The sequence below is a fragment of the Coptis chinensis genome, chromosome 9 (assembly GCF_015680905.1).
Source record: "Coptis chinensis isolate HL-2020 chromosome 9, ASM1568090v1, whole genome shotgun sequence".
NCBI classification, from domain to species: domain Eukaryota; kingdom Viridiplantae; phylum Streptophyta; class Magnoliopsida; order Ranunculales; family Ranunculaceae; genus Coptis; species Coptis chinensis.
This window is the reverse complement of record NC_141464.1, coordinates 6,788,141-6,860,229: the sequence shown is the minus strand read 5'-3', so window position 1 is coordinate 6,860,229 and position 72,089 is coordinate 6,788,141. Positions and strand designations below refer to the sequence as shown.

At 37.2% G+C, this 72,089-nt stretch overlaps 4 protein-coding genes and 2 long non-coding RNA genes across 7 annotated transcripts; 1 reads left to right on the top strand and 5 right to left on the bottom strand.

The window, feature by feature from the left end:
* Window positions 1-33,785: 33,785 nt before the first annotated feature.
* LOC147474606 (Protein kinase superfamily protein) lies at window positions 33,786-38,584 on the bottom strand. The gene is given in 4 exon segments (XM_086584868.1): window positions 33,786-34,924; window positions 35,247-35,318; window positions 36,790-36,831; window positions 36,834-38,584. Coding segments are annotated over 4 exon segments (1,956 nt in total). The 5' UTR covers window positions 37,627-38,584; the 3' UTR covers window positions 33,786-33,875.
* A 490-nt stretch (window positions 38,585-39,074) lies between these two features.
* On the bottom strand, window positions 39,075-42,055 carry LOC147474605 (uncharacterized). 2 transcript variants are annotated; one of them, XM_086582225.1, is made up of 3 exons: window positions 41,147-42,055; window positions 39,572-40,116; window positions 39,075-39,494 (listed from the first exon to the last, which is right to left on the bottom strand). In XM_086582225.1, exons 2-3 carry the CDS (start codon window positions 40,019-40,021, stop codon window positions 39,180-39,182), a joined length of 765 nt encoding a protein of 254 aa, XP_086438351.1. In that variant the 5' UTR covers window positions 40,022-40,116; window positions 41,147-42,055; the 3' UTR covers window positions 39,075-39,179. The 2 variants fall into 2 exon arrangements, with proteins under 2 accessions (XP_086438351.1, XP_086438352.1); XM_086582226.1 differs by having other exon boundaries at window positions 39,572-40,034.
* Window positions 42,056-43,799: 1,744 nt separating this feature from the next.
* Window positions 43,800-49,011, bottom strand: LOC147474604 (FRIGIDA-like protein 2). The gene is made up of 3 exons (XM_086582224.1): window positions 48,152-49,011; window positions 44,669-44,844; window positions 43,800-44,570 (listed from the first exon to the last, which is right to left on the bottom strand). Exons 1-3 carry the CDS (start codon window positions 48,975-48,977, stop codon window positions 43,989-43,991), a joined length of 1,584 nt encoding a protein of 527 aa, XP_086438350.1. The 5' UTR covers window positions 48,978-49,011; the 3' UTR covers window positions 43,800-43,988.
* A 10,134-nt stretch (window positions 49,012-59,145) lies between these two features.
* LOC147474603 (uncharacterized) lies at window positions 59,146-60,135 on the bottom strand. The gene is made up of 3 exons (XM_086585126.1): window positions 60,019-60,135; window positions 59,661-59,927; window positions 59,146-59,558 (listed from the first exon to the last, which is right to left on the bottom strand). Exons 1-3 carry the CDS (start codon window positions 60,133-60,135, stop codon window positions 59,187-59,189), a joined length of 756 nt encoding a protein of 251 aa, XP_086441252.1. The 3' UTR covers window positions 59,146-59,186.
* Window positions 60,136-60,227: 92 nt separating this feature from the next.
* On the bottom strand, window positions 60,228-63,828 carry LOC147474602 (uncharacterized). Its single transcript, XR_015209378.1, has 3 exons — window positions 63,448-63,828; window positions 60,610-60,775; window positions 60,228-60,523 (listed from the first exon to the last, which is right to left on the bottom strand). It is a non-coding gene; the product is annotated as an uncharacterized LOC147474602 (long non-coding RNA).
* Window positions 63,829-70,248: 6,420 nt separating this feature from the next.
* On the top strand, window positions 70,249-71,080 carry LOC147474601 (uncharacterized). Its single transcript, XR_015208876.1, has 3 exons — window positions 70,249-70,376; window positions 70,456-70,720; window positions 70,947-71,080. It is a non-coding gene; the product is annotated as an uncharacterized LOC147474601 (long non-coding RNA).
* The last annotated feature ends 1,009 nt before the right edge of the window (window positions 71,081-72,089 follow it).

The window sequence follows — 72,089 nt, the reverse complement described above, 5'->3', positions numbered from 1 at the left end:
CTTACAAGGTACACATAACAACTTTGTCACACATGCAAATGATTATTCTATCCATATTCTATTACCGAAGTTATGATCATCATTTCTGAAATTACGTAAGTTTAACTACCCCGTGAAACTTTCCTCCATATTTTCTAAACATTAAACCATCTCATTAATTGTATTTGGATATCTGACATGACAAAGACTTACTGTGGATCCCCTATGATGCTGTTCATAATCACATGGGTCATTAAATACACTTGGACTCCAGATTGGTATAGCCTCATAGATTGCCTATAAATCTCTTCTTTTTAAGCCATTCTTATTCATACAATTTTCACTATCCTTCCCTCAGTAATGGCTCAACCAAGAAAAATAACGGCAGAGAAAGACTACCTAAAAAACTTTCGAAGAAGGCCGGTTTTCTCCTTTATTTTGACACATCAAAAATCATATCGTCGCTGATGGACGCTCTTCTATATCATTCAAAGCCTAGTTATTCCCGAGAATTGGTTTTGATGTTCTACCAATTTAGCGGATATGAAGATGGAAAATTCTACTTCAATGCCTATGGACAACGATTGAATTGAATAAGGAAATGATCTCCCATACTTCAAATCCCAATAAAACCCAGAGTCCCTTTGTTCAAGAGTCATCATTCGATTCCGCGAAAAAACTTTATCAAGAAGCTATCGATCTCATGGCGACGCCGAAAATACACATCACATTGTTCTTCAACGCTTTGAAACAGAATCAACGGTTGTGCTCCAATCGGGTTGGGACATAATGTGGTAGGTACATCACACCAATCAAGTCACAAAGCCTCAACTTCACCTACTTTGATTTTGCAAACTCAAAGAGATGACTTTTGTCCGATCCAACACCTCGAACGTAATCACCAAGAAAACAAGAAGGTCGCAAGAGCTCTACCCACTTTGGTTACGCAAATTATGATGCGTTGGGTTATCCAATAATTTCTCCAGACACCCCTTCAAAGAGCATATATAAAGGTACTTCAAAACAGACTACTCCGGTTGGTTTTGGACCCCCGATACTGATAGATGAGCAGAACACCCCAAGCTCAAATTCTCACCATTTATTTGATGAAAATGCCATGTCAATATTATTAATCCCATGGAAGGCATTAAACTTCTTCATCGTGGTTCGAGGGAACTACACGCTTCGTAATATCATCATCACAACTCTTCAGATTTCCAAGATCGCCAAGCAACGATGATGTTGAAATCGTGAGGAGATCTTGGAAAATCATTCTCAATTTTGCAAAATCACGCCTCCTAATGGAAAATCAAACTGACTCTCCGCCCAAAGGGGACATTCAGATGCAACCGCCAACAAATAGAAGACCTAAACAGCTTTGGTGCAAAATATGCATCTCCAAGAGCAATATAAGAATCCATGATATTACTAAGTCAATAAGTATATAATCATCTATGTTATTACGCTTTTTTCGCCTTTTACTATGTATTTTGTCTTATCTTTTTGTCTTCTTTGTATGCAATGCTTAATAGATTGTCATCATTTCCATTGTGACTAATATAATTTTAACATGTGCTACAGAGGGTCTATTTTCTTACATACTCATTTTTCCATCCAGTTTGGTTCAGATCATTACCCATTTCTTTACTTCATCCACCATGGCATCTTCATCAAACATTGCATCTTCATCATCCATGGTACCTCCCAAACTCATTCCCCGAAAGCAATCCTTTTCAGTCTATGATGGATTCCAATGCCTATGGCCATCTCTTCCATGATTACATCACAAACATTGGGTGGTCTTCCCTAATTCTTCAACCTCGACCAAACTTATTCTCCGAAGTTTGGCGTGATACTTTTATGCTAATATGGATGACACACCAAAGATTCAACCATGCGCATGGTTTCTACTTTTAGACGGGTTCACAATCCGAAGCTGACACACACCTCATATCTTTTTCTCAACAACAACTTGTCCTATCTTTGACCTTCCATACCACTTAACCCGCAGATCTTGGCAAGACATCTATCATAATTCTTACCGCTCCTTTCAGTGGCAAGCGCTTTCGCGACTTTTATGGTGATGGTCTTGAGATCAAAAGAGAAGGAGATAGCCATGTGCCATGGCGTAACATCACCATTCCATTAGCAAGCATGACAATGAACATGGGGACTGCAATGTTATTTGTAATTCTAAACATTATGGGAGATTGGCATTTTTCTACCGCCAATGAGGTCGCTTATGCTTGTATTTAGTGCACTAGCTCGGTCATGCATTATTTAACATTTTAGGTCAGGAAATCTCCCAAAACAAACGAGCTCGCGACTTTTCAGATCAAGATATACTTTTACCACCACCGCTTGCGGGATCATGAAGACACATTTCCCACAATTTGCACCACTTTTCATGATCGGTCAAGGTAGATTCCATGTGCCCAAAGAAACGTAATCATTCGCCATTGAGGTTTCGGCATTAATGGAAGCGTCCCGCCGATACCACGGAGGCATGTTCGATGTTACCCAAAGGATCTAAAAGATGAAGACCAATTTGAGGGAACTGAGACAAAGAATGGGCAAAAATTTGCCGACTATTATCTATTATACATGCTAAGGAAATGCATTTCCTTAAAGAGGACGCCTCGACCTTCATCGCCCTCGCTGATGGTAAACTTGAGTTTGCCATTGTACATATATCTAGCTAAACCTTTGTTTGGTGTGCTATTGTTTTTCATGTTTCAGATGCTATGGTTCATTATTTCGTGGTGCTATGTATCGTGGTGCTATGTTTAGTGTGCTATTGAACATTTTCTTGTTCTTTTCCAATAATATATTATGATCTCCAACCTCTCTCGCTCCAAAGAATCTAGCCCTAATTTTGCTCACGGTTCTCGTGTACTTTCTCTTTTAATTATTGATCCTTCGAGGACTAAGCATCATTCCGCTTGGGGGTGCTTTAAACCTCAGAGCAAAAATTAGGCATCTTGTAGCCTATATATAGTTTTATTTTCATATTAATAATTGTACTTAGTGACAAAGTCTTGTTTCCTTTTCAATGATGAAAATTGTCTAGAAATCTCACATTAGTATCCTAATTAGGATTTGTTTTAAGAAACTTTAGATAATACGTATGCAATAGTTTATACATCTTTTCATGAATATTCATGTATCGAGTATCATTGATTGTACATAGCAGTAAGTTTCTGGAACCAACAGTTAGTTACTTAAACTATAAATCCTGTGAGAATCTAACCAAAAGCCTTGATATGAGTGATTTGTGTGTGATGACATAGAGGAGTAATTTTTCCGACAGGAAAAATTACGATCTACTTACTTGATCACCAATTCAACCCTAGGCGAATTTAGGCCTTTTTTTGATCGACATAGCTAAAAATTCTTACCTGTTACAAATTTTATCGCTAGTCACTCCATCGAACCGCTCATCAAACCTTTCACTTTCACCAAAATTCCTTGCCCATTTATTAAACCAAATAAAAGAACCTACCTAAGTGATGAAAGTATGAGAAATAGGATGAAATGTGGAAAGAATAAAGAGAAAGACTTGTCCCAAATAAAAGTGGGCCATTGTTTCTAGAAAGGAAAATAGAATCATGTTCTTAAGAATATATATATATATATATATATATATATATATATATATATATATATATATATATATATATATATATATATATATAAATCCTTAGTATCCAGAGGCTTAAGAACAAGGTTGAAAAAAACTCAATTAGAAGAAGGAAAGGAAACAAGGATTTCTAGTGTAAATATATGAAGAACCTATTCTCTCATACTCAGAATTTTGATTATCCATTTCCATTTTCTTGTACACTATCACCTAAGCCCCACAATACCTAATAAAAGACTTCTAGCTCAATTAGGAGTAGGGTGGTGTGGATAATAAGTAGTAGACGGATTGATCGACATCGCCCCTCCTCGATCATTGAGATAAGGAAACGTGGTGCCCACCGCATTAATCGGAGTTAACAAAACCTCGAGTGGTAAAATTTTGAGTGGAATTGTGTTTTACGACACATACCTGCGGAGAACCCATTTAGGTACGCCTCCAAGGGATCCGTAAAACAACCCTCGCTAGTATATTTCAATGAAAAGTTCACTGCATGAATAATCATATGTAGATGTTTTAATTATTGAATACATATTAACTTGAGTTTCAAAGAAATCAATCCTCGCTCCCGCTAAGGAGATGTATGGATATCCGAGATTAATTTAGGAAATGAGTTTCTCACACCGAAGTAGTTGTAGTATAAATGAAGTTTGTGAGTATCTTTTCTCGAAAACTCTCACGAGGCTATAACTCGGCCCACTAGGAATTTCTAGTGGTTTAAGGCCTTATTGATATATGGTCAATGCAACCGACTCGCGAAACGAGAATTAGTTTAGGACTACACATTTTTGGCCACTTATCTATTTTAGTGTCTTCTTTGCTTGAGGACAAGCAAAGTGTTGTTTGGGGTAATGTGATAAGCACCCAAAAGTGTATTATGAAACCCCATTGAGACATATAAAAATTTGGTTAATTATGTGTTTAATAATCATGAAATAAATATGTTTTCATACTTTTGCGTGTATTTGCAAAGAAACATAAAAATATTGGTTAAACCTCAAATAAAGCACGAGGAACGGCGATATAATGAATTCTCCCAAATCCACACGAAGCATCAAACTTCCAAAGCTCCTACCTCTCCAACAGACTCCGAATGCATACCGAGAGATGCCTTTCACAATCGGCGATGAACTCTACGATAGGCGGGAAATTGTAACACTTGCCAAAAATACCTGGACCGCCATCGGATCGCATGGACCCACTATGCTGTCAGGGCCACAAGATTGGATGAGTCATCAATCATGGAGCATGTCAAGACAAAGATAACAAATTATTGGTGCAAAGTTGACACCTTGCATGTAATAAATTAGATTAGGTGTTAATAGTGAAAAAAAAGGCAAGGTGTCACTTTGTTTTAATGTGGTGGATAAAAATTCATTAATGTGGTTTGATAATTCACGGGGAGGAAATGAGATTTCTCTCAAAATGGAGAAGAAATTAGACAAGGGTGGGGACACTCCATTTACTCCCTTGACTTATTTTCCTCACATGGCATTATTTTAGTTCCTTAGTGAAAGAAATGTAAAGTTAGTTTTAGTTTTATTAAAAACCTTGTAATAGTTTTAATGGAGGAACACTTGTTTCTTCTAGAAAATAAATAGAAGTGAGTTTGATTGTTCATCTTTCTCCTCTCTCTCTTTGTATTTTTATTTTTCTTAGTTTATAAATCTTTGTCCCAAGGATCATGAGCTAACTTCCCTTTGGGGAGTTAATCCAACTCATGTGAGGGTAAACCAATTGTTGTTGGTTTGGTAGGTTAGGAAGAACAACTAAACTCTACATCCTATCCCAAAATGGTAGTTGGTGTAGAGTTTAGTTAGGAATCAAGCAATGAGCTTGGGAGATAAGTCATTGTTTGTTTTCACTTGCTAGCATGTATGAGCTCTTTAGTGAGCCATGCATGCTAGGGATCAAATCTATTTTTCCATTAGGGACTTGTCTATGAGTCTAGGAAGAATCAAAACCTTTTCAAATCAACACTAATGATAATTTCACATGAGGAGGATTAACTCTCCACCTTCTCTTCAAATCTCTATTTCGGTATTAAGTGAATGTTTTCAACGTTAATGTTTTCTTAATGTTTATGTAGGAAGGAAAAATCTAGCATTTATATTATGACCTTACTCCTTAGTTTCCCTTAATTGTAAATTCCAATTTGTAGTTGTTCTAAGCTTTAGTTTAGTTCAAATCTTTATTCCAACTCTACAAAACTAAGATCGCGAGTAAGGAACCTTGAGTGCTTTTGCATCAATTCTAGAGATCAAAACTCTAAGTATCCTCCTCCTCCTTCACCACCCGTGATTTGTTTTAATGAAGATACCATCGCGAATCAATACTCCTATGGATGCCTTGAGGAACATGAATTCCTAGTATGCCAGGATGTTTCTCACATGAGGAAGATGATGATTACCCGGAATGACTTCGGCAAGAAGAAACGAAATCGCCAAGGCCAATTCCGGAGAATGATGAAGGCAAATCAGCCAGCAATTCCAAGATCGCTTGTTACAGTTTTTATAGGCCACATTCCAAACCCGTCATTTCGGCTGAAGTTCGTTCGTGGCGAAGGCGTAGAAAACCGGGTTCATCTTCGCTAACCGGAGGATTCACAAGAGGCATTTTTATTTCCTTTGGTTTAGAAATGACTATGTCATTTATTTCCCTTATGCATTGCATTTTATTTTTTAGTGATAAATTATTATATATCGGTTGATTTCTCATAATTTTGTATCTCCGCACGGTTTGAATGAGAAATTATTTATGTTATCTTGAATATATTACTTTCAAAAATATGAGTTTGCTCCTTGATTCATTGGGCCTACTCTCAAAGCCCAACGGAGAACCCAACGGATGATCCAAACGGTCGGATGTCTAGCGGTCGGAAATCAAGTTATAAATACAACTCTCCTTTCCACTTTCACTCATTCCCTTCTCTCACTCTTCACACATTCTTCTTCACAAATTTTCAATTTCTTGAACATAATGAATAAAATAGAGCGATGGGAAAAGGAGCAACGCGAATGGGCTATCACATTAATTGTGATAACAATGTTTATCATTATTCTCTTGTCACTCATGCACAACATGATCCAGAACATCTAGATCTATGTAACCGTTTTTTTTTTTTTTTTTTTTTTTTTTTTTTTTTTTTTTTTTTTTTTTTCTGATTTTCATTTTGTATATTAGTATGATGTGTTAAATAATTCTCACACATTTGTACGGGTTACGTATTAAATGGAGAAGTTTCGTATTAAATATTTGTGTATATTAGTTGTCTTTTCCTCTCTATATTATATATATATATATAATAATAATAATAATAATAATAATAATAAAATAAAAAAATAATAATAATAATAATAATAATAAGTAAATAAATAAACAAACCATAACAAAGAAAGGCCATCCAAAACTCACCAAAATAATTAATGGATACACATAGTGTTCAGAGAAAATCGCGTACGCTACAAGGTACACATAACACTTGTCACACATGCAAAATTTCGATTATTCTATCCATATTCTATTCTTGAGTTATGATCATCATTTTAAATTACGTTGTAAGTTTAACTACCCCGTGAAACTTTCCTCCATATTTTCTAAACATTAAACCATCTCATTAATTGTATTTGGATATCCGACATGACAAAGACTTCTTGTGGATCCCTATGATCTTTTGTTCATAATCACATGGGTCATTAAATACACTTGGACTCAGATTGGTATAGCCTCATAGATTGCCTATAAATCTCTTCTTTTTAAGCCATTCTTATTCATACAATTTTCACTATCCTTCCCCAAGTAATGGCTCAACCAAGAAAAATAACGGCAGAGAAAGACTACCTAAAACTTTGAAGAAGGCCGGTTTTCTCCTTATTTTGACACACGAAATCATATCGTCAGCGGATGGGCCTCTTCTATATCATTCAAACAGCTAGTTATTCCGAGAATTGGTTTTGATGTTCTACCAATTTAGCGGATATGAAGATGGAAAATTCTACTTCAATGCCTATGGGCAACGATTGGAATTGAATAAAGGAAATGATCTCAGACATACTTCAAATCCCAATAAAACCGGGGAGTCCCTTGTTCAAGAGTCATCATTCGATTCAAAAAAACTTTTCTTGCGAGCTATCGCGATCTCATGCGGCGTCGAAAATACACATCACATTGTTCTTCAACGCTCTTTGAAACAGAATCAGCGTGTTGTGCTCCACCGGTCGGGACATAATGTGGTAGGTACATCACACCAATCAAGTCACAAAGCCTCAACTTCACCTACTTTGGATTTTGCAAACTCAAAGAGATGACTTTTGTTCGATCCAACACCTTCCGAACGTAATCACCAAGAAAACAAGAAGGTCGCCAGCTCTACCCACTTTGGTTACGCAAATTATGATCGTTTGGGGTTATCCAATAATTTCTCGGAGACACCCCTTCAAAGAGCATATATATAAAGGTACTTCAAAGCGGACTTTACTCCGTTGGTTTTGGACCCGATACTATACGATAGATGAAGCGGGAACACCCCAAGCTCAAATTGACCATTTATTTGATGAAAATGCCATCTTGAATATTATTAATCCCATGGAAGGCATTAAACTTCTTCATCGGGGTTTGGGGAACTACGCTCGTCGGAATATCATCATCACAACTCTTCAGATTTCCAAGATCGTCAAACAGCATGATGTTGTGAAACGGGGAGGAGATCTTGGAAAATCATTCTCAATTCTTGCAAAATCACGCTCTCTAATGGAAAATCAAACTGTACTCTCGCCGAAATGGGACATTGGATGGATCATTTCGCCAACAAATAGAAGACCTAAAGCAGGTTTGGTGCAAAATATGCATCTCCAAGAGCAATATAAGAATCCATGATATTACTAAGTCAATAAGTATATAATCATCTATGTTATTACGCTTTTTTAGATCTTACTATGTATTTTGTCTTATCTTTTTTGTCTTCTTTTGTATGTAATGCTTAATAGAATTGTCATCATTTCCATTGTGACTAATATAATTTTAACATGTGTTCTGAGGAGGGTCTATTTTCTTACATACTCATTTTTCCATCCGTTTTTGCCGTATCATTACCCATTTCTTTACTTCATCCACCATGGCATCTTCATCAAACATTGCATCTTCATCATCCATGGTACCTCCCAAACTCATTCCGAAGCAATCCTTTTCGATCCTATGATGGATTCCAATGCCTATGGCCATCTCTTCCATGATTACATCACAAACATTGGGTGGTCTTCCCTAATTCTTCAACGACCAAACTTATTCTCGAGTTTTGCATACTTTTTATGCTAATATAGATGACACACCAAAGATTCAACCATGCGCATGGTTTCTTTTTAGGCGGGTTCACAATCCGAAGTTGGTGACACACCTCATATCTTTTCTCAACAACAACTTGTCCTATCTTTGGACCTTCCATACCACCTAACCTGGCTGCATCTTGGCGTTACATCTATCATAATTCTTACCGTTCCTTTCAATTGGCAAGCGTTTGGCGACTCTTATGGTGATGGTCTTGAGATCAAAAGAGAAGGAGATAGCCATGTGCCATGGCGTAACATCACCATTCCATTAGCAAGCATGACAATGAACATGGGGACTGCAATGTTATTTGTACTCCTAAGCATTATGGGAGATTGGCATTTTTCTACCGCCAATGAGAACGCTTCGCGTTGTATTTAGTGCACTAGCTCGGGTCATGCATTATTTAACATTTTAGGTTGTGTTATCTCCGGCTGAAACGAGCTCGCACTTTTCGGGATCGGTATATACTTTTACCGATCCACCGCTTGCGGATCATGAAGACACATTTCCCCGCGGTTTGCGCCACTTTTCATGATGGGTCAAGGTAGATTCCATGTGCCCCAAAGAAACGTAATCATTCGCTCATTGAGGTTTACCGTCAATGGAAGCGTCGTCCTTCGATACGAGGCATGTTCGATGTTACCCAAAGGGACGAAAAGATGAAGACCAATTTGAGGGAATCCGGAGACAAAGAATGGGCAAAAATTTGCCGGACTATTATCTATTTGGCGATGCTAAGGAAATGCATTTCCTTAAAGAGGGCCCGACCTTCACGATCCTCTTTGGATGGTAAACTTGAGTTTGCCATTGTACATATATCTAGCTAAACCTTTTGTTTGGTGTGCTTTATTGTTTTTCATGTTTCTCAGTATGCTATGGTTCATTATTTAGGTATTGCTATGTATCGCGGTGCTATGTTTAGTGTGCTATTGAACATTTACTTGTTCTTTCTGAATAATATATTATGATCTCCAACCTCTCATTTCAGCAATCTAGCCCTAATTTTGCTCCACGGTTCTCGGTACTTTCTCTCTTTAATTATTGATCCTTCGAGGACTAAGCATCATTCCGTTTGGGGTGCTTTAAACCTATAGCAAAAAAATTAGGCATCTTGTAGCCTATATATAGTTTTTATTTTCATATTAATAATTGTACTTAGTGACAAAGTCTTGTTTCCTTTTCAATGATGAAAATTGTCTAGAAATCTCACATTAGTATCCTAATTAGGATTTGTTTTAAGAAACTTTAGATAATACATTATGCAATAGTTTATACATCTTTTCATGAATATTCATGTATCTTGAGTATCATTGATTGTACATAGCGATAAGTTTCTGGAACCAACAGTTAGTTACTTAAACTATAAATCCTGTGAGAATCTAACCAAAAGCCTTGATATGAGTGATTTGTGTGTGATGACATAGAGGAGTAATTTTTCCGATTAGAGAAAATTACGCATCTACTTACTTGATCACCACCCGAACCCTAGGCGAGAATTTAGGCCTTCTTTTGATCGACATAGCTAAAAATTCTTACCTGTTACAAATTTTATCGCTAGTCACTCCACTGAACCGTTCATCAAACCTTTCACTTTCACCAAAATTCCTTGCCCATTTATTAAACCAAATAAAAGAACCTACCTAAGTGATGAGTATGAGAAATAGGATGAAATGTGGAAAGAATAAAGAGAAAGACTTGTCCCAAATAAAAGTCAGTTACTTGCTTCAGGAAAGGAAAATAGAATCATGTTCTTAAGCCATATATATATATATATATATATATATATATATATATATATATATATATATATATATATATATATATATATATATATAAATCCTTAGTATCCAGAGGCTTAAGAACAAGGTTGGAAAAACTCAATTAGAAGAAGGAAAGGAAACAAGGATTTCTCTAGTGTAAATATATGAAGAACCTATTCTCTCATACTCGTAAATTTTGATTATCCATTTCCATTTTCTTGTACACTATCACCTAAGCCCCACAATACCTAATAAAGACTTCTAGCTCAATTAGGAGTAGGGTGGTGTGATAATAAGTAGTAGGCGTGATTGATCGACATCGGCTCCTCTCCGACCGTCATTGAGATGTAAGGAAAGCGTGTGCCCACCGCACAATGGAGTTAACAAAACCTGAGTGGTAAAATTTTGAGTGGAATTGTGTTTGACACATACGCGGAGAACCCATTTAGGTGCGCTCTCCAAGGGATCGAAACAACCCCCGCTAGTATATTTCAATGAAAAGTTCACTGCATGAATAATCATATGTAGATGTTTTAATTATTGAATACATATTAACTTGAGTTTCAAAGAAATCAATCCTCGTTCCTGCTAAGGAGATGTATGGATATCCGAGATTAATTTAGGAAATGAGTTTACATCCACCGAAAGTAGTTGTAGTATAAATGAAGTTTGTGAGTATCTTTTTGGAAAACTCTCACGAGGCTATAACTCGTCCCACTAGGGAATTTCTAGTGGTTTAAGGCCTTATTGCATATGGTCAATGCAACCGCTCTGCAAAGCGAGAATTAGTTTAGGACTACACATTTTTGGCCACTTATCTATTTTAGTGTCTCTTCTTTGCTTCGAGGACAAGCAAAAAGTGTTGTTTGGGGTAATGTGATAAGCACCCAAAAGTGTATTATGAAACCCCATTGAGACATATAAATTTGGTTAATTATGTGTTTAATAATCATGAAATAAATATGTTTTCATACTTTTGCAGGTATTTGCAGTAAACATGAAAATATTGGTTAAACCTGAAATAAAGCACGAGGAGGCGGCGATATATCTCAATTCTCCCAAATCCACACAGAAGCATCAAACTTCCAAAGCTCCTACCTCTCGAACCAGGACTCCGAATGCGACACGAGAGATGCTCAGACAATCAGGGTGATGAACTCTACGCATAGGCGGGAAATTGTAACACTGCAAAAAAAAATACGGACCGCCATCGATCGCATGGATGGACTATCACGGGGCCCACAAGATTGGATGAGTCATCAATCATGGAGCATGTCAAGACAAAGATAACAAATTATTGGTGCAAAGTTGACACCTTGCATGTAATAAATTAGATTAGGTGTTAATAGTGAAAAAAAAAAGGCAAAGGTGTCGGTTTGTTTTAATGTGGTGGATAAAAATTCATTAATGTGGTTTGATAATTCACGTGGGAGGAAATGAGATTTCTCTCAAATGGAGAAGAAATTAGACAAGGGTGGGGGACACTCCATTTACTCCCTTGACTTATTTTCCTCACATGGCATTATTTTAGTTCCTTAGTGAAAGAAATGTAAAGTTAGTTTTAGTTTTTATTAAAAACCTTGTAATAGTTTTAATGGAGGAACACTTGTTTCTTCTAGAAAATAAATAGAAGTGAGTTTGATTGTTCATCTTTCTCCTCTCTCTCTCTCTCTCTCTCTCTCTCTCTCTCTTTTTATTTTTCTTAGTTTATAAATCTTTGTCCCAAGGATCATGAGCTAACTTCCCTTTTGGGGAGTTAATCCAACTCATGTGAGGGTAAACCAATTGTTGTTGGTTTGGTAGGTTAGGAAGAACAACTAACTCTACATCTTATCCCAAAATGGTAGTTGGTGTAGAGTTTAGTTAGGAATCAAGCAATGAGCTTAGAGATAAGTCATTGTTTGGTTTCACTTGCTAGCATGTATGAGCTCTTTAGTGAGCCATGCATGCTAGGGATCAAATCTATTTTTCCGTTAGGGACTTGTCTATGAGTCTAGGAAGAATCAAAACCTTTTTCAAATCAACACTAATGATAATTTCACATGAGGAGGATTAACTCTCCACCTTCTCTTTCAAATCTCTATTTCGGTATTAAGTGAATGTTTTCAACGTTAATGTTTTCTTAATGTTTATGTAGGAAGGAAAAATCTAGCATTTATATTATGACCTTACTCCTTAGTTTCCCTTAATTGTAAATTCCAATTTGTAGTTGTTCTAAGCTTTAGTTTAGTTCAAATCTTTATTCCAACTCTACGAAACGAAGATCGTGAGTAAGGAACCTTGAGTGCTTTTGCATCAATTCTTAGAGATCAAAACTCTAAGTAGTAGTAAAGAGCATATATCATCCCACAAGGCATCAGATAAACGTAGAGACCAGTCTTTTCTAGATGGATTAACAGTTTTTTCCAAAATGGATTTGATCTCTCTATTAGAGACTTCTACTTGGCCACTGGTTTGAGGATGATACGGAGTTGCCACTTTGTGCGTGACTCCATATTTCTTTACTAATGATTCAAAAATTTTATTACATAAATGTTTTCCCCCATCACTAATTATAGCTTTTGGAATGCCAAATCGAGAGAAAATATTTCCCTTTACGAACAAAACGACCGTTTTATGACCATTAGCACGACATGTCAATGCCTCAATCCATTTTGACACGTAGTCAACTGCTACCAGTATGTAAAGGAAACCATGAGAATTTGGAAAGGGACCCATGAAGTCGATGCCCCATGCATCAAAGATTTCCACAATTAAAATGGGATTTAAGGGCATCATATTGCGTTGAGTAATGCGTCCTAGCTGCTGGCAGCGGTTGCATGCTTTGCAATGCTCATGTGCATCTCTAAACAGTGTTAGGCAATAAAATCCACATTGTAGAACCTTGGCCACTATTTTCTTACAACTAAAATGACCGCCACAAGATTGTTCATGGCAGAAGGATAACACAACATTGTGTTCCAAGTCAGGAATGCAACGACGGATTAGTTGGTCGAAGCAATACTTGGAAAGGCAGGGATCATCCCAGAAATAAAACTTCACAATGGATAAGAACTTTTTTCAGTCATTACGAGACCAAGATGAAGGGACTTCCTCGGTAACTAAGTAATTTACTATGTCAGCGTACTAGGGGGACGAAAAAATGGAATATAAGTGTTCATCCGGAAAGGAGTCACAGATAGGTTCGGTATCAGCATCAATATCACTGACAAGTCTTGATAAATGGTTTGCAACCACATTTTCGCAACCTTTTTTATCTCTAATTTCTAGAGTAAATTCTTGCAAGAGGAGAATCCAGCGGATCAACCTCTGTTTTGCATCTTTTTTCGCTAATAGGTAACGAAGTGCCGCATGGTCAGTGTAGACAATTGTGGAAGAACCTACTAGGTAAGGACGAAACTTATCCAAGGCATATACAACGGCGAGAAACTCTTTCTCAGTGGTTGTATAGTTACGTTGAGCTTCATTAAGGGTTTTACTTGCGTAGTAAATGACAATTGGCTTATCTTCTCGGTGTTGCCCTAGTACAGCTCTAATAGCATAGTCACTCGCGTCACACACTAATTCAAAAGGTTTAGACCAATCAGGTGGTTGAATTATGGGAGCGGTAGTTAAGGAGGATTTTAAAGTCTCAAAAGCTTGTTTGCAATTGAAACTAAAGTAAAAAATGACATCTTTAAACAAGAGATTGGTTAAAGGTCGAGCAACCTTTGAGAAATCTTGAATAAATCTCCTATAGAAACCTGCATGTCCTAAAAATGCGCGAATGTCGCGAACTGTTTTTGTATAATCAGTGAAGCAATTTTTTCTATCTTAGCTTTGTCGACTTCGATTCCGTCTTTTGAAACGATATGTCCTAAAACTATTCCTTTTTTAACCATGAAATGACATTTTTCCCAATTAAGAACAAGGTTTTTCTCTTCACAACGTGTAAAGACCTTTTCAAGATTTGATAGATTGTTATCGAAAGAATCTCCATATATTCAGAAGTCATCCATGAATACTTCCATAAAATGTTCAACCATATCACTGAAAATGTGAAGCATGCAACGTTGGAAAGTACCAGGTGCATTGCAAAGGCCGAAAGGCATTCATTTATATGCAAATGTACCAAAAGGACAGATGAACGTAGTCTTTTCTTGATCAGCAGGATCTATGACTATCTGAAAATATCCTGAATAACCATAAAAAAAACAGTAATACGCATGACCGGCTAACCGTTCAAGTATCTGATCGATGAAGGGCAGTGGAAAGTGATCCTTACGAGTGACTGCATTAAGTTTGCGATAGTCAATGCATATTCACCATTTCATTGGATTACGAGCGGAGATGCATTCATCTTTATCATTGCGCACAACTATAATGCCAGATTTCTTTGGAACAATGTGTACTGGACTCACCCAAATACTATCGGATATAGGTGTTTCGACCCCCACCTACGTGGCAAACGTCCATTAGTTGGGGTCTTTATTTTATTCATTTAATTAACAGGGTTAAAGCCCAATTCGTAATATCATGGATCAATGTACATGCCCATTAACTCATGTGTCTAAGGCTGAACCTTAGCCACATGGCTTGCCACTAATATACATTGATTTATGTCCAGATTCATTTTCTTATCAAAAAGATAATTATTAGTTGACAGTTATATTCTATCACAATTACTCAAGCAACAAGATTACTTGAGCTACAAGGACTCTCTACTCTACCTATATAAATACCACATTATTTTTCTTAAGGAACTACGTGGAAACTTGATCCCTAGAGAACAGATCTTGGATACGTAGGCAGCCATTATTTGGTTCAGTTTCATCTCCCCCAATATTAAATTCCTCTGTTTCTTAGTGTGTTCTTTACCATTGCTCTCGTTGTGTTGAAGCAGTTTATTGCCGAAACATAATTGGCGCCGTCTGTGGGGACAGAGAATTCATTATCACGTGAAACAATCAAGATGGTAAGCACGAGAAGTAGACCAAATAGTCAACATATTCCTCCTACTAACAAGAATCGCAACCCTCGAAATTCAAATCGGCCGATGCATGAACCGTTGAACAATCAAGTTGCTCCTAGTAGTAGGATCAATTCTCAACATCCGACTGTAGCAGCGCAACCGCCACCGCCTCCGCAAAAGGCAGTACAAGTGCCGCCACCCTTAACAGCCTTGCAACAAGAAAATCGACAAGTCAGTAATCCTCCATGCGGTCCGCCGTCTGTCCATGTCGATGCTTCAGGTTGACATGGATATGGGCGTGAACATCACTCTCACGCCAACTAGCGAAAAAAAGGTGATAGTAACAGCCAATTCACCCCTAATACGGTTGAGCGGGGAGTTACGACGAGTCAAAAATTTAAATAGGAATTTGAGAAGGAAGCGGCAAAGAGGCAAAGGCGGTGGGCGATGTTGCAAATTCAACAACATCAAGGCGACCCACGAAGGGGACGCAGCCATTCCAGTGTATGGGACCGTCTTGACGATCCACTTCGTCGTCCCTCAAACAATGTGCTATTTCTCAAGCACAATCAACCCAAGTGCTGCTTTAGGAGTAATGACCATATTACCCGTACTTATGGGGAGAATCGGATTGGCGGGGATAACTACTACCCTAGACATGTCCGATCTCAAAGGGAAGATTTACCTCTCGAGAAGCAATTTCGGGGGAAGACCGCCATCCGAGATATGTCCGACACGACTGCGAAGGCGGGCATCCTAGACAAGAGCAACAAAACATGGAGAAGTGGTATAATTATTCCGACCACCCGGCCAAGGGTGACTACCGGCCTAGACAGGCTGGTTCTGAGGGGAGACAAAGACAATCACCGGTTGGAGCTAATCGTGGGTACCGCAAAAAGATCTCTAACTCCAATAAGAGATAATGGAAGGTATCCGTCTCCACATGGGCACGACCGGGGGCGTCCAGTTGTTCGAGCCAATACTTTAACTCTAACATAACAACAGCTGAAAGAGTTGATTGCAAAAGAACTTAACGATAAAGAGTCAAGGGATGTAAGAAAAAACTTGATGACCAATGATGGCGATTTGATAAGTTTTCGGTCGACATTCAAGAAGCTTACCACCATCCCGACTTCAAACAACCCGATTTTGAACTTTATGATGAGTCGGAAGGAGATCCCCGGCTTGCATGTTCTATCATTCAAAAATAAGTTGGTGTTATGAGGTGGAGATGATCCGCTCATATGTAAGCTCTTTCCATCAACTCTAAAGGAGAAGCATTTATTTGGTTTAGTGAGTTGCCTTCAAGATCAATTCACCAATTCAATGAACTAGAAAATCAGTTTGTTAATCGTTTCGCCACAATTGCAAGACGCCAAAGGATGTCGACTCACTACGAACATCAAGCAACAACGCGTGGAGAAGTTTTACGTACTTTTGTTACTAGGTTCAAAGAAAGCAGCAGAGATGTTCGAAGTTTCGATGGGATGCTTCTTTTCGCCTTTAAAGAAGCATTATATTATGAAAGAGACAGAAGTTCGAACTTCATTGTAAGGGATCTTTACCACTCTCTAATTAAAGATGTCCCTAAAACTCGATACGATCTGTATGTTAGGGCTGAACAACACATCCGTATTGAGGAGAACCTATCGGCGAAAGCAGCAAGGGACAAAGATATTCAGAGTAAAGATTTTTCTGAAAGCAAAAATTTTAAGACGAAGCAAGGACAGTCAGATCAACAACATAACGATGGAAAGAATGACAATCAGAAGCAAGTCAATTTCAATCGTGATGGAAAAACTCTGCCTGAGCTAAAACTGACCCCGCTCAATGCCAAGTACTCTGTTATATATGAGAAGTTGAAAAGTGGGAATCTTCTTTCCCCGCCGTATCCACTTTCAGAAGATACCAAAACGACAAGGGAGAAAGCCTTGTGGTGTAAATTCCATAATGACTATAGCCATGAGACAGAACTTTGTTGCTCTCTCCGGGGTCGGATTCAGAAATTAGTGGAGAAAGGACTTTTGAACGAATATCTTACGAAAAACTCTCAACAGGCAGTTGCTGCAACTTATGAGCATGTCATTAATGTCTCCCATTCTCATATTGAGTCTCTTTCCAAAAGTCAGAGTAAGAATCAAAAGCGTTTGAAAGTTAGTTATGTTGGTGAATTTAACCGTATCAACAAAGTCGATTTTGTCAAAGGAATCCAGACCGAGACTTCTGAAGAAGAGCCCCTCCGATTCACTGATGATGATCTCCATGGTGTATATCACCCTCACTATGATGCAGTTATAATTTCTGTGTCTATAGGTGCTTCTCGTATTCAACGGGTAATGATCGACACAGGGGCCACTTCCAGCGTCATTTTCAGTGGATGTTATTCTCAGATGCAACTTCGCGAGAGTATGATCATCGCCGAAGACAATCCTATCATCGGTTTTGATGGGACAACATTTTCAGCGGTTGGAAGAATTACCTTACCAATCAAATTAATGAACAAAGAAGTTGAGCTCGATTTCTTATTGATGGATGAATTCGATCCCACTATAACGCAATTTTGGGGAGATTGGATACATTCCATGGGGCTGTAGTCTCCACATTTCATCGTGTGTCAAGTTCCCATTCTCTCGGGCATATTTGCAAGGTTCAGAGTGACTGTATCCGCCCATTCCTGTCATGACAAAGCAATGGATGACTATAAAAATCTAAAGTTCGAGGTAATACGATCCTTGCAAGTACCCCCTGCCCAAGTTACGATTACCAAGCGTGCCCTCCATCTATAATATTGAGGCTCATGTGCAAGGGCGCCCGACGATGGATCGACTTTTGGAAGTGCAAGTAGGAGATTCAGAAGAAACCACTTTTATTTCCGCTGAACTTTCGAGTAGAACAACAAGAGTTGGTTTCCCTTTTGTTGAAATAAAGCATTATCTTCTTCTTGGAAAATTGAGGAAATGCCGGGAATAGACCCCTACATTTGCCTATCATAAACTTGACATTGATCCAAGTTTTGGGCCGTTCCCAAAAACCAAGAAGAATGGCACCGATCGGAAGCTCAAAGTTAAAGAGGAGATTGATAAGCTACTTGCGGTTAACTTTATCCGACGAAGTTACTTACCGAAATGGCTTTGCTAATGTCGCGCGATGTGCTAAAAAAAGAACGGACAAATCAGAATTTGTATTGATTTTACAAACCTTAACGCGGCTTGTCCGATTCATCCGTATCCATTGCCCACGAATTTCGAACTAGTGGATGCCACGGGATTCCAACGCCTATCTTTCATGGATGCTTCTTCAGGTACTACCGGATCTCTTTGAATGTTGATGACCAAGAGTTCACGCTTTCATTACCGACCAAGGCATTTTTCGCTACTTTGTTATGCGTTATGCCTTTGGTCTGAAAAAATCTTTGGTGCAACCTACCAAAAGCTTGTCAATACATTTTTTTCCGATCTGCTGGGGATAATAATGGAGGCTTATATTGATGATATAGTCGTTAAATCAAAGCTTACTGGTGATCATCTTTCCGATCTTCAACTTGTTTTTTATAGGCTTAACAAGTATAACATGAGACTCAATCCCGCCAAATGTTCTTTTGGCCTCTCTTCTGGAAAATTTCTGGAATACCTCATGACTCGTAGAGGTATTGAGGCTAATCCTGATCAGATACGTGCCGTTATTGATATGCCATCACCAAAAAATAAGAAGGAAATTCAACGGCTTACTGGTCGGCTTGCCGCTCTTCATAGATTTATTTCTAAATATTCCGATCGTTGTCATCCCTTCTTCCAGACTTTAAAGGGGGCGGCAACTTGGAACATTGATTGTGAGATAGCATTGCAACAACTGAAGAAATACTTGGTTAGTCCTCCTATATTGACAAGTCCTTCAACGGGTCAACCGATTGGCATGTACCTAGCAGCTACAACTCAGGCTGTTAGTGCTGTTCTTTTCGTCGATGATGGTAGACCCATCTTTTTTATCAGTAAGACGTTAACCGGAGCTGAGTCTCGTTATTCAAAGATGGAAAAAATGGCACTTGCATTGGTTCATGCCGCTCGTCAGTTAAAACCATACTTCCAGGGGAGGTTGGTCGAGTTTTTATCGAGTATCCCTTACGCAAAATCTTTCGTAATGCACAGGAATCAAGCAGATTAGCTGAATGGGAAAGTTATCTTAGTGCATATAGCATTGTCTTTGAAAGTCGTACTGCTGAAAAAGGACATGCTCTAGCTTCTTTGATAGCAGATTTTCCGATTGATGATTCCCCTATTGACGATTTCTTGCGCCAAGAAGAATCTATGGAAGACGATGCGCCACCAATAGCTGGGGCTTAAGACCAACTTGCAAACGCAATTCCTAATCCCATTGACCTATGGATTGTTTATTCAGATGGCTCCCATAATAAATCTGGGTTTGGAATTGGATGCGTTTTTGTTAAACCCGGCGGAGAGAAGATTGATAAATCTATGCGACTTGGCTTGAGAACAGCTTTGAAACTGGGGGCGCGAAAGCTCCAATTATACACGGATTCTCGCCTTGTAGCCAATCAGTTTGGCGGGTCTTTTGAAGCAAGAGATGACCGTATGGCGGCTTATCTTGGTTTGATACATAGCCTTGCTCGACAATTTGATAGCATCTCTATCACTCAAAGACCCCGAAATGACATACGTCATGCTGATTCATTGGCTTATCTATCCGCCGCCGTTAAAAGCGAAGAGTCAAGATACATCACTGTGGAGTTCCAGAAAGAGCCAAGCATTGACTTTACCGAAAAAGAATTGCATGACTTGTATGTACATGAAAGCAATTACTTGTTTTGTTTATAATGCTAATAAATGTAAATCGACCCACGATAATCGCACCAATCATGACTCGGAAGCGGAAAAGGGAGATGGAAAATTCACAACATGACCATACTTTGGATCTTCCATTAGAATCTATAGATCCATTTGTTCCTCCTGAATTCGCTCCCGAAACAGATAGTGAGTTGGTACATGAAGCAGATGATAGTCCTGAAGTTCCCGATATGATACTATCAGAGAGCCAGTGATAATCTCCGATGCGCAAGATTGGCGTCTACCTTATATAGACTACTTGCAAGTTTCTTCGCGCGCGTAACCAAAACTTCTTTGAAAGAATCAAACGCGATGCATGGAAGTTTTTGGTGATATCTCATTTATCGAGGAAGTTTGCACTTATATATATAAAGGCTTGGACTTAAACCCTATGTTTGCGATGCCTCTCAAAACAGGAAGGACTTCAAGTTTTGGAAGAGATTCACTCCGCTTATTGGCGGAAGCCACTCCAAGGGGCTTAAGTTTAGCTCATAAGGCTATGACACGGGGCTATTGGTGGCCGAGATGCAAAAGGATGCAAAACACCTATCGAGAGGTGTGAGCCATGCCAAAAGCACGATAATATGAGTAAACTACCTTGGCATCGAAGTTGCATCCCATGCTTAGCCCATGGCCATTTGCCAAATGGGGCTTAGACATTATTGGCCCTTTACCTAAAGCTCCAGGTAGTATACGATTCCTTCTTGTGGCAACCGATTACTTTACCAAATGGGTAGAAGCAAAGCCTTTGGTCCAAATCCATGCTTCCAATGTCAAAATGTTTTTGTGGAGAAATATTGTTTGTCGCGTTTTGGCATCCTGCGGCACTTATATCGGATAATGGTAAACAATTCGATCTTTGAAGAAATTGGTCGGTTCGTGCTAATTTGAAGATATACGGCATAACTTCTCCTTACCTTATCATCCATAGAAGCCAATGGCAGGGGCGAAGCCACCAATAAGGTGATTTTAGCCAACCTAAAGAGGCGTTTGACCGGGCGCCAAAGGAAATTGGGTCAAGGAGTTACCGGTATCTTGTGGGCTTATAGGACAACGCCAAAGTATTCATTTGCATTATCACCTTTTAACCTTGCATATGGTGTCAAGCAGTCTTACCTACGTAACTGATTTCCAAAGACATCTCGGTCAGTTGCGGTTGAAACAGGTTCCAATGACTCTACTTTGGCTCAGTCAAAAGCTCTTATTCATGAGGTTCGTTCTGAGGGACTACAACAGCTTAGTAAGTATCAAGCTGACATGAAACGAAACTACGACAAGAAGATCCGTCCTAAGTCTTTTGCTCCTGAAGACTGGGTTCTTTGTAGAAACCCAAAGCTTATAGAATCAGGAAAGTTTGGAGAAAATTGGCAAGGACCCTACATCATAGATCGTCCAGCATCTAAGGGGTCATATTTCCTCCGTACTATTTCTGGGAGAATAATATAGAAGCCATGGAATGCTTACCACCTTCGCAGTTTTTTACCGTTAGGAAATTTTTTTTATCCATCAATAACAAATCTATCCATCTATGTAGTTCATTCTATTTTATCCATCAATAGGCATTCAAATCCATTCTCTTAGTTTGGTTGTCATTTTTGCATTTCTCTCGAAGACTTTTCTTTCAACAATGTCATTCATTAACGTTCATTCTAGGGAGGTCATTCATATTATGCCTTTTTCGGTCCAAGTAAGTCGCATTCATGCCTACTTGATGGAAATCCGAGTCAATAAGATGGTTATTCTTGCTCGAAACAATTATTGCAATACTCCCACAATACAATATCCGTGCTAATTCCACTACTAAGGCAATGGCGTTGTGTTTTAGTTTGGTCCTGGGCACGCGGGTGACGACTTTGAACTGTGACAACTCCAACGGTTTGTCGCCTTGCTTCACGTTCGTACAAATATTTTAACACCTGAATAGCTAGGTTCATTGGGGACGATCATGTCCCCTTTGCCTTTCAATAACTTTCTCCAATGGTTCTATATTGGGAGGTTTTTCTCTACATGGGGCGCCTCGTTCTTTTACATTCATAAATCAACAACACTAAGTTTTTATACGGTATGTTATCGACATCACAATGATATTCAATAGCCAACACATACTTTATTTTTATTTTCATAAAAAGAATTTTTAGCTCTCACGATATTACATACCGCGCAATCACATGATCATTGGTTTGGGAAAATCCAATGGTTTCTTCCCAACTTTTCGCGATATACAACTCATACAAATCCTTGTAATTCATCTTCTCACGTTCTAGTTCATCACCCATTTCTATTAAAGTCTGTCGGGTTGTCTTTGAGGGACGATTCACGATGTGCCATTTGCACGTGATCTTGGCGAGCCGCTTCGTTTAAATCTGTCATTAAGCTTTGTTATTTTTCTCTACCTCTTTTTTGCGCGCGTTTAAGTTCCTAATCTTTGGTCGCCACGAGTGACTTCAATTCTATCACATCTGCTTTTAAGTGTTTGTGTTCCTCCATTATCTCACAGGCTTTCCCAAATTCTTCGTACGATCTCTCCTCTACTTCTTCCGTCCGCTCGGTTAAGTTTTTGTTTTCGTCTTCTAACTCTCTGATGGTTCCGCTCAACGCTTTGTTTGCCTCTTCCAATTTTTGGTTGAGTATCTTCACTTTCTCTATCTCTTCTAAGGCATTGACTTCATTCGAAACGATATTTTTCTTCGCGACTTTTTCATGAATTTCTTTGGCCCATACTACCGCCGCGTTTTAACTGCGCAAAAAAAAAATCTGATTTCATCATCTTTTCGGACATAAACACAAGTTTGCAATAAGCGATAAAAATAATACTATCATACTGTTTATACTATCGAAGATCATTGACATTGCTCTGTCATATTCTCCGATGTTCTCCGTGATTCGGGTCACATTTTTGATATTTTTCGAGCCCTTCCATTGGCGTAATCGAGGCGATCCCTTCACTTCGCGTCTTCCAAGCTTGAACATCTCGCATCATCTGCGGTTTTCATCGGTTTAGTGTTGGACACAAATTTCTTTACCATCCTAACGCTAATAGTAAAAATCAAAGGTCAACTTATCGTTAAGCAGATTACGTGGTTTTCCTCCATGAGTAGTATTACCCCCGGCGATTACTTGCCGGTGGTTGTTGGATTCTTTGCTCCCGCATTTTGTTTTGCCGTTTGTTTTCTTTCACCAACTTTGTGTTCTTCGCTGCACTATCTTTTGTAAGTATCACTATTTCGTTCTTTTCCCCGCCATTCTTTTCCTGTATATACCAAACCAGAACGAGATATTACATTTCACCACACTTTTACATATCTATGTTTTCTACGGTACATACCTTTTCCTCTTGATGTTGCGTATGTATTATATTTCGTCTAGGATGTTTGGTGCATTGTAGTCTCATCCCTCGAGGCATCATACATTGTAACGTTGGTTGTCTCTCTTGGTCTCCGTTCGCCCATTTTCTTGTGGCACATATTCTTTTGTACAATTCGCTTTTTTTGCTTGGCAAACTCAGCACTAGTTCTCGCTGTGTTAACTCCGTTCCATCTTTTTTTTCACTATCGCTATCGCTGCCAAATATTGCATTTTTTAGACTCTTACTCTTCTTCGCCATTTCACTATGTGTCTCCTTGGACCTATCGGGCCGTTGTTCGATACCCCCATAATGTCGGAAATCAACGATATCATCAAAGTAGCTCAGATCTACCAATCTTTCGTCAGAACATTCATGAAAGAAGAAACGAAGGTTGCTCTCCACTTCCTTGTCCAATTCAATGTCTGGTAGTGTACTCGCGTTCTCTGTTAAACACAATAATAACTCGTGTTAGTCAACAGTTTACTCGTAGTACAATTTTCTATACTTATGTTTTGGCTTACCTCGAAATTTGTTCGGCACTTTAAACTCTGTCGGATTCCACTTCCCTCGCAAGCGGTACAGAAATCTATCCCATCCGGTGTATACTTTTGGGAACCCTTTAAAACTTTTGTTTGAATCCTTGAATTCAACTTCAAATTTTATGTACCCTTTCGTCAGTATGGCTTTCGGTCGTATCAACGCGAAAATTTCTTGAGCCCCGAACCTTTTGTTAAATTCATTTTGTAAACGGTGCGCTCTCGTAAAGATTAACCAGAACGATATTGGCAGTTGTCCCGGTGCTATTTGCCACCACTCCAATAATTGTGCAATTTCTTTGCTCAACGGAATGGCATTCCTGCAATTTAATTGTGTGTAAGCCATTACTACTTCATCTTCTTCGACTTGCGTTTCAAATTCGTACACTTCCTCCATTTCAAATTTCTCGAGTCCTAGTATTTTTTTTATTTCTTTAAGCGACCATCGACACGGTTCCAGGTAGTCGCTGTATCTATCACCTTATTTCCACCTCACCAAGTCTGCGATCGTCATCGAGTATTTTTCGCCCGTCTAGTACGGTAGTTCTACCTGCACAAAAAAAAAAAAAAATCAGAAATCTCAAAAACCAGATTCACTTTATCCATTTTAATACAACACAGGTACGGTGCCCTGCCTTTGCTGGCGTTGCACCGTATCATGTTTTGTATTAAGTTTCAAACATGAGCGCCATCAACTTCTTTCTCTAGCATGTTCGCTGTTTGCACCAAGAAAAAAAAAAAAACATGTTCGCTGTTGGTTCCTTTGAGGACCTTGTCTGTACACACGCCTCTCACATCTTGACGCCTCTCACATCTTGCTGTTTCAGGCAAGATGCAAAACATTTTTTTTCCAGCATCATAGTAACAGGTTGTGTTTTTTGCCGATACGCGGATTTTTTTTCATGGTCGCTCCGATCACTTTTTTACTGGTGCGATAGTAAGAATAGATGAAGACGATGAGGACAGGAGTTACCGGGAACCATAGGAACGTATCGGTGGATTAACACAGTATCAGTGGATTAACACGTATCGGCCCCAACACCAATTACTTTTTCTGTGCTCACATCGATTTTGAATCCCCCAAGTTTAATAACCTCAATGGTTATTTTACCTTCTTCTCCTCTTGCCTATCACATGCCCATAGTTTGTACATTGGGTGATATGGTGTACACAATACGATATCAAAACTCAAAAAAACCAAGAACAGGTAAGAGAGGAAAAGAGAACGCCTAGATATCACTTAGTTTATAGTACGTACCTTATCGTCCTTCTTTTGAGAAGTCCGTGATAACTATTTTGAATAAGAATTCTTGTCGCTCGCGACATCATGGGCACACCGCTTATATAAGGTTCGAGCTGTTTTCAAGTACCGGTGGGATTCTTCTCTGTTCCAAACTTCATCTGTCTATCAATTCTTATCTACTTTACATTCTTATCTAACCTGGATTCTTATCCAGTTCGGGGTGAAATACAGTTTTAGTCGCCCAAGTATTCACTTTCGACTCCAACTCGTATTTTTATTCTTTTTTCCTCATATTCTTCCTAAACTGCCTTTACGTTTAATTTTCAACGGTATAATCTAATTATCGCTATTCCGTTGGCACGCTTCATCGAATTCAAATTTCGCGTTATCACGTGACGCGTTCGGTACATTTTCGCCAATCAATTTCTTTTGCAATTTTATTTATGTGCATCTTTAATTTTTTCTGTTCATTTTCGGCCATCTTTTATTTAACTACATCATTGCGCCCCGTACACGTTAATTTGACATTATTTCGTTTCCGATAATTCACGGATTTTTTTTTTTTTTCGATTATCCATTTTCATATCATTTACGTTCACACGACACTTTGTTATTCCCTCCGCTTATTCTTTTATTATTTCACGTTTTCCGTGATTTATCTTCTCTTCTTTGCCATGTGAACTTTGTTCACCTGACAAAGAGGGGGCGGTGTTTCGACCCCCACCTACATGGCAAACGTCCATTAGTAGGGGTCTTTATTTTATTCATTTAATTAACAGGGTTAAAGCCCAATTCGCAATATCATGGATCAATGTATAGGCCCATTAACTCATGTGTCTAAGGCTGAACCTTAGCCACATGGCTTGCCACTAATATACATTGATTTATGTCCAGATTCATTTTCTTATCAAAAAGATAATTATCAGTTGACAGTTATATTCTATCACAATTACTCAAGCAACAAGATTACTTGAGCTACAAGGACTCTCTACTCTACCTATATAAATATCACATTATTTTTCATAAGGAACTACGTGGAAACTTGATCCCTAGAGAACAGATCTTGGGTACGTAGGCAGCCATTATTTGGTTCAGTTTCATCTCCCCCAACATTAAATTCCTCTGTTTCTTAGTGTGTTCTTTACCATTGCTCTCGTTGTGTTGAAGCAGTTTATTGCCGAAACAATAGGGTAAATAATACCTGCATCGAGTAATCTTAAAACTTCCTCCCATACCACATCTTTCATGGTTGGGTTTAGACGACGCTGCGGTTCACGCGACGTTTTAGCATTTTCTTCAAGATGTATGCGATGGGTGCATACATTAGGGTCAATGCCCTTAATGTCATCGAGGGACCATCCAATAGCAGAACGGTGTTGTTGAATGACATATATTAAACGAGATTCTTGATCATCATTCAATTGAGATGATATAATAATTGGATGACTACCATCTGGATCAAGATGTACGTATTTTAATTCCAAAGGAAGAGGTTTTAAGTCAGGGGCGGGTGGAGTGGGTATTAAAGATTCTTGAGGAAAGTTATTGTCCATAGAGTAAACAGATTGATGTTCATCCAAATCGCTTGACATCACGGTCGTAGGGTCAAATAATGGTATTGACTCTAATAACTCGTTTACTTCTTCTGTATAATCATCGTCCTCAAATTCCGAATCGCTAAAGGAAAGAAATTGGTATACTTCATCTTCAGGAAAAATGTTTGTTAAATACTCTTGCACAATGCTATCAACCCTGTTCACCTCACCATCAATGTCAGGCTCTGGAATTTGTTTCATCATCTTGAACACATTTACCTTGACCGAAAGATTTCCGAAGGACATGGTCATGGAACCATCCCTACAGTTAATAAGAGCATTAGCAGTTGCTAGGAATGGACGTCCTAAGATGATAGGAATGGAATCACATGCAACTTCTGTATCCAAAATAATAAGTCTACAGGATAGAAAAAGTCTTGGACTTTTACAAGGACGTTTTCCACAATTCCTTTTGGATACTTAATGGAACGATCAGCTAACTGTAGAGTCATAGTGGTAGGTTTCAGCTCATGAAGACCTAGTTGTTTAAATAAGTAATATGGAAGTAAGTTCACACTAAGGTGTAGTAGTGCAGTAGCCGTATATTTGTCACCTAAGGTGCATGGAACCGTTGGTCTACCAGGGTCCTTGTATTTGACTATACCATTGTGTTTAGTGATGGATGGAAACTGTTTGATGAGGAACGCTTGTTGAGGAACATTAGTTCTCCTTTTTGTGGTGCACATATCTTTTAGAAATTTTGCATGTTTTGGCAATAACTTTAAGGCATCGAGAAAAGGTAAGTTGATTGTCAAATTCTGAAAAGTCTCTCAAATTTCATCAAAATTCTCATCAGGTTTATTCTTTGCCAAGCGTGCAAGAAACAGTGCCTTAGGGCGGAATTTGGAAAAGGGGTCCACTTACTTGTTTCCTAAATTCTGAGATGTTGACTTTGTTGTATTTGGTGAATCCTCTGTAGGTTCATTATTGGAAATAGATTCATTGGAACCGTTTGGATTCCTTTGGTTGATCATCTGGCATACGTATTTGATTGTCTACAGTTTTTCCAGATCGAAGAGTAGTGATTGCGTGCACCTCACCTTGGTTGGGAGTACTTGTACCAGGTGCATTGGTGAGTTCAAAGGCAGTGTTTGCTGGCTTAGGGTTTGGAACTGTTTGTCCAGGAAACACGCCTTTCTGACTCTTTTCTTGCGCCAATTGTTGAAGTGATTGTTGGATAGACGTTAACATTTGAGATTATTGGTTCATGTAAGCTAAGAAAGTCTCACTTGTCCTATCTGAAACGAGTGGCGCAGGTTGTGCAACAGGTAATAGATCACGATTATTGTTGAGGAGTTGTTGATTATAGTTGGGATTTGGATTGGCTGGAACAAGGCTGCGGTTGGTTTGATAGTTAGCATTAGAAGTATTTTGAAATTGAGTCTGACTTTGTTGGTATTGCTGATTATTTCCTTGGCGGTAAGGAATAAAGTTGTTGGTTGGTCGAACTGGTGGATTAGCGAAAACTGGAGGAGCCCCCAGCTATTGGTTATTTTGGCGCCAAGCGAAATTCGGATGTTGTCTCCAAGGTGCATTTGGAATGTTGAATGCACATGCTTCCTCCGATGGTTGAGTAGAGGAAGCATATAACAAGGGACAATATGCATCAGGATGGTCAGAACTAAGACAAAGAACACATGGGGAGGTGTCAGTGTTCATAACCTGTTTTGGTAGTTGATCGTTTACTTGAACTGCAGGGGCTTCTACTTTTTTAGTTACGGATTCTATCAAATTTTTTAATTCAGGATCGGGTTTTACCTCAAAAATAGATGTAGCTTTTGTAACAGTATCCTTTGATGACCTAGACGATTCAGTGTTACCCCAGTGTGTAAGGTATCCTTTCAAGAAAAGTATATGCTTCAGTAGCTCCTTTGTCTATGAAGCAACTGCCGTTCATTATATCAAAAGTTTCTTTTTGATGATCAGAAAGTCCATTAAAGAAGGAACGAACAAGGACGGCTTTGTCTAGTTGGTGATAAGGACATTCTAAAAGAAGATCAGTAAAGCGACTCCATGCTTCCGTAAAGGATTCATGAGGATTTTGACGAAAGAATTGCATTTTCTGAAGCATTTCAATAGTTTTCTTTTGAGTGTAAAATTGAAGCATGAAAGCTTGAACAAGTTTATTCCATGTGTTTATGGATTGTGGCTGTTGTCCTGCAAGCCAAATTGACGCTTTTTCTGCTAAAGTGAATGGAAATAGCCGAAGCAAGAGTTGTTCCTTAGAGACAGCTGGATGGTGAATTGTTGTGGTCACTTGTTGAAGCCTATGAAGATGATTGTACGGTTTTTTGTGATCTAAAGCATGATACACAGGTAACAAACTAAAAAAGTTTGGTGGGATACGAAAATCACCGACAATGTCCTCAAGTTTGATGCAGGAAGAAGGTCCTTCCTGTAATGCAGTATAGAAGTCCGACAAGGGCTTCTCAGCTGGTGGAGGATCGTCGACCTTAACTGCAGAAGGTAATGGCGACAAAGGAACTTGATGAAGGTTATTAACAGAAGAAGAACAATTTTTAGGTGAGAACTTACGCAGTTGCTTATCGTATTTTTTTCAACGATAGGTATGTTCAAATTCTTTAGTGGAACCAGACCTTAATCTCATGCAAGCATAAAATTAGATCTAATTGACAGAAGAAACTTATTATTACTTGAATTTTATGATTCTCTTAAAGATTTTGGAGTTGAACAACGTAGCCCTAAGCTGCTGCTAATGTAGCAGTGAAGCGAGGAATACGTGTGTATAAACCAATTGCCAGGTTACAAGAGAGATATGAGGGAGGCTTTCCGTGCAAGCACGGTTCTAATTAAGTAACCTCAATCTTTCAAGTTTCCTAGACACCGTTGGAATATGATTAAGATTTATGGAATTAAAATTTATGCAAGGTCGTTCTTAATTATTATTATTATTATTTTATTTTATTTTTTTATTTTTTTAAAGATTTATGCAAGGATGAAAGTACAAGCATGCAAATACGATCTACTCATACAATACTAGATGCAGTAGCATGTGAAGATACTCTACTCATACGTATAGCTATACAAATAGGCAAGGTTGTATCATCGATAAATACTTCCATACGTACAGACAAATATACATCAGTAATACGTATATGTACGCTAATTTGTAGATCGATATTACGTAGATGTATATCAACAGTAACAGGCAAATTCGAATCACTCATACGTATCTAAATACAGTAGCATGCGAATATAGTATACGTACGCATATAAATACAACAATGCTAAAACTAAACATGCAATGTATTATACATAACTAAAATACGACTCTTGTATTGCATAATAAATCGATTTCGGCAATACTCATTGAGATTGCGAGTGTCATATAGAGAGCAGCTTCACCCCGTAAGGTTTAGAAACAACTTACCCAATTCAGATTTTAACCCTCGTTGGAATGTTCTCCTCTTTCTTGACAAAATCGAAGTATTATACAAGACGTGTACTTATACGTAGAGAAATACTAAACATGCAACAATAGACACTTATACATAGAAAGACATATAACCATGCAAAACAGTACCATATATATGTATATATACATTGATATGCAATTCATGCCCAGTTAATCGTATATATAAATATGTACCGGTATATGAACATGATTCATGCATATTTCTAGGCTAATACGTAAATAATAATCCATAAACTAATACATAATAACTACGTACATGACATTCATACAAAAACAGTAAAAATTTGGAACCTGTAGCGTCACGCTAGTCGCCAAAGAAATGAAACACACGTTTCAATCCGTCGACGTAATTAATCCCAGAAGATATTTGAATTTTCTATTACCGTTCCAGAGAATTAGGCCTAGATATGGATCAAGATAGATCAGTGGATGCTGGAGGTAGAACATGAGCAGCAAAAGAGTTACGACACCCGCGGACGCGGTCCAGTACCGCGCACGCAGATGATTCTCCCACAGTGGGCACAAATTTTCAAAGCAACCTTATATATTGATGTAGTTTACTTTCCCGGTCCTAACTTTTTGTTCCTGGAAGTACAACCAAAAAAACTGAGAATGATCAGGTCGTTTGCGCGGTGACAATTAAGAAATAAAACAAAAACGGAAAAACAGCAAAAATTAAGGGAAGATGAGAGTGGGGTTCCCCTTGGAGCAAATTCCAATCTGTAGCACAAGTCCTTGGTCTTTAGAATGGCAACGGCGCCATTTTGATATTCACCTTTTGCTATGTTAGAGATTTGAATCTCTTCTTTGGCCAAAGTACGAATTCAAAGATATTTTTCCTTACTCACGATCTTCGTGTTCTTATTGTTTGGAGTAAGGATTCGAACCAACCTAAATTCTATGACCACTTACAACTTGGTTTACTCTTTTAGGAAACTAGTGAGTAAGTTTAGTTATGATTGTATAAATATTAAATACTTGGTTTCTTTACTACACAAAAATTGAAAACATTAAGTTACGTAAACACGCAACTAAGACAAGATAAAATTTTAATAAAACAAAAATGGAGAGTTAATTCTCCTCATGTGAAGATAACTTAACTTTTGTTATTTGATTTTAGTAAGTGCATATAATCTTTCTAGAACTCTTAGACAAGTCCTAATAAAAGAAAACTTGATCCCTAACATATATGACTCATCTCTAAGCTCATACATGCTAGCATGTAGAACCAAAGCAATGACTTATCTCTAAGCTCATCACTATGATCCCTAACTAGACACTACACCAACTATCATTTTGGGATAGGATGTAGGTCTAGTTGTTCTTCCTAAACAACTTACTAAACCAAATAACAAAGATTTTCCCTCACATAAGTATTATTAACTCCCTACAAAGGGAAGGTTTAGCTCATGATCCTTGGGCTAAAAAAATGAGAAGTACAAATTATAATTGTAAAAGAAGAGAGAACTAAAAGAAGAAGAAAATATATAGATGAACTCACTTGCATTTAGATTTTGTTTTTAACTAGAAGAACACAAGGTTACCTCCATTAAAACTATTACAAGCTTTCTACCAAAACTAAAAGACTCTATAAAAACTAAGACTAAGGAACTAAAATAATGCATGGTAAAGGAAAAGAAGTCCAGGGAGTAAATGGAGTGTCTCCCCCCTTGTTTGTTTTCTTCCTTCTTTTTTCAATTCTTCCCCCTCATCCCGCGTGAAACACCAAACCTCATTTACTTTATTTTTATCCACCACATTAAAGCAAAGTGACACCTTGTTTTTTTTTCACTATTAACACCTAATCCAATTAATTACATGCAAGGTGTCAACTTTGCACCAATAATTTGGCATTTTTATCTTGACATGCTCCATGATTGATGACTCATCAAATCTTGCGGGCCCGTATAGTGGGTCCACGTGCAGTCCAGTGGCGGTCCGGTATTTTGGCAATTTTACAACTTCCCGCCTATGCATAGAGGTCATTGCCTTGATTGTCTGAGCAGCTCACTTGTTGCATTCGGAGTTCTGGTTCAAGAGGTAGGAGCTCCGGAAGTTTGATGCTTCTATGCGGATTTGTTGGGCTTCACATAGCTGATTTGGAAGAATTCATATATACATCGTTCCCCGTGCTTTAACGCAGGTTTAACCACTATTTTCATGTTTACTGCGAATACCTGCAAAAGTATAAAAATATACTTATTTCATGATTATTAAACACATAATTAACCAAATTTATATGTTTCAATGGGGTTTCATATTACAATTTTGGGTGCTTATCATAGAGAACAAAATATATATGAAGGGCTAGTTGCTAGATATGAGGATGAAGATGATGATCTCTCAGAGAATGAGACTAAGTTCTTTACGGATGCTACTACAGTAGCCCCAACTATTGTTTTGCATAAGAGCTCATCAAAGTATGTAGCGCCTTCTAAGGATCAACATCAATGGACTACTGTGAAACAAAAAAGAAGCAAAAGAATACAAGAGCGTTTTTTAGGAGAAATAGAGTTTGCACTTGCAATGATGAAGAAGGTAAAATCACTAACGAAAAACAAAAAGATGAGAAATCTTGAGAACTACACCAAAGAGTTTTGGGATGATATTTTAGGACTCACTTATGTGTGTTGTGCTTGAGAAGGTTTCTTTTGCAACTATGAGAAAGTGCAGACTCATCTTAGGAAGGATCATCCTAAGATTGTTAAAGAAATCATGACTAGAAAGTAGGACTACTATCTCTACTTTCTTAGGCTCGACTGTAAGATGACAAGTATATTATCTTATGTATGTTAGGCTTGAAGCCTGTCGGTATAGTGTCGTTGTGTTCCTCCTTTTAATGATCTAACTCTTAGGGAGGCTTGTAAGGTTTAACCTTTTGCAATAATAACAGGTGGGGGTCTGCCTTAACCTCAGCTTAATTTTTAAAAAAAAAGAAAAGAAAGGGGAATGAGAGTGGAGAGTAAGCCTTTTAAAAAAATAAAAAAATAAAGGGAATGATCGAGATTGGAGGGACTACAAATCAAATAATAGTAGGATTTAAGCAATAACTCAAAAACCCAAGCCAGTCACATTGATGACCAACTCCCATTCAAAACTAACCATGATAATATAAGTATACACTAACTCAAAGAAATCGAAAGAGATGGTGGATATGATATTCCCATAACTCAGCAAAAGAGACAAGATTGCATACAAATTTTGTCTAGTCTAATGGCAACAATCAGGGCAAATAAATTGAGTCAGGTGACATGGAGATCATCTGAAACGTTTCCTCCAATGCAGGACCTCTCCTACCACCATCCAGGCTCTCTTTCGCGATTTGTATAAGCTCTTTTGCAGCGTCCATCATACCGAGTCTTCCATCTCCCCCAAATAACAAGCACCGTGTTGCAAGGTCAGCAACTATCACTATTTGTTCCCTATGGAAGGCTGGTTGTTCATGATAATAAAGGTGTGGATCAACAATCTCCTCTAGCTTTCCACTCCTTATCTTTGGCAAGGCCATTGCAGGAAGATCTACATGTTTCGAGCCTGAAATGATTTCGAGTAGAATCACACCGAAGTCATACACATCACTTCTATAAAACCGTGAACCTTCATAATTGTAGCGTGTGTGAATACCATCTTCAAACCCAGAGTTCAACAGTCCAAATCCAGCAATCTTAGCAGAAAAGTCCTTGTCTAGAAAGACACAAGCCGATTTCAGATCGTGGTGGTAGATGGGAGGAGAGATTTCGTACTGCAAGTATGCAAGAGCACTAGCTGTTTCAGCAGCAATGTTTAGCCGTTGTTGCCAGTCTATAGTACCTTTATGGCGCCCTTGATGTAGGTGTTCATCTAGGGTACCATTTGCATAGACTTCATATACCACCTGTGGCGTGTTGCCCAAGTCTATGCAGCATCCCAGAAGGGGCGCGACACTCATGTGTGAAACTTGGGACAAAATCTCAACTCGAGACAAGACCATCATGAGGTTTTCTTCATTCTCACACTGGAACTTCTGCACAGCCACATGTGATCCATTACCAAGGACTCCATAATGAACTGTTCCAGTTGCTCCTTCATTAAGCTTCTGCGCCTCTTCAAATCCTTTTGTGGCTTCTTCCAGATCCTCATATGTGAATAATTGCATCTGTCTAGCCTTGCAGAACGAAGCACTGCTCTGCTTATATACCGGATAAGAGCACAATGTTGATGACTTGACAGGCCGCCTCAATCGAGCAAGAAGCGTAGCTAAGGAAGCAAAAATAAATACCAAAGCCAGAATGCCTAGTTGGTACCGAATGCAGAAAATGAGTATTGCAGCACGAGTAAAAATCTAAAAGGGTTAACTAGTATTACTCCTACTAGATGAGCCAATTAGGATTTTCCCCACTAGATGGGAAATTAGGGTCTCCCCCCAAATACACTGTCAATCCAATTTGATTTTTTTTTGTGTGTATTTGTGGTAGGGGGAGACCCTAATTTTCCTGTGGGAGGAAAATCCTAATTGGCTCATCTAGGGGGTAATACTAGCTGACCCAATCTAAAATATGACTGAAAGCTTAAGCATTATTTTAATAATTCACTATCACTCACCAGCAAGAATTACCACTTTTTTTATTGCTATGTCGTCTCGCGTTACAGTCACTTCCATATGCTTCACGTCCATCTTTCTTACAAGCTAAAATGTGCAAAAGCAGTGTGAAGCACACTTTCTTACTCTGTTTACAAATCCCTAGTTTGATCTTTTCAGAGGCAGTAATGCAATGATAAAGCAATTTCAGGAAAAACCCTAGCAGAGAATGAAGTTAAGGGACTGGGGCTCATTGATGAAATCATATTAGACCAGTGTGCAAGTTTTGTAGTTAGTTATAATAACTAGTATGACATCAACTGTTCCTGTTTTACGAGATAGAAGGCTCACATAAGTGCAAATACATTCTCCTCCAATGGAATAAATGCACCTCATATTAATTTTATTACTATTGGTAATTAAGCTTTTGATTCAGGCCATCAATGTGCAAAAAGATTATTGAAGGTCTATGTTAATATCTTCAGACAAGCAACATGTCATTCCAACAACTCATTATGCAACTTCGTGATCAAATGCAAATGGCTTAAAAACAGTTGTGTTGCATCAATGTCACCAGTTGGGACGATGGACACAAATGCTGGGGTGGAGCAAGCTGTCAGACTCAGTTGAAGGAAGGGATAAGGCCAAGTTCAGTTGGAGGGTGACACTTAAATTTTTATGGAGGATAAAGCCAAGTTCAGTTGGAGGGTGACACTTGAATTGTCATGGAGGCTTTAGCTAGAAGGAAGCTAATGGTACTTTACTGGGATGTTGAACCAGTTTGCTGTAACACCAAGGGGGATTAATCTTTATTCCCATGCTTTAGCCAAACTGGCTCTAATGATGAGAAAAGTAGGTTGCCACCAGATTTTGAGTGAACAATTTTGTAGTTTAGAACATGTCAGTTTGTTGAATAACGTCTTCTATTGAGACGTCATATCTATCGAGAAGGTAATAGAGTTGCATATATAATGGCCAACAATAGACTTCACTGCTCTAAGTCGGTGTTCTCATGGTGGCCTTCTGCACCGAATTTCATTGGAAGAGAGATTATTCAAGACATGAATGGTCTCTCTAATTATCGATTTAGGTAAATCTGTATTCCCTCCTGGAATATTTTCTGTTTATTTTTATTTTTATTGTTTTTTTTCCAATCTTCGTGTACTCTCTAATCTCTATTTGGTGGAGACAGGTGACGATTGCCGTGGATTCAAGATTCGACAGGGGATTGAAGATGCCTGGAGAAATTGTTGGTTTTAGTTTGGTTATGTATGCAATGTATTTGCTATCTTTCCTTGTAAGTTCTGATTCTTATGAATAATATAACAGCAGTTCCTATCGAAAAAAAAAAAAAAAAAAAAAAAAAAAAAAAAGGTGTACTCTCTAATCTCTATTTTCATTTTTTTGAATAAATAAACTGGTAGGGGTCAGCCAAGCCCCCCTCTTGTAGTGTACTAAATGTACATACGACCAAAAAAAAATAACGTCTTCTGCCTCTTAAATTGTTGTGTCTATTTATTCAAAATTCTCAGTTGATTACTACAAAAGTACAAGAATCATATTAAGGGAGACAACTCACATTGCAAACATCCAACTCCCTTTAGGAATCCATCGCCAACGACCCATTTTGACAGGCACACCTAACTCCTGATTTAACCGCTGTGGCATTGATGATGACTGCGTTGGTAGCACATAAAGCTTTTGAAGAGTCTCTCGGAATAACCCCTCGCTTCCCTGACTTGGTGCCAGGAGGAAAAATCCAACTTGAGAATCCCCTGCACCCGAACTCTGAAAACACTGAGAAGGCATCATCCGTCTCCCAGACACTGTGGTCAGAAAGTGGGTAGCCACAAGTTGTAGTGGTAGTAATAGAAGACGTTGAATTCCCTGGACATGTGGGCAAGGGAGGCTTAATCTGGTCGCAGTAGTCTACATCCTTGCATACAGAAGAATCTTCACAATCATATAAACCAAGAACGTTCTGGACAGATATACCGTAGTAAGCATTATCCTCAAAACCAAAGAAATTGAAATCCAAGTAGTGACCAAAAGAAGTGGTTCCTTCCCTGGGAAAATCCACCAAAACACCATCTGCGAAAAACTCAGAGATTCGGTAGCTCAAGGAGCTAATATTCAAGAAAAGGGTGGTGTCATTAACACAAGAGAGGCGAAAAACATCACAGTGGAGAAAAGGGCAAGCAGAACTGTTTAGGTGGAAGGGGAATGGAATGTCAAGGCCACCACATCGACGGTACTGGGTGTTGCAACTGCTATTACTAGGAAATGGTAGAAAGGAATCTCGGCTGTCTTGCATTAGCATTAGGGGAGAATGAGAAGAGACGGGTAGTAGTTGGTTAAAAGCTCTGAAGAGAAGAATGTAATTGAAGAGGAGAGGAGAAGAAAATAGAGCGTACATGGCAAATTAACACTCACCTTGCTGAAGAAAAAGAACAAGAAGAAGGAGAAGAAGAAGAAAGCTTGCAAAAGGTACATGTACCATTTCATAGGAGAACGAGAAGAGTGTGAAGGGGTGTTTGGTGTTCCTAGACTGGCCTACATCCGTACATGGGTGTGCGAGCTTGGTTGAGATGAGCAAGAAGGGGAGACTTGAAATGCATCATTTTTGGACTAAGTGTGGGAATCTCGGAGGTTGGAATGTTGTAAACAATTGAAAACATAAGCCACTTGGTGCGTAGGAGGAAGTGTCAAGTATCAACACCAATGCAGACCAATTGGATGAAGTGCCTTCATTTGCAAGTGCCTATAGAAATCCTATTTTGATTCACCAGCAAAAAACAAATTTCAACGCAAGTTAGATGTTAGAATTCTTCGTCAGGGATTCATTCCATAAACTTCGATACATCTTAGATGCCTTTATGTAAATATATACTTGTCAAAATAAGAGGAGAAGAGCAATTAATGCATCATATTTTTGGAGAGCACAGTTTGTAACTTATTTGTAGCGAAAAGAAAAAAGAAAAGTAAAGTAACTTATAATAACTAAGAAACATAAACAAGTTGGTGCAGACTGCAGAGGAAGAAATGTCGAGTGTGAAGGCCTTAGCAGAATCTGGCAGTTACTATTTCGATGTTACGCCAAAGCAATCTTAGACACTGTTGCTATTGAAGTATGATCTGAGACTGCCATGTGCTGCTGCAACTACCAGTCCGTCACCATCTCTGATCTCTTGTACTGCAGCCCACTGACCTCTTGTTCCTCGTAAGCTCCCATCTGAGTTAAAGATGCCTTGATCGTAGATCTGCTCTTTGCCATTTACTTTTAATTGCTTCCCTCTTTATAAGTTCTGTCTCTTAGAGCATCTTTAGGAGTGATATCAACCTAGTATCAAACACCAAATTTCCAACAATTTGGTGTTTTTTGGCTTTACATTTTCGGGGAGAGTAAACATGTTGATGAAAACACTAAAAACACCAAACAAAACACCAAATCGCTTAATATTTGGTTCCAAGTTTGATCTTTATTGAAATCAGTATCAAACACCGGTTTTCCAACAAAAACTTCGAGGAGAGTCACATGTTGATGAAAACAAAAAAAACACCAAACAAAACACCAAATCTGCCAATATTTGGTTAAATTTGATCTTTGTATGGCGCGGTTTTGCCAAAAAAAACCCGTGGGGGCGAGAACGCTAAATGGGCTTTATAGCGCGGTTTTGCCAAAACCAATTTTATGGCGCTAGTTTTACAAACACGTCGCGTTTTTACGAAAATTAGAGGCGTGGTGCATAGAACTTGAAAAATTATGAATTGTGCATAGAAATTAAAAATTAATAATTATGCAATCGAAGAAATTAAGAATTGTGATTCAAAATCGAAAAAATTAAAGAAAGTAAAAACTTATGATTATGCAGTCCAAAATCTATGGTTATAATATAATCATATAATATCAAAAATGATCCAAAACATATCATATTACATCAAATTTATTTAGCTCTCTTCTTACGCCCCTTACCACTCAATCCCTCTCCTCTCTATTTGGATATTTCTAAACTGCTCCTCTAAATTCCTAACCTGAGAATCAAGATTTTCTCTGTCTGCACGAAAATTAACTACCTCAGCCTGAAGTTCCTCATATTCCTGATGTTGTTGCGTGTACACCTGTTGAATATCCTCATACGCATTTCGAGTATCGTCATACGCACGTTGGGATTGCTGATATGTCTGAGAATATGCCTCCTCCCTTTCTTGGCTATAATGATACACAACAATCCTCATCCCATCAAACATACAAATCTGGTTCTCATATCTTTCCTGAATCTCAGCCTGAAAATCCAAGAAAATACATTGTGAGTACATATTATATATATAATGAATAAGAAAAATAAAATAACTAAACTCACCGTGGTATATTGATCAATCTGCGGCTCTAACTCATGGCAATGAGCACGAGACACCCCAGGAATGGAAATATAAGTAGCCTCCCCATCAGGTCCACACACGGCAAACATCTGAAGATTACTGACAGATACAGGAGCTAGATGATATGCATTCAGAGGTTGTGGGTTGTAAACAGGCTGTGGCAGATGAGGAATACGTAGCTCACGTCTCATCCCTTCCAGGCCCACAAACTCGAAGTTGCTAGTCCGACCAACAGAGGGCAACAACGGACCCATGGAGACACGGTTCCACCATCTATAATACTGATCAGCAGTCTGCTCAACAACAAAAGAAGACGCATCTGGCCAAGGACCACCACTGGCATGAACTTCATGAACTTGAATTCTACCCCACGACTTCGCATCAATAACATTTGCCATAGGAGCACATGGAACTCCATAACGTCCAATCATCTACCTCCAACATCTGTCGCCACAGTACCAAACCATACAGTCACGTGCAGCAAAAACAACTCTGTAACATGACAACACACAAGCATGCTGCACAACTGGATCATCAAAGACAGTAGTCAAACGCCAATGTCTCCACTCAATAGATGACAATTATCTAATATCAATCTGAGCACGAGCCATACAGACGTTATTTCTAATCTGCCCCCTGTTACGAGTCAAGTGAGGCTCTGACCAACTACCAAATCTAGGACGAGTATCAGCAATCATGTCTATGTTAAGACAAAGAGTTCGAAAATACTCATAAAACCAAATCTCTAAAAGTCTTATGAATCTTGCAATCTGAGGACTTCTACTTCCGAATGTCTGTGAAGTTTTATCTAACGCCGCTATCAATGTGGCATATACTGAGCTACCAAGGTCATAATCTCTCATAGCATGCAAATCAGATACATAAGTATAATATCTCAGTCGTACTGTAGAATGACCATTATAAAACAGAACATGCCCAATAAAAAACATAAAAAAAGCCCTAACATGTACATCAGCACCCTCACTAAGTAAAACAGTCAAAACTAACTCCGCTCGTATATCAGGATCTAAGAGGGGTTCCATATATGCAATCTTAATATGAGATAGTTTAATACTAGAAGAATTATAAACATTTGCATCAAAGCGAGGAAAACTCATAAGCATACTATCCATATTCTCATAATTTGTATGAAAATGTATCGGTTGGCCTATACCGATACTCAACCCAGAAATCATAGTGAAGTCTAATGGTGTGAACCCTAACTATGCACAAGGAAAATAAAATGTATGAGTTCTACTCTACTATCTTTCTACTAAAGCTATGACTACTGCCCAATCAGCCTTCTCATAATTCACATCAACCAAAAGACCTAAATGTGTATACAAAATACTATCTCTAATATGTACAAACTCATCCAAACTGTTAATAACCTTCCACCACTCTCTAACACCATGTAAAGCCGATCTAACTCGGTAGTCAATAACATGCTGATATTATGAAAAAATAATAATGCGTATAAGATAAATAAATAATTTGTCCAACTAAACTAATTAATGCATAATATTCAAAATATTTAATCAAAACTAAATAATTACCTGAGTATTAGCCACTGCACTCGACACGTGTTTTGTATCACGTGTAGAAGACAACTTCCATATCAAGTGCTTCACCGGGTGCAAATTGTCAATCGAAGTCGTTCATCTAATACTCAAATACATAGGGATGTCTATCAGTCGGCGCGACATCTTCGGGTTCTTCTCCCCCACTGTCTTCTCCCCACCATATTCTACTTCTTCGGGTTCTACTCCCTCATCGCCAATGTTGTCTGTGTACTGCTAATCATCACCGTTGAAAGATTCAAAATGATCTATATAAAATTTCAAGAGTTTAGGTAGATTTTTGTTTTTTTTTTAACTAGGAGAGAGTTTATAATTGAGAGAAGAGTTGAAAGTGATTGAACTGCGCAACTTTGGCCCTGTTTATATAAAAATAGCACGCGGTTTTCAAAAAACCGAGTGGGCTTGGGCCTGTTAGTTGGGCTTTAGTGGCACGGTGTTGGAAAAACCGCGTGGGAGATATAATGCGGTTTATCCAAAATCGTATAGTTTGATGTCGAAAATTTGATGTTGCTCCTAAAATTGCTTAGTGTTTTTTTGGTTTGGTGTTTTTTTAGTTCAAAATTTTGATGTTTTTTTGGTAGCTCTCCTAAAGATGCTCTTACTTTCTTTAATCCTTAAATGCATCAATGTTACCCTTTCTGGTCCTGTGCATCATTGCCTGCTATACATGCCAAACTTTGTCCTTCTAAACAGGTACATCCAAAGATAGTGGATCTCTTCTCCACATTGGTTATTATTATTCATTTCCAGTTTCTTCGGGACTCACCTGAACACCATTGATACGATTCCCATGTCCACATCCATACAAAAGAAGTCCCTTCAAAATGATGTCTCTTTCTCGAGCATCTCCAACTATTTTATCCCCATTCCGTCATCATTGCTACACTGCATATTTTTCACAATTTCAACTTAAGCTGCAGAAGCTCAAAACTGCATAACGGGGAGAAAGGAAATTTAATAGCTGCAAAGAAACAAAATACTTGTGGGCCAAGTTTGGCAATCGCAGGACTTCGCAAAGAATATCCCAGCTACTTACTGCAACTCACTACAAATTCGTTACTAAACCACTCAGAGTTGGGTGTTCTCTGTGTAGAATTTGAGTTGCCTCGCGGTGTTCCATTAGTGCAAGTTGCCAGATGCTTCTTTTTTAAACGATTATCGTGGGGTTATCAAAGTACTGAGTTGAAACTTATCAAAGTACCGAGATGAAAAATTGAAAGTTTCATGCCAAGGGAATTAGAAATATGTTTGCTTCCCCTTCAGTATTCGGTTAGAGATAAGTATTTCGTCATCCCCATAGGTTGGCTGTAAAATAAAAGTTTGGTCGGCTGCTCAATTTGGAATTGCTACTCTTAAGTCTTTACTCTTTGAAACCAAGGTCAACACGCCAAAATGGAATTTATTGAATCTCTAAAGTTCTGCTTAAACATCATGATACAGAATATAAATAACAATATGTTTGGATCATAGATGGGTTTAGTGTATAGTACATATTACTGATACGATGATTGGAAGGATAACTTTTTTTTTTTTAATAAGTTGAGTGGGGTTAACGCTGACCCCAACCTGTACCATTAGCCAAATCTTAGAGATTACAAACCTCCCCAAGAGTATAATCAGTAGAGGGAGTTCCATAGTATACTCATTAGAGGGAGTTCCATTACAAACTATCTCACAGTGAGACAACAAAATCAAATACCTGCTCTCATATGACAGCTACATACAATATCTACAAGCAACCAGAGAAGCCTATTGGTGGATTACAATTACAAAGAAAATACAACCACCAGACTAAACCTTGACAAATAGACAACAAGAGTAGATCACCTAAGCCAAAGATCTTTCCTTTAAATCCTGTAACATGGCTAGGTGCATTAGAGCAAACCTTTGTGCTCCATTGCACCCTACACTTCCAACTACATATTGTTCCTTACCAAAGCTCAATGTAGTGGTTCCATCTCCTGCAATCATAAATCAATAATGACCAGGTACTTCACTCAAGTAACATAGATGCTTGAAGCATCCCTTTTTACTACCTTCACCTGTTTTTATTCGCCTGGAGGTGTCACAACTTGCCTAAACCTGCTCTACTAGAAGTAGGCTTTCTGCAACATCAAAAAAGTTGAAGTTTTCCAACAACAAATTTCATAATCCCACAAGGGGATTAGATCAATGGCGTGAACATGGTAACCAGATTTCACACCAATCACCACCATGTTTTCACTCATCCTAAGTTTGACCTTCGAAACTCCCACATCCCGGTGAATTGGGAACTACCCCAAGACCTTGAGGCCGAACAACCAAGGCATGACCAGCTGGTCACCACTTCACTAAATGACTCGTATTAAAAGTTAGGGTTAACTAGGATTAACAAACCACCCCCAGATTGGAAAATAGGGTCTCCCCCCAATTGCACTACACATCCAAGTCAACTTGAGTTGACTGTTAACTTTGTTGTGTGTAACTGTGGGGAGACCTAAATCTCCGATCTAGTTTTGGGGTGGGGGTAGGGTAATCCTAGTTAACCCTAAAAGTTACAAGAAACAATATGTACACAATACTTTAATAAGTAAAGTGCACTATGACATGGAAAATGGTAACCAAAAACCAGGAAGACAGACAATTAACATACACACAAAAATAAAATGTTTCATAAATCATAATAAAATAAAGGAGTAAAAGAGTTGGTGAGGATAAAAAAGACTATTCCATGTCTATCTCAGGTCAGTGATACTACACAGTCTGATCTCACCAATACTGAGCTCGCCAAGCAATACAAAGAGGGTTCCCATCATCCCAATTACAGCGGTGTAACTAGTTACTGAGGATAGAAGGACGAACGATGTGAAGGAGGCATACCATGCCCTCCATAACCCATCGACCTATCATAAAGACCAGCCGCCAGGTGTGACTCGGCTGAGTACAGGTGGGACCTTGACGGACTAAGATGCCTACCATAACTGACAGGGTTAGTTGCCAAGCCATAAGAGCTGACAGGGTTAGCTGCAAAGCCATAATGCCCAACTGCTGAATTCATGTAGGGAGCAACAGTAGGTGGGGTGCCCACCAACCCATACTGGGCTGATGAACTCATATATGGGGGAAATCGATCCACGAAGGAGCTCATAGGTTGCAGATGAGGTGGAGGGTCTGAAGGAACAGTTGAAGATACAGTCCTGGTTTCCGCCGGTTTAGGGCGTTTGTTCCCAAACTGTTGTTGCTGCTTCTTATCAGCTGGTGTAGGACCAACTGCTGGGCGTTTCTTGCTAGCCTTCTGCTTCTCTAACTGTTCAACACGCTTATCGAGTATACCCCGCGGGTATTGTGATTCAAGATTGTGCTCTTCGATACACTTGATTATCGCTTTCACAGCAGCAAGTTCTTTGGCTGTAGCCTCATTCTGTGGGGACGTTCAAAAGGATGTATGGGATATTTTGTGATATTAGACTCAATAAGGATATCATTATAATGAAAAACAAAAAGAAAAACCAAACATACCAGTGATTGAACTGAATGATTCCCCTTATTGCGAATTTCCTGAGCAACCTTCTTAGATTGCTTAAAGTAATCTTTAAGGAGGGGAACTGGGGGAAACTTATCAACCAGTTCAAATGCATAAACAAACTTAACAGCCTCAAGTTGCTTCCCGTTACTTGTGAGTTTCTGAATAAAATCTGTAACAAAAAAAGAAGTTGCAGATCCCATCAGACTTACCCAGAGACTGATGCAGAAAACAAAACCAAATGCCTAGCATTTGATTAATTTTAGAACCGAACTGTACTCCATAATCTTTGATAGATTGATAGGATCCCACCAACTTTAATATGGATTTATAACGGGATAATCCTAAATACGTGTTCCACTGTTCCCTGAATAATACCTGAACTACCTGTAAGGATAGTTTGAGGTGACAAGCTTGTCATCAATCTCCCTAAAAATGACAATCTGATAATTGATTGCATTAAACAATAAAATCTACGTACTATAAAGAAGACGACAACTAGAACAAAAACTAAGGTCTGATCGTGTGCTTGACCGTATACATCTAAACTCTCTATTAAGTGCTCTGTAATGATGTAAATCATTAACACGACATAACTTTCAATTCACATATCCGAATGTATCAATCCGACAATGATGGAAAGTTCTAATTCCAACAATTTGTATGTTTTGAACTCTAAGTTTTAACCTTAACAAAATATATGTTGCAAAAGATATTTCCATGTCTACCAACTAGAACGTAGACGAAACTAAGGTACTAGGGCTAGCTTTCAGCAGCCAATCAAGATAACTAATACCCACCCAAATTTCATAAAAATTTAAGGAACATGTGCAACATACCTACCTTTTAACAAATACCAACTAATTTGTGTTACCACTTTTCTCTCATTGACATTTTAAACTATCAGCTACAAGTTTAACAACTTATGTTCATACAGCTTATGTTATAGATCTTGCATTGAACCATCTCCAATGGCAACACTGGAATTCTACTGCAACTGAACAACACAGTTAATGCAGACAAGGGGATACCAATTTTGTCTCCACCCACTAACCTACTAGGTATCAAGTGGACTGGCGGGCAAAAGCCCACAACTCAATGAACGTTTAGTAGACTTCAATGCCAGTAGGACTGTCACACAAGACTGAAGTGCTTGTTGGATGCCACTATGAATGGCGTCTGGTGTCGCACATGCGTGTGTGTGTGCAATTAGTTAATAAAATACTTCAACTAAGAAGACTTGCACTCAATAAAATACACAAGGCCTTTGGACATAAACTATTCAGGGGTTATGTTTAAAGAATATTAGTGGTTAAGCTTTGAAAGTTTTCTCCCTATTCTCAGCTTAATAAATTGCTTCCCTACAACTATTAATGTTCAGCTTTCAGCTTTACTTTCTCCTTCTGCAAGCCAAATCACTGATCAAATTTTAGCATGAGGAACTAACGAGGTATGAAGGTTAGAGAAGATGACAATAACAATGTATAACTGGGAGTGGTCCACTTCCAGAGAATAAGTTGTTCATGAGAGTACATAGAAGCAAATTGAAAGATTGCAAGACGAATCACTGAAATTAAGTAGTACAAACCGTCAAGAACAAGTACAAAACAAAAGGTTGGATAGCATCAGAGCATAATGCTAACAAAGATTAAGAATTGATGGTGACAAACCACAAACCACCATGTTGCCAACTTGCCAATCACAATCATATTAATGAGAATTCAGTTTTGGAACCTCATTGTTAAATCTTCTGTTCATGATTGGCAAGAGGAGAAGAACCAAAAATGGGCTGTTACATACTTTACATCATGATGTAAATCTCTTGCGGCAACACTGATGAAAATTTTAAATTAGGTTTTCAAAACGAAACCCTAAAACAGAACACTCCCTTCTTTCATTCTTAACTTTGAATCTTATTAACTCCAAATACGTTATAATAGATGCCCAAAGGCCTTCTAATAACAAGGTAAAGGAAGAAAACCTATACAATTTTCAAATGTTATTTCTTTTTAAAATAAAAAACCAAAATAAAAATGAAACTAACAACCTGATAAAGATAAATAACTTGCATAACAAGAAGCCTAACCATATAGTTTCACCTCCAAACACGTTTTAGTAAAACTGCTTTACAAAGTACAATTTCCCTCAGCCTCAAGGAATGTTGCATGGAAAAGAAATTATTGTTGATGGGTTTTCCTCTGGTCGATAAAACAATATTGTATTAGAATCTCAGTGTGAGAGGTTCACACTACCCTTATAATAGTTACATCAAAGTTGCACTATAGCTTCCCAATTAGTTACAACTTGAATCAAAACTCAAATTCCTAACAATAGGAAGATGAGATACCCAACTATTTAAACCACAAAACCTATTATCCTAAGTTACATTGACACGGATAGACTTTTCTAAATCCGACACGGCTACGAAGTGTCTGACACAGAGAAATATAAAAATTGAGGTATATTATATACAATAGTTGTCTAATACGTGTTCAACACAAACACGTGGATACGTAACCGACACCGATTATTTTAAAATATGGTGTGTCCATGTAACATAGCTATCATCAAATATCCTTTGATTTCTTTCTAGCCAAATGGTCCACGTAATAGCATGAGCAATGGTTTTACTCAGCAACATCCCCGTAGGGGGATAAACCCACCGATTGATGGTTTAGGTAGGAGGTATGTGAAAAGCTCCTAGCATTCTTTTGATGCAGGGAGGAGACAAACCCTCATCTTGTGCAGCCTAAAGTGTTATCACTGTGGATGAGGGTGGCTGTTAGCAATTACTTATTTTGTCGGTATAATCAGTAATGGGATGTAACTATGTGGTCACATCTTCGACAATCTAGAAACCTCAGAATGAAAGCTATTTTCTAAAATAAGGATTACCAGACTTCACTCAGTTTCTAAGAAATTTAAAGCCTTGTTAATGGCATTGTTGGAGTGGGTTTGGAACAAAAGCCTACAATAAAAAATAAAAAAAACTCTTATATTGGAGTAAGAGCTATAGAGACCAAGGAGGTTTCTACACCAGCCTATACTTTAAAGCATAACCAACATGAAAAAGACACAAACTAACATGAAGTGCCCAAACTAGCATACTGCGATGCAGTGTTCGTGCGCAAAGTGGAAGAGAAATTCTGGGATGGTGGAGGAGAATGAGAATAGCAATATGATCGAGAAGGAAGGGGTCAGACGGGATTTCATGTGTCTATATTTTTTGGTACCCCTAAGCCAAGAGCTCGCTTCGCTCACAAACTAGTATTCACCAATATCCTTCTAATACAATTCTTCAACCACAAACCTACGTAACATGAATATATAAAAGTAGACGTGTAAACAAAATGCATACAAACAAGGACATATCCAACTAATATAATATATGAGCACAGAAACAAATTCTTCATAATAACAAGTATACTCCACAGCTAACACATTGATAAACATAAACATTGAAAAAGGGTCAAACATACCAGGGATTTTATCCGGCATCCGAAGCGCCCTCAGCAAATCAATAGCCTGTTTACGACGAGCAATAGAAACAGCCAAATCAAGAACCTCACTAGAATCAAACTCCGACCCCAACCCATAACTAGCTAATAACTGCAAAAAAGCTAAAGGCTCCAATGGACTATCACTCCCTCCACTAACTTTACCCTTCCACTCAATCCCCAATTTCTTAGCACTCTCTTTAACTTGTACCGAAAACTCCTCCCCCTTATCCTTAACAACACTCATTAACTGTTCCAATAAAAGTAAACAAGTCCTCCTTAACGCCGCTAATTCCCCATCCTTATCTCCTTTACTAGAATTATTATTATTATTATTATTATTCTGTGGATAAAATCCTTTCATCGCGTCTATAACTAACTTCCCGGGATCCGACGCTAACTCTAACGCAAACTTTAATTCATCTCGAATCGATACGAGTTCTTTTCTATTGTTTAATATATAAGTACGTAATCCTATTCCATCATTATTAACACAATATTTTTTCAGTTCCGGATGAGTAGTAGACGAGGATGATGATGGTTCTAGTTTGACAGGTGGCAATTCTAATTTCGGAATGGGAATGGGGTCACGGGATTGGAGGAGTTGAAAACGTTCTTGGATAGATTGTTTGATGGAATCGAAGTGGTCTTCTAGATCTTTCCATTGGAGAGTGAAAGAAGAGAGAGATGAGGAATGGGATTGGAGATCTTCCAAGGCTTTACGGAGAGATTCTTTTTTTGTGTCTATTGATTCTATTGATGATAATATTGATTTCATTGTTGGTGGCGTTGGATTATGAGGCGTCATTTTTTTTTTGCCGAGTTTCAATTTAGTAGTTTAAAATTCCGAAAGAGGTTTAACGATAGCGGAAGCGCTAGCGAGTAACCTCATGGGCCTGGGCCTCCAGACTCTAATAACGGAACCAGTTTATGTGCTGCAAAATGGTTCTCTGCCAAAACGATCTGACCATACTAAAAAGTCAAACCTAGAATCTTTTGGAAGAAGAATATGATTTGATAAATGTATGACCAAAAGAAGTTGAAGAAGAATTGTTGAACAAAACATTAAATGGTTTGCATAGGCCTCATTTTCAACATTCCTTTATGTGGTTCGATTTTGGGTTTAGTCTCTTCCGAACTAGAAAATAATAAAATATATATATTATTAGCATAGCCATAAAATCATCAAACACTATTACGAAAGGTAAGATAGAACACAGTCACAGTCGTAAAAGTTTGTGGGATCTCAATTTTAAGGTTGAAGGTTAACAAACGCTTTAGAGGGAATAGAAGTTCTATTGTCCAATTAAGTTGTATGCCAAAGTTCTAAAACTAGTGCAATAGTAAAAGCTTCTGGAGCACATAGTAATGCATTATTAAGTTTAGAACCCACCCAGTACATGCAAATTCTTTATTATTATATAAAAATTACTTAATATTTTTTAGATGATATATATGGACATTGAACGTTTAAAATTATCATTGTACCCTTAGATGCAAATCTTTTCCAGCCACAGGGACCCACTGAAGCCCAACATTTTAAAAAAAACTATTTTTAAAATAGCAAAATTACCATTTTATCCTCCAAAACAAAAAAATTAAAAATGCAAAATGACAAAACTACCCCTGTGACGTACGTGAAACACTATTCATCATACCCCATCTTTTTCTATATAGTAAGATATATGGACATTGAACTAATGTATCATTGTGACGTTTTACGTGCAACTTACTATGAATTATCGACAAAACTCTAAGAAATTCATGTAAATTGCAAGGCAAAAGCAAAAAATTGTAAAAAAAAAAAAAAAAAAAAAAAAAAAAAAAAAAAAACTCACGTAGATTGTAAAATGATCATCTTCCAAGAAATTTATGTCAAATACAACAGTGAAACATAATTCACTAGAACAAGTTTGTAAACTCTTGAAATTATAGACCACAATATATATCGTTTGAACCACACTCCATAGAATTATAGATTTTGTGACACTGCACAAACCCACTAATTACAGAGAATAGTACTAACAACTTGCACTTTCTGATGAGAACTAATCAATCAACAAATTTCTTAGATGGAATTCTTCATTCAGTTCATTGTACCTCTGTGCAACAAGAGAAATTTTAATCATACATGTTATGTAGCTACTAGGTTTTACATGTCATATAGCTACTAGATTGTTTGGTGTTTGTCAAGTCGACATGTGCAGTTGCATAATAAGTTATTTAGATGTTTAGGGTTTTAGCACATTATATTGCGCGATAAAATTAGACCATAGAGCAAAGTAGAGTTTTCTCTTAGTTCGAGGGGGACAAAGTGGATGAACAAGGCACACTCTTCGTAGCATCCCTCGTTCCCCATGGTAAAGACCATAGTATGATAATGCTTCAAATTTGGAATCACAACAAATTTGAGCATCAATGCGAAATATGTCATTGTTGTAGTCGAGTTGCTAGTGTGACGACATGTTGAAAAAAAGTATAGATCCGGCCTAATTTAATTTGTTAGTAAATTATAGACCATGTATTTCAAACTTTCTAAATATTGAACTGATGAAAATTTGACTTTCCTTAGAATCCTTCTCATTTTAAACACACCCTCACTCTTTATTAAAGAAAAACAATAAACACATATTTCTTCACTCCCATTTATTTTCTTAAAGCACTCTCGACACATGAGATTTTTTTCTTCTTTTGATCATTGATTTGAAGTTGAAAAAGATGCCCAAATTCTGTAGCAGTCAAGTTTCCAGATCAGTTTCATGTTATCTAGCTTTTGTTTGTTAATGCTTTTTTTTCTCTCTCTCAAATTGATATGATTGATGTCTTCTGAACGAGATTATGTCATAAAGCTGAAATTGGAATGTTTTTTACTTTCTCGAATTGATGTGTGAGTTAAATGCATCATATATATAGTTGAGGCTGCTCTCTTTGTTGTAATTTGTTTGTTATTGTTTAATTTGTTGATGTTGTGTTTGTTGATACAACCTCTATTTGTCATTGGTTTTCAGCCAAATCTATTTTTTTTTTCTTACCATAGTGCAAAGATCTAGTGTTTAATGGTTGTAAAAACCAAAAGTAAGATTGTTGTTTGTGGCATTGTTTATGAAAAAAGTTGATATAAATGAATAGTTGTAAGATGCTAAGTGGGGATAATATCGACATGGTAGAATGCAGCGAATCATCTAAGAATAATGAGCGATATAGATTATAAACCATATGTTTTTAATTACTTTTAGGAATAGAACATAACTTTCCTATAAAATCGTGTTCCATAGTCTTAATAGAGCAAATTTTTAGGTACTAAAAATGTGTTTTTATGCCTCAAGGAAATAAAGACCGCACCTTGATAGAACATGATCCTATTTTGACATCAAAAGTTTGCTCTATTCAATTTGGTAAAAGTAAAAAAAATGTGATCTATTGTTTTTATTTATTTAGTAGTGAAATCTATAATTATTTGTTATTGAGTTTCAAATTTTTAATTAATCCAAACTATATTGTTCAGATCTAATATAAATGTCGTTTTAGTAGGGCTGCATGACTCCAATTTTATGTATGAACGGTGGTGGAAAGTTATTGCTTTTGATATTAGCTGCATGACTCCAATTCAGTGATTCAATTGGCGGATATTAAAATTGCAAAAGACAATGATTTTATGTCCATTGGATTGCTGATGTATCAAAACACCATTATCAAAAGCCCTAGTATGTCTTTTGAATTTTGTCAAACGCTGACCACAGTTATGTACCAAAGCATCTTGAGAAATTTTCACGAAATTTCTAAAATAAACTGAAATGTCATGGAATTGATCAAATTTAGATGTTTCCAGATTACCACAACCCACAGTCGCAAGAAGTCCACAACTACTCAAACAAGATGACCATGTGTTCACATTCTAAAACACATGGACTTTTTACTCTTCCATATTTCCAACTCTAAAAACAATCTATGCAAAAACAATCAACCTGATGCCCTACTAAGGATCAAGTTTGATTCAACTATCGTTTTGCAAACTAAGGACCTATATTTATAGGATCAGTTCAGGGTAGAGCTATAATCGTCTCGCCAACTAAGAAACTATATTTCTAGGATCAATTCAGGGTAGAGCTATAATCGTCTTGCCAATTGAGGACCAATACTTCTAGGATCAGTTCAGGGTAGAGCAACAACTTTCTACCAACTGAGAACCTATACTTCTATGATCAATTCAATGTAAAAATTCAATCTAACCTTTCAATATTTTCTTGTTAAGCTCTCACGGATTTTTTTTGTGAATCTTGTTAGAAAAATGGATTTGCACAAATCCATTGAGATATGAATGAGTATTTTGTCTCCCAAGTTACCCTACTTGAGATGAAATGGGTTTCTCTTGAAACAGTACGTAAAATGAGAAAAACATTTTCGAAAGGGTGCAATGGTTCGAAATAGTGCATTATGCCAAAAAGGTATGACCTTTCAAAATGTGCACTGGTTCTAAATAGTGCATCATGCCAAAAAGGTGTGACCTTTCGAAATAGGCACTGGTTCGAAACAGTGCTTTATGCCGAAATGGTGTGTCCTTTCGAAACATGTGACTTTTCAAAGAGTTGCTTACTTTTTCCCAAGAGTCACTGTGTTGTTTCAAAGAGGCACCACTCACATATAAATAGTAGATGAATTTGGAGAGAAAGACACACCAGATCACACAGAGTTCTGATCTTTCTCTTCTCCCTCTGTTCTTAGTCAAATACTATGTTGTGTTCACTGATTCTGTAAAATTGAAATGCTAGCTTTCTATAGAAGGAAATCCATTCTATCTTGGGAGATAGTTTCCCATCAACCTTCAAGCACCGTGAGGGGGAAAATCTGTCTTAAGGACATAGTGATCATCACTAGGCTCGGATTTAATAATTGGTAAATTAAGTTCAATCGTTGAACTAAAATGTTTGTTTGTTTGTTGAATTAAAGGTTTGTTCATGATAAATTTGTTATATCAATTTGATTTCTTGTTTACTTAACAATAAATATATTTTTGGAATAAGTTTCCTACAAACTTAAGACAGATTCTCTTGCCTTGAATTAATTTGGTCGAATTAATTTTGGCTATACTTATTGTTTAGTTCAAATGCACTAACAACTTTGAAACGAATTTTTGTTCACATCGCGTTAATAAGCGGTAGCAAAAAGATTGATAAGTGGCAGAATGATTTCTTGCCATGGAAACTCGGTTTATGCTTATATAAGATGTGGTCTTCGAACGGACCATATCAGTAAACGTCAAGTATATGAGGAATCAGAAACGTAAAGGGGTTGCAATATTTCGAATATAGATAAGTTGGATTTCAATTTCATTTATCGTATTTTATTAAAAGATGTTTAGTGTCTATATTAATTTTTTGGATATGAGTTTGCTTTCTCTTGAAAGCAACTTAATAAACTGTTAGAGATGGGTGGCAGTTGATCATTTGATTCTTAATGGTGAGTTGGTCACTGAAGTTACACCTTTTTATTGGTAAAGAAAGATGTGGGACAGTAAAGGGAATCAACACCTAAATGCCTAATAATAGTCTTTCAGTTTTTGATTGGTTATGGCTTGGGCCTTTCTGGTTAGTAAAAGGTTCACTGGACATCTGGAAGTTACTCTGAGTGACATCAGACATATGGAGCCACATCAGACATGTGGGGGTGTTTTACACCTAGCATAATGTGTATGAATGACTTCAAAAAAGGTGTGCATGTTTGGAAGGCCACAACACTTGGAAGCAGTACCACACCTATTGGCAAGAGACGGTTGAAACCTTTACAAGGCAACTGTTGGTGCCAGAGATGGTTAAAAGCATGGTCTTTGTGAAAAAGCATGTAAACATGTAATTATTTGTATGTCGTTGTCTGTGTTACCTATCTTTTACAAATCGTACTTAGCCTATAAATTATTGATTATTATAGTGGCTAGCAATGTATTAATCCTACTCTAAATAACTAGTTGATGATAATAGAAACTTCTAATCTAAATTACTCTAATAGATGTAAGTAAAAGATGTGGCTAAGTAATAATGAATATATGGTTGATTTGAATTGAGATTTAAACTATGCATAAACTAAACTAAATTAAATATATAATTATGATGAAGAGAGAGAATATCTTGGGAGAGATGAATCCACCAAAATCATAGAGTTAGTCTAATAGATCAATCCATCATACTTAATATAAATCACCGATAGAAAACTCACCATACCTACAAACCTTATGCTTATAACCATGATGTTAATATTTGGCTTTCAACGTGCTTTCTATCTTACCACCAAGTACTTCTTCAATCTCCAATGATATCTTCTATCTAACCAAATTATGTTTTAAGTGGCATTCAATATACAACTCTAGGTGCCATGGAAAATCCACATGTGACATTAACCATACAACTAATTGAGGTGCCATAAAAAATCCAATTATCACACTAGAACACTAAAAACTAGAAGAAAAGAATCTAGTGTTTATGGTATTTGGCTATACACAATCATGAATTACCCTAAGACCTCCTAACCTTCATAGGGAGCGTTAAATCAATGGACGAATAAGAAGAAAATCAATGGGGGATTTAAACTAAAACATGATAGAAGAAAAACTAAACTAAAACATAAGAAAAAGGCTTCATCTCCCCTCCCAAGATAAGGGAGATTAGCTCCTCATACTATGCTATGAACACAATATGAAAATGAATAATCTTTATAGATGGTAATAGTGAAACAGGTCTAAACTTTCTTCTCTCTAAATTCTAGGTCTAAGATGCAAACACTAAATTTCCTAGATGATGTAAACTGAGGTTTTTGTGCCTTATATATTGGCTTACATATTCGTCTGGATAGAGATTCAAATCCTATGTTTATTTGGTGTCAAACTCTTTGGAATATTTCTAGAACCAATCCTAAAAAAGTTGGATTCAGTTGGATGTTGCCCACTTTGCCATGCATGCTATTTCCCAAGCTACAGTTTCAGTTTCCTAATTCTTGTGAAACTCTGAATTCTTTTCCATGTTGATCTCCCCTTCTTATGAAATCAAAATTAAGACTTTGATATCAAATTTAAGACTCTTTTAACTCAATTATTATCCTCTTTTAGAGTGCCATTAGGCTTGACACTTATGGAGACAAATATAACATTTTTGCCTTAGGCCTTTAGCTGTAATTCACAATGACTCCTTTTTGACTTGTTTGACTTCTTTTCCCTCTATATTTCACATTTAGGTTATTTGACCTGCAAAAACTCATATTTCATCATATTAGAATATTTAAATATAAAATGGAGACTAACATACTGATAAGAGCCCAAAACTGTAGTTTTAACCCTGTAACAGTCATACTATTAGACCGATTATGTGAGTAATAATTAAGAGTTAACACTGATTACATGTTTTTATGCATTTCAGGCTTCAAAGTCCATTATGTGTAGAAATGTGCCACTTTAGCGAGATAAAGGAGCAAAGGTCGGTTACTAAGGAGTTCCGTGATTAAAGGCCAAGATTCAAGAAGATAAAACCTTTCTAAAGCCCGGTCAAAAGCTGAAAACTCGACGCGGGCAGAAACAGCACACAAGTCAATAGAACTTCTGAAGGCCTTATCTTTGGACTCAGACCTTAGAATAGGGCCTACCTTATGTCAAAACGACTGGCTCGGAAAGAGCTTTCCAATGGTCCAAGCCTTGACCCAATCAGAGGAGCAGAAGTGGACGAAAAGTCTGTTGAAGCCAACTGCAGCTGAAAAGGCCTTTTTGGACTGAAAGAATTGGGTTTTGGGCCTGATTTGGCTCCAAGCCCATGCACGATTTTTGGATCTGAATGTATAAAAACCAAAGCTTCACTCTTTGTTAATGGTAGATAGTTAGACCTAGAAATAGATTAGATTAGTAGCCTCCATTAATGAATTCTAGATCTAGTTTTTCATGTAGATTAATTAAGTTTAGTTCCATTTCAATTATTGTATTAGATTAAACCTTTGAATCTTGTTCTTCATTTTGATTAGATCAATAAAGTAGTATTTTTATCAATTTCAATTTTTGTCATTTCCATTTCTAGATCTAATTTCAATTCCTGTCCTTATTTCATTTTAGTCATTTTTAATTAAGTAAATTTCAATTCTTTACATTATGTTTAGTTTAGATTCAATGGGAAATGTTAGTTTGATGAATCAAGGCTAAAACCTCCATTAGAGGGGTTGATGAAGCCTTGATGAAAACTTAGTGGTATAGTGTAGAAGCATTGTAGAGTCTATTCCAATCTAGAAGGTCGTGATTCGCCATGAGAATGGGTGGACGACCTCACATGCTAGTTAGTACTCGGTAGAAATGCCATGAACACTAGGGATTAGAACTCGAATTTCTTGCCGTAAGAACGTAAGAATCGAGATACAAGAATCTATGCTAGGTTATTAAGTTGGATTCGAGGTGGATTCAATTCCCATCTAATCCTTTATCTAGATTCAAAACATAATATATTCCATATATTTCATAGTGACATTCAACATATTGCTTTTCATATTGCATCGTAGTATAATTCCCCCTCGTAAAACTCTCATTAGACTTAAGACCGATTAATTAGACTAGGAAACATTCCATGCTAAGGGAACTAGGAGTGGAACGAACTTGTTACTCCACTTTATTTCGATAGATTTGAGAGTAGAAACTTTGATAAATATAGCATCATAAATAGTTTTAGTTTACTTACGTTTTGAGTTCATCGTTCATTTCGTAGGTAAACTATTCAATTTTATCATTTATCACATACACATAATTGGGGATATAAATCATTACTTTTGAGCACTTATCACTTTGTCTCTTACTGAGAACGGTAAATTGGTTCTATCTCATGGTTTGATAACCAGTAAAGGACATCAGAAACAACAAAGTACTTTTGATGCCCACTCATTATACCGGAGGTGTTCCATTCTTTCTTTCTCAAACAGAAATAATTTCTCATATTAGTTTGTGAGTGTATGTTCTTTACTGAACAAAATTTATTTCTGGTTTCTTTTTTGGTTTTAAGGAATAACAAAGTGTGTTTCTATTTCAGAATAGAAATGACAACACCACCAGGTTCTCCTATTCATGCTTATCCTATTTCATTTGCTAGGCCTACTATTTTGTTGAATATTATGGACATTTCGGTCCCCGATAAAGACCTTATGTTTGTAGAAGTGGAACTCAACAACTACCTACTAGCAATGGTGGATATTGGTTCAACTCATACGTTAATCTCTAAGTATATATCCGAGGTTATTGGATTGAAACTCACATAATGTAAAGGCTCTATGCACTACACCATTTTTCTCAGTTTGGGATGGACTTAAACTGTTCCTGACTAGTTTTGGAACAAATCACTAGCGTTCCTATTACCTGTGTTCCAAATGTGTGAGCACGCTTTAGGAGCGTTCCTGATTTACAGTTTGGAACGGATGCAGTATGTGATAAAGCTGTGCTGGGACACTTGACAATAGTTTTAAATAAAAATTGGGGAACACATTAAAACTGTTCCAAATGAAAAATTCGGAACACTCCACATCTGTTCCAAATCAGTTATTAGAATGAAAAAAAAAATATTGCTGCTTTTTCAATTCACCCTGAAAAGTGAAAACTTGTGTTTCCAAATCTATAAGCATCAAACATTGACCACTTACAAGACCCACATTAACGCATAAAACCCAACCATATTGAATTGATTTTATTCCAAGTATATAACAAGTTAACAACATAAAATCTCTGGTACCAAAATCAAAATGATTCAATATTACGAGTGATATGTAACACGTCAACAATACAAAATGCCTGCCATCCACTTTTCAGCTTTCAATTGCCATACACATTTGGCTACAAGGATTACACTGATGTGGTATGACCTGATCACACTAATTCAATTTTTAGCAATCATTGTGTAAGTCCCAAAATCCTGAAAATCCAATAATAACTCGAATAAGTTAAATACCCATTACAGTTCAATACCCTAATAGTTATGTCAGAGATAATTGAACGTAAGAAACTAACAAAACTAGAGCTCACAATGATTATAGCGGTGTATTCAGCTGGCCTACTTATAATTACATGAGAATGATAGTGGAAATTATACTATATGGTAAGCACTTCAGAAAAAATACATACTCAAAATAAACAAAATAGTGACATAATCAAAAGCAATTCTACTTCTTATAATGAACCCCACATCATAACAAGTCTATAACAAAACAAATGAACAAAAACCAAATAATCCAGACTAGATTTTCCACATTACTCATTCAACACACCAATAACAAATTCCCCCTAGATCTATCAGTTAAGAAAAGGGGATCTCAAGTACAATTCATTCTTACTCAACATAACACCCCAACCTCGAACAAAGTAGGGGAAATGCAACAATGAAGACACATAATTAACACTAGAACAGGCATAAACAAACAAAATATTCACATCATTAACTAGTTATTCAGCTCAAAATTCAAAACAATATCAATGCTACCATTCAACTTAACATTTCAGCTCAAAAACAAGTAAAGGTAAACAATAAACCTGCAATTAGAAGCAATAGCACCCAATCCATCAGTAGTGAAACCTTCACAAGAAGAAAGAACCAAACTTTTAAAATTCTTAAAACTTTCAGAAATCAACTCCAAACTGTCATCACTAACAACCATTCTTTTCAACTTCAATTCTTCTAAAAATGGATAAGCTTCAACCATACAAACAATCCAAGGATTAACATAACCACCCCAACCTTTAGGAACTAAATTAAAGTCAACCTAATGTGGTTTCCCTTTCAATGATATAGATCTTAGTTTTGGAAATCTTCTTATAACTATCATTGGACTTACTGCATAATAGTTTCCTATAAATATCTTATTCCTACACCATCTTTCAATCATGTACCATGATTTGCACACTAATGAAACTGAGTTTCTGTCTTTATCACTAACAATGAATGAAAACACAAGTTCTAGTACTTTTTATGGAAATAAGTAAAAGTGTGAACAGGCAGTACCTTCATGAGAATTAGGATGTCTATATCTTGTCATTCATAGGTTTAGAAGCAACACGATGCTTAAGCCAAATGGCATATCCACCAACTCCTACTTCCCCTATAGTTCTTGCAAAACTGTTTGGTGAGGTCAAAGGGCTACCAGGCAGAAATACTTTGCGAATGCACACCTTGACCTCATCATCTCCAACGGGAATACCATGAACTGCTAAAGGAACATCCTGTACAATCACTTGTACATGGGCTGCGACTTTCCTTTGACTATCTAATAGTTTGTATAAGACATTATTGGAAAAGCTGCAATCATTTGGAGCTGGAGTTGTAGCCACAGATGAAGTACTAGATGCCTCATGTTGGGAACAAGAACTTCCATGCTGGTTTCTAGTACACCAATCCTGAAAAAAAAAAAAAAAAAAGGCATTCATGTCATTTAACTAAAGTAATTGAATACATGTACTTATGTGAAAGAAGAAACCTAAGATTGTAATAGCACATACCTTGATGTCAGGTACAGTACTTTTGAGATACTCCACATCAGACTTGAGGACATTAATAGTTTGGTTTTTAGCATTTCTTTCCTTTTCTAGTTCAGCCAACTTCTCTTGAGCGGGAATTGATGCTAAGACTTGTGTTTGTGAAATAGTAGATCTAACACCTCGAGTACGACCTCCCTTGTCGAGACCAAGAACTTTGGTCAATGGGTCTTGGAGTATGTCTTGAGAGTCCTCTTCAGTTTGAGCAGAATTCAACTGCTTGACTTGTCCCTGCAAAATTATAAATTAATAAAATATCAGACACAATTTAAAGTTTTAGTAAAAGGTAAAACAAGCAATATATACGTGCAAATGAACTTACCATGATTGGAGCGACAATTTTCGATGTTGAACCATCTTTACAAGTATGTGTTTCAATCCAAACATCAACTCTGGTCACAGGTTTTGCACCTGCTGCTTTCCTCTTTATATTCTGCATTTTGATGATGCATACAGAAAATAATTTAAATACATTTCTAGTGGAGAGAAATAAAAAAAAAAACAATTGAAATTTTCTATTAACTTACATACCATCATATGTGCTACCTTAGTGCTTCCATGTCTGCCACTTGTATGATAGACATCCAATGCTTGTCTGTTTTTAGCATTGGTTTCCCGAATGTTCATTGCTTTAGCGGTGGCTTCGTAAGCTACAAAATCAGCCCAATCTTCTCTTCTTATACCATCAGGAATATTGTTCAACCTCATCTCATTTGTGTCACAAGTGTCCAAGTACTTTTTCTCAACTTTGCCTTGTACTTCCTAAATGGTTCTTTCAAGCCTTTAAGCCATCTCAGTTTGTACCATAGAGGAAGATTATATTATTTCTGCATAAGTTCAATACAATCAACTTGTAAAAATGGTAATTACATCTATAAAATATATCTACAGATAATTTGAAAAATAATATTACCTTTATAAGATCCCACAAGTCATTTCCCACCACCTCTTTTGCTTTACGCCAATCCCTAAAAGTAATGGGAGCATGAGTGCTCACCAAATCTCCACTTTTTAAAGCAAGTTTCCCTAAATTCTCGCCAACAGGTTAACCATGTGAATCAAACTCAATATCCATCATACTGGTCATACAAATCAGCACTGCAGATTAATAGTTATATAACATGTACGCAAATTTCTTGGACAATTATACCAAAAAAAAAACATTAAGCACCAATAAAGATAAATAAAGATATAAAAAACATATAAAGGAAATTAAATTGTCTTTAATGATTATGAAAACCAACAAGAAGATAACAGTCATATTAACTATACAAGGTGAACAATGAATCACCAGAATCTGTTAAAGCATTATGAGATTTGGTTAAAGTAGCAAACAATAGACCATCCTATTAACATCTTAAACTTTCATTCTCGTTAATGGTGGAGTGTAACTGAACATGAACTTCAAGTGCATTGACATCCTTAGTCATTGATTTAGGTGCCAAGAAAACATTAAACCATCCAGGCCTCAATGGATTCTTAGAGTAGAACACTTGGTATGCTTGAGATGCTAAAATGAAAGGCTCATCCTCTTCTCGGTTCCTTCCCTTGAATTTTTCCATATTCACTATAACCAAATTTGTATCAGGATCAACTTTGCAACTGGTTGTTCTATCCTCAACTCTGACCCAATCACAGCAAAATACAACTTGGCTGAAATCAATATAATCCAACTCAAATATATTCCTCACGACCACATAATAGGTTGTTTCCACTACCTTGTAATTCCTATCCCTGGTGCTTGCCCGGTAGTTAGTGAATGCGTTCATATAGACCCTGCTATTCTATGTTACCCTTTTGGTATCACGTTGGCTCATAGAGAAGACAAAACCATTGATACGATATCTGTTATAAGATATTGCCTTGAATTTAGGACCATCTGCTAACCGCTTCAAGCGAGACTCGCCTTCAACATGTTCCAACTACAATAGAAATTAAGGATTTTCTTTATTGATCTCACTACCTTAAATTCAATGGGCATAATTAAAGATGCTTTAAAGGAAAAGAAACCTAAACAAACCTCGGAATCAATAGAGTCAACATTGAAAATTCTTTCCTCACACAGTAAGAAGGAGGCAGATTATAAGGTACTATAATAACGGGCCAACAACTATAAGCACTACTTAAATGGCTAAATGGATTAAAACCATCTGTTGCAAGTCCTAAATGCACATTGCGTGCTTCCTCGGCGAAGTTAGGCCAAGTGGTATTTACCTTAAGCTAAACAGGAGAATCAACCGGATGTCGCATGATTTCAGTGGATGGTGTTATCTTAGCATGCCAAGTCATTAGTTCAGCTATCCATGGTATGCTGTAGAAAAAAAAATCATTAGTTATAATCTTAATAAACCAACAATAGACAATATAACACACAATCAACTATTTTCTTCTCGAGTACAGTAACATGTATAACCTTTTTAGCCTTGGTATAAGAGGAAAATATCTCAAAACTTTAGCGGGAATTTTTGTTGGTTGATCTTCTGTCAAGTACTCCAACTTCCATCTAGATGTATGACATATGGGACAAAATTGTGCTGTTTTATTTTCATCACCCCAAAAGAGAATACAATCATTCGGGCAAGCATCTATCATCTCGTAATCCATTCCCACAACTTTGATCATTTTTTTAGCTTCATAAGTGCTATTTGGTAATGTGTTCTCTTATGGTAACCAATTCTTCACTACTTGGAGGAAATCACTCAAGCTATTACTGGACCAACCATGCCGAACTTTTAGGTTATACACCTCAACTGTGGCCAACAATTTTGTTTGCTTTCCTCCTACACATGAAGGGTACAAAAGTAGTTTTGCATCATCTAAAATAGACTTATACTTTCTATTTTGGCAATCCTGGTGAGCATTAAACTCTAAATTAGACCAATCTTCGATTTCATTTCTTCTAATATCCTCCACAAAAGCATCAGCATTTTCACCAACTCTTCCAAAAGCGTCATTGAAGAGATCCACCCCTTCTTGATATGCATCAATGTCTCCCTCTTCATAAAAATGATCTATATCAATCTCTTCTTCAACACTATTTGACATTAAAAATGTCTCAAGTTTTTTTGCGTCTCTTTTACCATGAACAAACCACACAGTGTATGATGTATCTATACCATGATGCAACAGGTGATAATGAACCATACCAAGAGGGATCTTCCCATGCCCATTTGTACACTTCAAACATGGACACGAGAACAAGCTTTCTGGTTCACTCTTATAGTTCGTAAACCTAATAAGCAATTCTACTCCTTTTATATACTCATCACTGCCCCTAAGTTTGGACATCCATGATTTGTCAAGCAGAGTTGACATTCTGAAAATGGAACTTGAAATTAGAAAGCACAAAATAATCGAAAAGACTAATTTGTAATCATAACCTATTTTTGTACCACCTACATACAAACATTGTTGACTTTTTTCTCTCTCTCTTTCTATATAATGAAGTACAAAGTATTCAAATATCAGGTCAAACAAATAAGGATATCACATTAATCAACAACAAACACATTTGATTTCATATTAACGAAAATTCATAGAGCATGAAAAACCTCGGTTAATTCCAATTCAAAATATAGAGCAGAAACATTGCTAAAAAAGATTGCTAAAAAAGATTTCATCCAATTCAAAATATAGAGCAGAAACAATTTTGATTCATGAATTGAAGAAACAGTTAATTCGTGATTTGAGTTAATTTGATTCGAAATTAATCAAATTAATAAAGAGTGAGATTCGATAGAAATAATATTACCTGATCGAGAAATGAGGATGCCTCCAGAAGAAAAGTTGGAGCATGAGTTGAAACCCTTGTTTTTAGAACGAAAATGAAAAATGAAAAAACTTAAAACCTTTTATGATTACTTAAAGTCTTAATTCCCGCTACACTAAAGTCTTAAGTTTATGGTTGCTTCATTTAGCATAAAAAACGTTTAGCTCACTTGGTTAATTGTTAGTTCTAGGCATGAGGTTCAGTGTTCGAATCTTACCCAAAACAAAATACGAGTTTATTTTATTTAAAGGGAACAATTTTAAAATATTGGGACACCTGTTTAGTGTTCCAGTCCAAGAACACTTGTAATCCGTTCCAAACCTAATTTATGACCGTTTCTGATTACAAAAAATGGTGTAGTGATGAGAGGCTTGAACCAAGAAGTCGAACCGGTGAGAGGACTCGCTTTGGAAGTTGACAGTAAGATGAACAACTGGCGAGGAAAAGTGGACATGATGGTAGCTCACTTAGACCATTTTCAAGTCATTCTTGGAATGGATTTCTTAAAAGCAAATAAGGTGGTGGTAATGCCACACTTGGGGGGGGGGGATTATGATCCAAGATTCCAAGAATCCATGCTTTATTCCAGATGTTAGGAATGGTGGGTGCTAAAAGGGTTCTAAAAGTATTTTATTATTTGTAAGATGTATGTGTTTTACTATTGCGCCAAAGAGTGCCAATAAAGAAGATTGGTTAAGATATTGTTTTATAAGCATGCTTGTAAGCAAAATTGAGGTCTTAGAAGTGTTTCGACACTATATGAATGATATGTGACATTTTTTAACAAGATGCCTCACTCAAAAAAAATATATGTACATCTAAATGGTTTTCCAATTCATTGACTTTGTCATGAGAAATTGGAAAAATATGGGGGATTGTGTATCTCCTTGAATTAATCAATTTAAAATTGGAAATTGTTGAAACATTACTCAAAAGACATCAAATGTGGTGTTTTACTCTAGGAGAGATGCATAAATTTCAAGGAAATCCTCAAAGCAAACGTGCATAGCAAGGTCCACTATGGAATCATAATTCATAGCGTTGGACAAGGCTAGATAAGAAGCAGAGTGGGTTCGAAATTTCTTAGAAGATATTCCAAATTGGGCTAAACCTGTGACAGCAGAGTGTCTACACTGTGACAGCCAATCTGCTATTGGTAGAGCATAGAGTAGCATGTATAACGGGAAGCCTCAACACATCAGTTGTAGACATAACACTGTTAGGCAATTACTCTCAAATGGAGTTATCTCAATAAACTATGTAAGGTTAAAAGATAACATTGCGGATCCGCTTGCAAAAGGTTTAACAAGAGAGCAAGTGGAAAGATTATCAAGGGGAATGAGCTTAAAGCCTTTGAGATAATTAACCAAGAGTCCTCATAATGGAAAAACCAACTTAGTTGATTGGAGATCCCAAGATCTAGGTTCAAAGGGCCAACTGAATTATGTCTATGACTCAGTTAGCACTGGAGAGTAATAATATACTCTAACCTATTCCTATATAAAACAATGCATATCTGCCGCGAGACCCAAGATAAGTCAAGCTTTTGGAAAGTTATGTTATCCAAGTGGAGTATTATAGGATACTTTTTATAGAAATCACCTATGTGAGTGTGAAGTGGGGCCGCTTCTATGATAATTTTAAGGCAAATGTTTCAAAAGCACTCTCTGAAACCAAGAAGTGTTCAAGGCCAAAATGATCACAAACGTGAGAACCAACAGTATTCAAGAAGGTACTACGTGAAGATGATTGTCTAGGTTTATACAAACGGCTGACAGTTTAAGGACATTAATTGAAGTCTATTGATCGTCCAATTAAATCAGATCATCTTTCACTAAGGCAAGTTCAAGGCCTCCCATGCTACTTGACCTGATGTGGTATCTTTTCATTTGTAAAAGAACAGAAATCCGATGTTTATGATAGAATAAGCCAAATTTTCATTCATGTGGGGGATTGTTAGAAAAATGGATTTTCACAAATCCATTGAGATATGAATGAGTAATTTGTCTCCCAAGTTACCCCACTTGAGATGAAATGGGTTTCTCTTGAAACAGTACATAAAGTGAGAAAAACCTTTTCGAAAGAGTGCACTGATTCGAAATAGTGCATTATGCCAAAAAGGTGCGACCTTTCAAAATGTACACTGGTTTGAAACAGTGCATCATGCCGAAAAGGTGTGACCTTTCGAAATAGGCACTGGTTCGAAACAATGCTTTATGCTGAAATGGTGTCCTTTCAAAACATGTGACTTTTCAAAGAGTTGCTTAGTTTTTCCCAAGAGTCACTGTGTTGTTTCAAAGAGGCACCACTCACCTATAAATAGTGGATGAATTTGGAGAGAAAGACATACCAGATCACACAGAGTTATGATCTTTCTCTTCTCCCTCTGTTCTTAGTCAAATACTATGTTGTGTTCGCTGATTCTGTAGAATTGAAGTGCTAGCTTTCTATAAAAGGAAATTCATTCTATCTTGGGAGACAGTTTCCCATCAACCTTCAAGCACCGTGAGGGGGAAAATCTGTCTTAAGGACATAGTGATTATCACTAGGTTCGGATTTAATTATTGGTAAATTAAGTTCATTCGTTGAACTAAAATGTTTGTTTGTTTGTTGAATTAAAGGTTTGTTCATGATATATTTGTTATATCAATTTGATTTCTTGTTTACTTAACAATAAGTATATTTTTGGAATAAGTTTCCTACAAATCTTTCAAAATGCATGATCCCCATCTCATATTCCCCCATAATAGTGTTAATGGATTTTTGCCAAGTCAATTCAATTCAATACAATTCAAAGGAGTATTCAAACCAAAGATATTTTGCCAAACTACTTATCAAAAGGTAATATCATGTCTTATCATATCAACCCTATTCAAGGATCAATCAAAATCTATATCATTCAACATACTCATATATATCCAAAAGCTTCAAAAGAATTGCGTGAGTCATCTCAGGCAACCAGTTCACAAAATTATCGAAGTATCAGCAAATGACCGGAGTCATCTCAGGAAACCAGTTCGCAAAAGTATCATAGTATCAATAAACTACCTAAACTGTCTAAGGAAACCAATTCCAAACAAAATGACCTCTCATCACTCCAAGAAAACAAACCTACATAACATCAATACATTTTCTAGTTACAAGGACTCAACCCCATCATCCATAAGAGCATCATCAGAGTCTAGTGGAACATCAAGGAGATCTCCAAACAACACAACATGAATAATTTTTATCACATTTGCATCCTTTGCACCTTCAGGTATGCTATAATCATTAGCACCAGAAGCACGGTGTTCATATTGTCCTTTCAAAGCTTCATACTTCTCCTTTAGTTCCAATAAATTCTTGACACTAACATACTTTCCACTTTCTACTTCACAAAACAAAGTTTCATAAAGAGTCTTAGTCAGTTCGTTGTCGACTTACATCTATTAGAAAAGTTCTCAACATTTACCGACCTGGTTCGCTCCATCCCGAGCTGATCTATCAATTCGTCAAATCTGGATGCCAGCCTAACCTTTTCCGCAACAACTTCATCAAGTTTCTTCTTCAAACCATCATATTCATCTTTCTTCAGCCTCAGAACAAAACGAACCTTTTCATATCACCAGCAAACAGCTACAAAACAAAACAAGCTCTTTCATATCACCATCCAAAACGATACTATCCAACAAACAAGTCACCACAGTCGCCAACTTTGTCAAAAACTTTTTCTTATACAGAGTTAAAGTTTTACACAAAAACCAAGAAAGGTACCAAAAATCAAATAAGCTCATCTATCAAGCTTGCCTTATACACAACCCTTTTGAATATTCAATTACTACTATCCCGCGTGCTTCCCACGTGTGAAACTATTCTCTCATTAGGTCGCCCCACAGAATAGGAACGACCTAATGAGAGGGGGCTATGCGAGAGACTAATATACACAACTAATGTATATTATACACATGTACAACACTTAACAACCTAAAGCATCCAACTACCCTGGGAGCTCAAGTTCTTAGATCACGATTTGACGCATTGAGAGCGGAAGTTTGGTCAAAATGCGCATTAGTTATTTTGAGAATGCGACATGTCTCTTAGAAATTCGAGCACTTGTAAATTTACTTTCATTTTAATGATTTAATAATAGTAAAGTGGGCCAAGAGAAATATACTATTTGCTTTGGTGACATCATCTATAACTCGACACTAGCTAGTAGCCTTGTTCTCAACGTGTTGGTGTACTGTTATTGACCTATTGTCATCATCTTTTTATTTTCTTATCAATTTATTATTTTTTCAGCTAAACTAATATTCCAAAAGTCTACATGAGAAGAGGTGAAGTTATTTTTAGTGTTTTTTTTCCATTATTATTTATTTGTGTTTAGAATTTGGAGTTTGGAATTTGCATAAGTTCTTTGAAATAAAATTTGAACAATAGACATTCAATATAAATAATATTTATATGTATATTATATAGCGCTCTCAATATGCTTTTAATATTGGGATTTTTTGTGATTACGTGCTTTAGCGCTCGCGCTCACACACTGCGTTTTGGTTGTTTAGCTCCAGCACAACTCATCACAGAATATTTCTCCCTATGAGCTCATAACAACTCGTCTCATTCAATGGACGTCCTCATCCAGAAAAAACCAACGACCTCCAAAGAAGATCGCCAAGCAATTTGATCGAATACTTATTTCCGAACTGCCAACTTGATGTGATACGTACCGTAACGGTCAATAACGTACGATACATCTATCTCCATCAAGACCAGGACTTTAGCCACACTCATCAATGCTTCGCCATTACTCTCCATTAATACTCCATGAAGTCTCACATCAACAAGACCTGACCTGACGAAAAGGAAGATGAGAAATCACCAACCAAACTATAAAAACAGGCTCCATCATCTCCATTCGCCATCTGGAGAGGGGGATGAGAATACTCAGTTCTTGATAAGCACCCAAAACTATATAATAAACTCCTTAATAAAAGTATTTTGTTTAGGTTAATTATGTGTTTAATAAAGTGAAGTTATTGTAGGTTAATTGCAGTATGGTCTAAAGGGGATTTTAAGACCTCAATGTCAATGTTTCGTTATTCAAGAATTAGACACGAGATATACACTATTATTCTAACACACACACTCTTACTAGAATATGTCGAAAATTTCTACTCACATTCACATTTGTGTGGTATCTAATATTGGAATGTGAATTGGCTAATGGGCCTACTTGGGCCTTCTCTCTTTTGAAAATGGGCAAATGTAAAGATTGTCCATCTGCAGTCCAACTACAAAATGTAGAGCAGCTGAGATGAACTGAACAGTGGAGTTGCTCTCCGAGTTAAGATATTAAGTTAACCACATTTTCCTTTTTCCGTTTTTCTGCCTTAATTCTTCATATCTGTTTGCATTGAATATTTGAAATAAAGAGCGTAAAACAGTGAATTTATATTCGTGTTACTTAGCCCTAAGTTTGATTAATGATATGAATAAATGTTGTTCATAATTTGTGATACATATATCTAGGTGTCCGTGTCAGACACACCACGAACACATATTGTATGTGATCTACCTCAATGTTTGATATTCCGCCCTTCGTATCCGTGTCAGATAAAGAGACACGTATCCGTATCAATGTAACTTGGGTTATAAATAGTACTGGCATTGATTTGTTGTCTCAGGACTATGGAATACCAAACTAGCTAGGCCAGTGCAGTGACTCACTCAAGAACAACTAGAATATGTAAAATATTTGGAGAGGATGAAATATGGTAACCAAGAGGAAGGGTTTAAGCTTATAATGATATTATATGGTTAACAAGATCTACTTTTCTAATCTTCGGGATGAATTGTATACGCTGTCTACATACTTTAGAATATGATGATTGGCTTAGCTACATAAGGTGGATGCTATTGGTTTTGTGTTGCTTTATATATTGTTTTGGGGTCTCGTATTACTCAATCAAATGGAGTCTTGCGAAGACTAATTCTATTCTTAAAAAGGATGAGCGACTTAGGCAATGAGTGTTGGGATATTTGGCCTTTACAAAGCCAATGAACATTTATTGTTTATACATGATGATGTTTAATTAAATACATGAATCTTATTATTATGCATATGGGTGAACTAATATCATATGATGAAACCATAAGTTTCATAGGTAATAGAATTATAACAATCAAGCATATGAAGAGTCACGTGTGAGAGATTTGATTACTACTACAGAATGACACATATACCACGGTCAATAAGAATGTTTATACCACGGTTCTTTCAAAAACCGTGGGAAATACTTATATACCACGGCGGAAATGTCTTTGGTCATTTGTTTACTAGTATATGTCACAGTTAGATGAAAACCGTGGGATAAGTTGGGCCATATACCATGGTTAGTTTTTTTTCAGCATGAGAGTACTCCACATCCCCACTATCTTAAAAATAAACAGTGGTATATAAATTTTCCACTTTCTACCGTGGTTTATGACTTTATGCCAAATAGTCAAATATGCGAAAAAAAAAATACACAGTACGAAACTCATTCAAATTGGATTCCCGCTATTCTCTCGGTCTCTCCCCACAACTTCTACAACTCTACGACTCTTAGGATTCCCGCAACAGTGAGAAAACCCACCGTCACTACACCATAACAGTGCAAAGAATTGGATTTCTTCTCGACCTCAACTCAATAACACAACAAAGAGAAACCCTTCCCTCTTAACTCCGCATGATGTTTTCTCCATGTTTCTTTATCTATTCGAATTCCACCTTCATTCGAAATTGAACTAAAGGAAGCAGTTTTTGTTCATAAAACATAATCTCTCTCTCTCCTCTCCTCTCACTGCCGCTACCCTCTCACTGCCGCTACCCTCTCCTCTCTCTTCCACTCCCTCTCACTGCCGCTACGGCTCAATAAAAACTAGGGGTAAGTTGTTTTTTTTATTTCTCTGAATTAATTATTTTTCATCTCTCTCAATTAATTGTTTTTCGTTTTCACTGTTTAGTTGGGTTGATACAACTTCGATTTGGATCAGCACCTAACTACTAATCACTTCTCCTCAATCTCTGTCATCTTTATCAGGTAACCCATCTTTTTTACTCCCTATTGTTAGATTAAAGTTAGTATTTTTAAGTTGATTGGGTTTTTGTTTTGCGTGGTAAATAATGTTATCTATAGATGGCACGAGAAAGATATCATCCCAACAGAAGATAGCGAATGGGGATCTAATTATAGTATACGAACGTCACGATACAATGAAAGCAATTAAAGTAAGTGACAGTTGAGTTACAAAATAGGTTAGGGGTATTTAAACATGGTATTTGGATAGGAAATCATATGGGTCCAAAGTGTTAAGTAACAAAGGTGGATTTATTTACTTCTTAGCTCCAACACCAGAGTTGTGGACATTGGTTTTAAGTCATAGGACACAGATTTTGAACATTTCTGATATTACTTTTGTGGTTTCCTTCTTGGAAATTGTTCATGGTTGTGTAGTTCTTGAATCTGGGACTGGTAGTGGTTCACTTACTACTTCTTTGGCTAGAGTTGTTAACCCGACTGGTCATGTTTATACTTTTGATTTTCATGAACAAAGAGCTGCATCGGCTAGGTAAGGTGTCAATATGTTTATTATGCATTGTATTGAAAAACTGTTAGCCATATAGAAACATGTGGCAGTTCTATCAAAGCTTTAGGTTGATATTTCTGATTAGACTTGTGGATTGAATTTTCTCGAACTGGGAATGTAATTGGGAATTAACCATTTTATCTTCTAAATGAAAATGACGAAAATGTGCATTTTTTTAGTTTAGGTTAAAATGTTAGCTATTACTGGAACTATTGTATTGTTATGTTATACACTTTGAATGACAAAAGCTGTTTTTGAAATTCCATAAAATTTATTTCTACACGTGAACTTCTTGCGGTTGGTTTGTTCAAGATCGTACAAGACTTTGAATTACCATTCACGACTAATAGGGTGGAAATCGGATGGAGATGATCCTTGTGAAGAGCCATGGAAAGGAATATCATGTTTTGGGTCTTCTATTATATACATGTAATTTATAAGCCCCTCTCGTGTTTTGAGTGTGCCTTTCATCTCTTTTTGCCGATAATTTGAACTTATACCTCCTTATCTCTTCCGAAACCAGTCAGCTTAGTGGACTTGACATTGGTGGATACCTTGGTGGGCAACTTGGCAATCTATTAAGTTTAAAGCACCTGTAAGTGTCTTCACCAGAATCTTTCAAAATTAACTTTGAGTAGATCCTAAGTTGTACAGATAACTTTGAGTGGATCCTAAGTTGCTACACTACACCAGAATTTAAGAATTAGGACACACTCTTGGGACTATATACCCCGTCTCTAATTAGGGAGACACGTGAGAGAGCAGCTGCTGATGCTCGCCTAAGGGTGTAAAAGGCTGCTGTTGATAAGGTCAATCTTTGAGGCACGTGAGCATGCGAGCGTCTTCTTGTCGCGAGAGAATACAAGCTCGAGGCACGTGAAGGGCAGCAGCCGACACTAAGGAAAGAGCAGAGAAGGTAGCTGCAGAAGCAAAAAGAGAGAGTTGTTGCAAAGAGTTGAAGCGAGGCGGACAAAGAAGAGCAGAGCAAGCTTCTGGCGAGAGGGCAACCG

Bases quoted from the DNA above. Each gene is read 5' to 3' on its own strand.
- LOC147474605 (XM_086582225.1), bottom strand. From the start codon at position 40,021: ATGATTGGACGTTATGGAGTTCCATGTGCTCCTATGGCAAATGTTATT. The intron at 39,495-39,571 runs GTGAGTTTAGTT...TTGGATTTTCAG, and splicing joins AGATTGATCAATATACCACG to GCTGAGATTCAGGAAAGATA.
- LOC147474604 (XM_086582224.1), bottom strand. From the start codon at position 48,977: ATGACGCCTCATAATCCAACGCCACCAACAATGAAATCAATATTATCA. The intron at 44,845-48,151 runs GTATGTTTGACC...TTTTTGTTACAG, and splicing joins GATGCCGGATAAAATCCCTG to ATTTTATTCAGAAACTCACA. The intron at 44,571-44,668 runs GTATGTTTGGTT...ACGTCCCCACAG, and splicing joins ATCATTCAGTTCAATCACTG to AATGAGGCTACAGCCAAAGA.
- LOC147474603 (XM_086585126.1), bottom strand. From the start codon at position 60,135: ATGCAGAATATAAAGAGGAAAGCAGCAGGTGCAAAACCTGTGACCAGA. The intron at 59,928-60,018 runs GTAAGTTCATTT...ATAATTTTGCAG, and splicing joins AAATTGTCGCTCCAATCATG to GGACAAGTCAAGCAGTTGAA. The intron at 59,559-59,660 runs GTATGTGCTATT...TTTTTTTTTCAG, and splicing joins GTACTGTACCTGACATCAAG to GATTGGTGTACTAGAAACCA.